Here is a 72,089-nt window from a genome sequence, read left to right as displayed (position 1 = left end):
CTTTTGTACTGTTGTTACTCCTGTCTCATCCACATTCCATATTCGATCAGGAGACAAATCATACTTGGCAAAGATGGCTTCTAAATTTTTGAAAAATGTCGAGACAGCATTTTTGTTGAAGCCCGTCGCCCTTGCGTAGGACGTTGCTTCTGGTTTTCTAAGAGAAATGTTCGAATGACGGGACAGGAAACAATAGAGCCATTTTTTGGAAGCCATTCTTGTCACTTGGTTGAAGTTGTTGGGGATGCCGTTAATTGCAGCGAAATCGAAGGCTAATCGACGAAGTTCTTTATAGGAAACTCCAAAGAATCTTGATTCCATTTCCAAAACGTATGCTATAATTTCCTGTTCTTGCTGTTCATTGAAAACGCTACGAAATCTGCCCAGATGTTTTTCGCTGTTCTGTACCGTTTTATTTTTATTTCCCGTTCTTCTTGCGAGGGTACTTTTTGGCACATTGTAACGTTCTGCCGCGTCTCTGATGGAAAGCTCTCCTTTATGGACCTTGACAATCGCCTGCGACATATCTGTTTGAGACCACTTGCCGCGATTGGTTTTTCTAACATATTTGTATTTTTCTAAGTTGGGCATCTAGAAACAAGAAAAAATGCTGTTTACTATTCACATAGTAACTCTTTAAATAACCCTACTAACCGATAACACTTTATAAAAATATGTTTTATTTTTATTGTAATGCATACCAAATATAAGAGAAGAAAATAGAATAAGTTACCTAAGATGGGACGTCTCGACTTAGGAAACTTCTTTCTGTCCCATCTTAGGAATAATGAATATACAAAAAAATTTCATAACCCTACTTATCAGCAGTCGAAAATAAAATCATGCAACCATAGCAATATGTACAGTATAAAGTACCTAATGTTATGCCAAATAAAGAAATAAAACGCACTTACATTTTCCGAGTAAAAACACGCCTCGAATAAACCAGAATATTTTAACGAATGGCACGATAACAAGCAACGGCTTCTCACAGGACACTGCGAGATCGATGATGGCCGATATTCGTAAAACTTGTTCATACTGAAGGAAGGTTTCCGCACGGGACGGTAGATGTCAGTAGCCTCACAGAATAGACGGGCAAATTACGTGTCTCATCTTAGGTTACCGTCCCGTTTTAGGTTACTCTCCCCTATTCTAATATTAATGACGTATATATCCGGTGTAGCTGCTCTGTGTATATTAAGTCAAAGAGAATTAGGAGAAAAGGTTGTTTGTAGGTAACAGGTGTACCTGCTATAGGTATATTCTACTCTGCAAATACTACTACTGAATAAGAAAACGTGTGATCACTGTACTTATACCACAAAATGACTCAATTCTCATATGAGAACAACACTTCGCCAATCTCTAACAATCCAGCTCGGATATGTTCTATCGTTACTTCATCATGGCAGCATTTAACCTGTTCCGAGCTTTTGCACAGTAGAGTCATGAACAATAACTCATGTGTGGGGTAAATCTTGCAGGAGTTCTTTACTTAATGTTTAATTTACTTTGGCTTATCAAAAAGGTTTATTCTTTGTTATTTTCCCACTCATTATTTCAAATGTCCATTTTCTCTTCACTTAATTTGTCCTAGCTATTTTTAAGTTAAAGTCTTGTTTACAGCTTTTAAATTGAAACTGAACACCTTGTAGTTTAATTTTTAAGTCATTGTCTGTTCACTCAAAATATCTATCTTCGTTGCGTTTTGAAAATAATATTCATCTTCAAAAAAAAGAAACACCTAAATAATAAAAAAAACTTAAATATAACAAGTCTGTAGCCTGGTATCATTATTCACTAATGACAGATGACAGTACTTGACATTACTTTGATATAAACATGTTGCCAACTATTAAAAAATTTAAATTCTGCAAAATATAAATTCCTATAATAGTGTGCCAATAGTTATTTCTGTATCTAATATTATTCTGTAATACTAAAAATCGCTAAATTAAGATGTTTACAACAATATGTGTTAACATGTTCTTTACACATTTAGAACAAATTTTGTTCCTATATTTCATACATATTGTCTCTCCTTATTTTAGTAATAAGTTGCTATTATTTCCATATATTTGCTTCAATTTAATAAAATGCTCTGTGGGTATGTATGCACTTATAATTCCAGTTTAAGTATATTAGTAATAATCAAATTTATGTCAAAAATTGGTTGTATTATATTATGATTAACTACATTAGAAGTTCTGCACCATGCTCCGCAATTATCTTTATATATTTGCAGATGATAATCTAGTGATTAATGATCTTTTAAATCAAATTAAATATTTAACGAAACAATTAACACACAGGTAACATAGATACAAATACAAACACTACAACAGAGAATACCTACAGACTAGAATCCCATTACAACATACTCTAAGCGGCATATAATTCCCCTTCCTTAAACCAACGGATATTGTATGAAGTCAACGTTGCCAACTCCCTTTCGTACATTTCATCTACTCAAATATTGATTTAGGAAGAAGTGAAAATAAAGATTTCTGCCCCAAACATTTAGTTCATATTTTTGTGTGAAATGTGTATTTTCATTAATGTTCTACCATTATTATGGTATTTATTAATAGATACATAGTTTTTTCGTACGTTTTGCAAGAGTATTGTGGAATAGAAATTAAAACAAGTAATTTCTTTTTTAATTCTAGAAAATGCAGTATGTATTTAACCCTTGAAAACAAAATCATTAATAATTTAGAATTTTTTTTTGATTTGCATAAGGTACCTCGACAACTATGGCCACTGGTACAGGAACAATAATATTAAATATATAATAAATAATGGGAACAAATAATAATTATATCACTTTAACTAATATCTATTAGGTTAAATCTTGTGGTAGTGTTTAAGCGGTTTTTAGAAACTGTATAGTTTTCGGAAAACAAATAATAATTAGATCACTTTAACGTAGAGTTGATCGGTTTTTAGAAACTGTATAGTTTTTGGGATCTCTGTAGGGTTGCTGAGCATTTCCTTAAGAGTAGGTTTCAAGTCCAGTGCTTTATACAGGTTGGTGAATTGTTTACAGTCGGTGAGGACGTGTTTTACAGTCAGATAAACATTGCAATGGTGGCAAGTTGGACGAGCTCCAGAAGACATTAATAAACCATGGGTAAGTTTGGTGTGGTTGATTCGGAGTCTTCTAATAGTCGATGCTTCTCTTCTAGTAAGAAAGTCCAGGGAGAGATGGCCAATAACCGTTGGAGCTCATGAAGTGTTGTTTTGCTCTTTTGCCGTAAGTTTTGCCAAGTATCCTCTACTGACTTTTTGAAAACGAGTTTGATATCGTTAGCTAGTTAAATTGGGGTGACATCAGTATTATGGTTGGTAGCTTGTTTGGCAAAATGATCTGCTGTTTCATTACCAGTAATTCCAGTATGAGAAGGCAGCCGTATGATAGAAACTGTTACATCGTAAGCAGAGAGATTTTGGTATATGTCATGAATGGTTTAAACTAATGGGTGGTCAGTAAACATTGTATTGACTGAGTGGATAGATGAAAGGGAATCTAAACAAATGGCAATATGTCTGTTTTGATAGAAGATGCATTTAAAAGCCAACAGAATACTATATAGTTTACCTGAGTAAACGCTGCAAATAAGAATTAAATTAGAATAAAACAGAGATATTATTCTTCTACTGTACTATATCGCTATACCTACTATGCTAGTATATTGGTATAGAGGACATATTACAGATTTTCATCTAAGGATCTTTCCCAATGTGTTTATATTTATTAAAGTATTATTTGACTACCTGACTTGCTCATTTGGTGAAAAGAACTACCTTGTTGTATCTATATATTCTATAACGATAATTGCAACATCCACTATTACTCCTCTTCACTGTAGTCGACCTCAAAGCGAACGAAGACTGCGTTTTGGGTTATTCGTGTGTTTAGTAGTTGTATTGCGAGTGAAATGGCAGAGAACATTCGCATTAAGTTTACGTTATATCAACTTTTTTTATTAAAACCGTTTTACTGTCAAGATTGCGATTATGAAGCTACATTATGCTATACCAGCATTTTCAGGAATGGATTGGTAGACGTGGAAATGAACCATGGCCTTCAACATGCCTAGACATTACTCCTATGGATATCTCAATATGGGACATGCTTAAGAACAGAGTTTTTGCAAGAAGATCGAAAACGTCGAAGATCTCAAACATTGGATAACAATCGAGTTGAATATTAATTCAATCGAAAAACGTTATTTGAAGTATATACACCATAAAGTAGGACCGGAACACCTAGCAGCGAAGTGGGCAGATCTGCAATGACAATTTAGGTCCCGGCCATATAATACCTTGAACATCTTTCTGCAAGCTGCTCTAATCTACTCAACTCTGCATCTAATTTTAACGTGACTCTTGCCTCTACCGGTCTTGCTCAAATTTTTTGCTATTTACATATACAGTCGGTTTTATATTCAGTTGTTTATTTATTAAGACTATTTTGGTTTTCTGTATGTTCCGATATAAACATGCTTTTTTACAGCTCTCAACGACACTGTCAAGAAGAGTTTGTAGATCTTCTTGATTAGAAGCTAGGAGTACTGTGTCATCCTTATATTGCAAATTATTGTTGACTGCTCCGTCCACAATTATTCCTTCTTGTTTTTCGAAAAGTGTGTTTCCGACAATTTTATCAGAGTAAAAAAAGAGGTGACAAGATGCAGCCCTGCCTTACTTCTCTTTTAATATTAAAAGCCTGTCATTTCATATCGTTTACTGACACTGATCCTCTTTGATTCCAATACACATTTGCAATTATGAGAAAGTTTCTGCCATCCAAATAAATGTCTCTAAGAGCTTTCATCAATATAGAATATTTTCGATCAAATGCTTTTTGGAAGCAAACAATGCATCTCCTGTTCCAAACCTGTTAAGAAAACCAAACTTTGTGTCACTTAGGCATTGGATACGGCCATGTTTTACCTTGAGAAATATTTTCAATAAATTGCTCAATAAACTGATAGTTCTAAAATCAGCATAGGTTTTTGTTGTTGTCTTTTTAGGTGGAGCTATAAGCAGTGAATTGGACCAACTATTAGATAGGTATCAACTGGTATAAAAGAATTGAAAAATGAAGTTATAGCCTTTAAAACATTGCTATCATTTATATATTATAAGCTTGTATATTTCACTTGTAATTTCAGCAAGACCTGTCGTTTTGCCTTTATTGATGAATTTATGGATTGTACTACATCAGAGCGTGTTATTAGAGGTCCGTCGCACTTAATAATATCCGGTAGTGAACTAATATCGTAGTCAAATGGGTTCGTAATGTAATTTTCCTATTCTTTCAGTTTGTATTCTACTTTAAATAATACTTTACCATGTTCATCCTGTAGCAGTGCAGTTTGTCACTTAGTGAAGATACCAGTAGCTTCATTTACTTTTTTAATATATGTTAAACTTGTGGTACCTTTTCCCAGTTCTTCAATTTCATAACATTGTTTTGCTAGATTTTTACTCGTTGCTTCTTGTATTTTACATCGAGTTTGTTTTTATATACTTTTATAAAGTTTTCCATTGTTTTTTGCTAGTTGTCGTTGTTCTATCAAATCCAATACGTGTTCTGTCATCAGGCCTTCTTTTTTACCTTTGAACTGCTTTTTAAATTCCTTTTACAGATATTTTACTATTGTTATATTCTCATTTAAGCCTCCATTGACATGCTCATTGATATTTTGCCAAATTAAGTTTTCTTTCACCTGTCTTTAAACTGTTTCCTTAACTTTCTCGTCTTATAGTTGGACTATATCAATATTTTTGCGAGACTTCTTTTTGATCACATTTATAATTTATTTGTGTTATAGCTACTATGGGATTGTAATTAGACACAATGATAAGTTTTGACCGATTTGATGCAGTTTCTAAATCGATTTTTTATTGGAATGAAGTCCTAATTGGTTCTAACTGGTTCCTAATAGTCAGCCGGATAAAATAATAAACTAAAAAAAAGGACTGAAGTAAACGACCGGGATTTTGCACTCATTCAGATATAATAAGAAATTTTTTGTAAATAAATAAAGTGAACTTTATTTAGTAACATGCCTTTACTCAATACACATTGATATTTATTTAGATATTTTTAGATATTTATTTATTCCAATTAAGTCATAGTAGAAACCCTGTACACAAAATATTTTTGCACTTGTTTTATCTGATGTTGCATGCAATTTTCTTTTTCTACTATGGGTCTGTCGTCAGTTGGTGCGTAGAATCGATAATTCATGTTACCGTATATATATATATATATATATATATATATATATATATATATATATATATATATATATATATATTTATATACATATATATATTTATCTGAATTTTAATTCTGGAAGCTCACTCCTGGGTGTGAGATACCCATCCAGGATACCCAACCACATGCTTAATGAAACATGAGCAGCAGCCATTCAATGTTAATGTTGCTTCGTGTAAATTCAGTCTGTAGTCTGCCAAGGACGAGTGTGTCACTGTGAGGTTTTTTCACATCAGTTTTATTTAGGTGAAACATCAATGCCATTAAATGTTAGAATAACTAAACATTAATCTTATAATAAAAATAAAGAATTTGATAGATCTCAAATATGTAAACACGCATGGAAAAATAAACATAGGATTCAGTGGGACGATTCAAGTATAGTCCTAAAAGAAACAGATGCTAAAAATAGAAAAATCAAAGAAGCGGTTCTAATTATGCTCAATGAGACCAATAGTGTCGCAAATTCCTCGGCAGAATGCAGTATAATCTGGTTACCCATATTAAAAGAGGAAGTAATTAAAAGGAAAATACCACTATTAGTAAGTCAGTAACATAATATCGAGAATACATCATTTATGTTTTTAAATAACATATAAAATCAGAATTTGGTGTTTATTGAGAGTAAACTAAATTTAAGACCAAATATTGACCATATCGGGATAGTATTGTGAGATTTTTTTAATGTTTTTTTTTCCTCATGATTTACTATGGAATCACTAACAGAAGAATTTTTCTGTCATTGCATGTGGTTGTCATTTTAAAGACAAATCACATGCTATGTATGATGTTTCTGACGGATATTTTTAATTTAAAGTTGATTTCATGCAATCGAATGAACTATCCTATTATAGTTGTCCCAGGAACGCAACTCAGAAATATTAGCATTATCATTTTAAAGCATTATTAGAAGAATTTTTCAGCACGTAACAAAAAACAAAATTTGTTTAATTTATTAATGTTTATATTTTGAGAACGATTTCCGAAGTAAAAATTAAAACGTCAATAAACTTATTTTAAATATTAATTGTGGCTTATTCCCATTAAAATAGTAATTAAAATATATATTTCTTGCAATAGAAGAAGGCCCCTAACAAAATTTCATGAAAAGACGATAATGGGTAGAGTTTAACTGGAGTTATTTAATTATAAGATCAAGGTCAAGTAACTGAAAGATTTATCATTTTGTTGTTGATATAATAATAAAATCTGTACCGTAAATGTACCAAGAATATAAGCTTTTGCAACTATCACGGGTGACGATAATTATGATGGATGTATATTATATCATCACTGATTTATTATATGGATTATTCCTCTTCTTAATATACGATACCCAATTTTGAGTGTAGCAAGCTCTGCTGTATATAATATATATATATATATATATATATATATATATATATATATATATATATATATATATATATATATATATATATATACATATATATGAAAATTACTAAGTTCTCGGGAAGAACCGCGTTGAGAATTTAATAATCTCTTATATCCAGAAAAAATCATCCCGAATTCCAAAGATATACGGCCTTAGAAAAATCCATAATCCCAATCCCAATCCCCTAAGAACCATCGTCAGTGTATACAACTGCTCCACTGAGAAATTGCTCTCTTTATCCTTACAACCATTAACCGAAAACGCCTCGTCCTTTGTCAAGAACTTTTTTCATTTCATTGATCTTCTGAAAATCATTTCTATTTCACCCTCAAATGTACTAGTTAGTTTTGATATTGTTCTTTATTCGCCAACATTGCTATCGATAAAACCATTTCCATCTTCGACTTTAAACATCAAATCCCCCAAAACACATTATCTCTTATAAAACACTGCATGTCAAATACATACTTTTCATTCCAAAATCATTTCTACCGTCAAGTCAAAGGTGTCCCAATGGGATCTCCCCTCTCTCTCGTAGTAACTGATATTTACATGGAACATTACGAAACAATAGCCTTGTCCTCATCAAATATCAAACCCACCTGCTGGTTACGGTACGTTGCTGACACCTTTGTCATTTGGCCTCATGGTAAAGACGCATTAGATCTCTTGCTCTCCCACCTGAATGGAATACATCCCAGTATTTAATTAACGATCAATGGAAGTTGAGTCTGAAGCGTCTTTGCCATTCCTTGATGTTGTTATTTAGAAAAACCCACCTGACAGTTTTTCCTATGCCGTGTACCAGAAACCCACTCATACAAACCGTTCTCAATACCCAGTCACATCATCACCCCGCCCAACTCAATTTAGTTATAAATACTCTTGTTTTCCGTTCCATAAGACTTAGCGACAACAATCACAGATCATTCGAAATTAATTCAATAAGGCAAACACTCTTACAAGACGGCTACCACAAAACCCAAATCAATAGGAGCAATTCAAAAACAACTAAACCCCATTCCATTCAAAAAAGAAACCTTGCCGCCTGATCAACCCAAAATCTTTCTACCTTTTATTAAAGGTGTCACTGATAAGATCAGTAGAACTCTTAACCCCTAAACATCAAAATGATATGATCTTAACTACTCACTCCAAGTTATCTAATTTAGTCAGATCATTCGTGAAGTCATCGAAATTGAAAAGCGACCTAACAGCTTAAACACGCGCGATGACACTAAACGACTGCCGGCAACATGGCGACCACTGCTTCAGCAACCCCTCGCCCCAACCCATCCCGCTCAGACCGTTTCCGCGCATAACCAGAGTATAAAAGCAGCTATACTAGGTAAGACCAGTCGTCACTCGACACTGAGGAGTAGGCAGATTGAGACTTCAGTGACGTTTGACGGTTCTTGTATTTGTGAGTGTGTGTTGTGTATCATTAAGTCTCCAGAGATATGTGGAATCTACAGGTTAACGTGGAAACTCAAAGACTTAGTATTGAGAAATTGTATTAGAAAGACAGAGAAGTCTTAGGTGATGCGGACCAGATCGATATTATCCCACATCATCACTCAGTCAAAATCATCATCAAAACTTTCCGTTCCTTAGAAGTATCTGCTTTAAACTTTGGTTTTAAAATTAACCATTTAAGGAAACGACATAAATACAGGCTCCATTATATGGCACAGAAAGGTTTTACAATATTGAAATATCTGGGATCACTAATGATTAAAGACGTTAAACTAATTGAAGAAATCGTAAATGAATACCGAAGACTAGTATTAACCAGGAAATGTTAACATAATTTTAGAGAAAAAATGACTTCAAAGTTGCTTAGAAATATAAAACTGATCACCAGGAAGATACTGATAAGACCAGTGTTGACATACGAACACTTTCACAAAACAACAAAAAGCATTAGGTACTATTAGAGTTTTCAGGCATAGAGCTGCAGTGGCAGTGATGGCAGCTCCAACGGCAGTGATAATGATGATTCTTATGTGTTAATATTCGATCATTTTCTCTAGTGTTAAATTCATTGGGTTTTTCTATTTGTGACAAATTATTCTCCTCACAGTACTCATAAATCTCATCAAAGTTTCTTATGTTGGACCTATTTATATATATCATTTGAAAATATCTTCTAAAAGAAGTATAATAGAGTAAGTATAGGGAATATAGCCTAAGGCAATGTATCCCATATATCTACTATAACCAGGGCTTAAAAGTCGAGCTGAAAGTAAACTAGAATCATCTTTAACAGATCCCTATTGAATAACTAGGTCCTCAAGTTTTTTTCTTTTTTTTTTTTCGGGACCATTTGGTGTTATAACCAGTCATACTTCAGCCAATTGGCTTCTTGTACATGTTCCATTCGTAAATGTAAATTCAATTTACAATTGTATAATAATATGGACACTTCAAAAGTAAACACATACTTTTGTAAATTGTGTCAAGAGGACCTAGTATTGAATAGAATACCTTTACAAAATTAAAACAAGGCATTTAATTTCTATAAATCTAAATGAATTACATTTGATAAAAGCAAATCTACTAATTTTGTGATCAACAAATTTTTGACGCTTTTAAAGTACTTATCGGTAAGCACACTTTTTTGTATTGGACAGAACTTCTTATTTTTATACACTAAGTGTCAATTTGAATATCTTTTAAAACTTCTAAAAATTGAATTATATTGGGTTTCGGATTGTAAAATAACGAATTAAATCTATAATATTAACTTTCACAGACATTGGTTGTACACTCAAGTGATGAATTGTGTTCCGCCCACATCTAGGAGGGAAGTCTGCCTCTTCAGAAATCTAGTTGTCCAGCAAATAGCCAACAAATTTTTGTACGGCTTGGTGTTGTGCTGGTAATATCTCACAAAAGTCTAAAGCAGAACACTCATCTACTTCTAATGGATCTAGGAAAGGTAGACCAAACATATATCTAAGGTATTGACGTACAGACGTCATTGTCCTTTGAATAAGCAGTAGCCATTCCAACTTTTTTAATTTCTCTCCACCATGATTGTCCAAGATGAAATCTACATCCTTTTATTTTGGCAGATGGAAGCACTTACAGCTCCATACATAATATTGGGACTAAAATTCAGATTCAATTTTTGAAACTCCGTCTTTAAACAGTTTAAGGCAGTTACATATGAATTTGCTAACTTATTTCAGAGCAAAAAGAATGCCAACGGCACATAGTGCCCGTTTGAAAGCCCGTGAATTCTAAACAAAAAATTTTGTGTAGTATTTAAAAATTTCATGAACATAAATTTCTTCTAATTCACTTAAAAATTTGGATACACAAGAAAAAGTCACATATATATACCGAATTTTTTCTTTAAAACAAATTGTTGCCTCCTCTTAATACCATTAATGAATTTTTGCCGGTTTAACAATGTTTTTGATAAACTTTCATGGTTGTGGTTATCACTACATTCAACTACACTGTTACAAATATTTAGAGTTTTAACAAATGCTTTGCAACTTCTTTCTACAAACTGCCAACATTTGATATTATTAGCAAGCATTTTATGGAAGTTATACCTACTTGTAATTGTCAATAACTAGCATAGACTCACCCTTTTCGCTTAACATTTAACTCATTTCAAATTTATCCATGATGGACTAAGGAGATTCAAACCGTAACTAAAGCACCCAATAATATTGCGATACGCACCACTTCTTTATTATCATCAAATTTCTGGTAGAATACTTACTTACTTTTACTTTCTGTGTCCGGAACACCAACAGCTTTAAATTTTATATTTCCAATGGTTGGCCACATAGATGACATTGTCATTCGCTAAGAATAGTTCTTCTTCCGTGCAAGTCTCTCTCATCTCTGTGCATGATGGTAGATGGTGACTATTCTGAACCGGGCCACAGCCGCGGGTATCGCCCTCCTGGTATCCCCATTTCTTCAGGTTACTAGCACAACGTGAAACGCCAGTTCTTAGCCAGTTCCATGTGGGATACGGCAAATTGTGTCCAGAATAGAATACTGATTACCAATCTTTTCTAAGAAATATAGGTATTACTTAAAATTTCTGAAACAGAAAAACCAAATCAAATATTAAACAAGGGAATATGAGCTCTAAAATCATAATACTTTAGTGATAATATAGTTATAAAATTTTAAGTAAGAAATAGTTTTGTATTTAGGTAACTACAAAGTTTGAGAAATATTTATTAAAAATTTTATTAATAAAATGTATCAAAGTACCCGCTTTTTGAAGACAACATTCTCTATTTACGCAGGCCCTGGCTATTCATTATTATTCATTGTGTACCTTCTAAGGGCATTTTTAAACTATCTTTGCTAAGAAATATATGACGGAGTGGATTTACCTCTGACCCTTTTCTGTAGGGTATTAAATGACCCCCGGAGCGATGAGTATTTTTGGGAAACATGTATTAACTCTAAAAATAACCAAGCATTCGATGTTACTATTAATTTAATATTTATCAATTTCTTTTTGAATAATTAAATTACATACTATTTTTTCTATAATCTAACTTTTTGTAAAAAATAATAGAACTAGGACGTATTTGAAGGTTTGGCAACAGCGCGCATATATTTTGTGACCCCTGAAGAGGACTGGGGTTTGCCGATGGCCCTCCCTCTTGTGTAAACAACCAATCAGAGAGTGGCCTGATAAAATCATGGGACCATAAAGCTATGCATGTTCATGCGTGTTTGCTTAGTCCATACTGGTCTGCAGATTAGGTCGATTATGTACGAGGTGGCTCAAAAAGTAAAATTCGATTATTTTAAATTGTTGAATCATACTTGCTGTTGAAAGTTTTCAAACAATGCGGGATTGTGTTGACTTAATTGTCAACTTTCGGCTAATTATTAATTATACGCTACAAATTTTAATTATTGACAGCATCGCTGTTACAAACATACCTCTTTTGATTAATACATTCTATTGATGGAATTTCTGATTAAAGTTTTTCAGTAAACTGTTAAATGAGAATTATATTGTATTTTACTACACTCAGGTGAATAAAAAACGGTGGCTTTAAAAAACAAAATTTAATCCTAAATATCTTTTTCATTTATGGTCGAATTTTAATTATTTTTAGACAAGCATAGAGAAATTCCAGTTTAATTAGCGTAATTAGGAATTTCGAAATAAGGCTTGATTTTATATACATTAAACGAAAAAAAACGAACTGGTGTTTTATTGATTATACGCAATTTTTTAATCGTATAGATTTTTGTAAGCTTCTGCTATTGTTAATTTTGCTTTGTTTGGGCGATTACTTTTAAAGAATTATTGTTAGTTTATTATCACTCTTTTTTCAGTTTTCTCTTCTGTTTATTTATGTTGAACTTTTTGATCCCCAGCTCTAAATATTCTCAAACTCTTCTCTCTTAATATTTTTCCAAGTATTTCAATTGCATTAGGTATCTGTAATAATCAAATCAAATTGATTACATTCTTGTCAGTAAAAAGTTTAGAAATGGGATAAAATCAGTAAAGACTTGCCCAGGTGGCGATGTTGCATCCTACATGAATATCATCATCATGCAACCTCTTCTGTCCACTGCTGAACATAGGTCCCTCCAATTTTTCGCCACTCTTCACGGTTCTATGCGTCTTGTTGCCATTTCTTGGATATTGGTTTAATGTCCATCCAGCGTGTTGGTGGTCATCCTCTGCTGCATTTGTCTTCTCTTGAACGCCAGTTAATTAGTTTTCTGGTCCATCTGTTCCTTATTTTGTCTTTTTTGTCAAGCCGAGAAACGATCTTTCCATGCACCTTTGTGCCACTCGCATTTTAGTGCTGTTGTTATTGTGAGAGTGAGAGTTTCTGCTCCGTATGTCATAATAGGAAGAACGCATTGGTTAAATGTCTTTCGTTTCATAGCTATCGGGATGTTGCTCTTAAATATGTCTCTTAGTGAACCATACGCCGCCCAAGCAAGTGTTTTTCGTTGTTGAAATTCACAGGTCTGATTAGCCTTGCTTATTCTGATTTTATGACCGAGATATATGTACTTTTTTGTCGATTCTACCACTTGATTTTGGATGGTTAGGTGTTCGCTGGGAGCGAAATTTGTCATAAATTTGGTCTTCCTGATGTTGATTTTTAGACCTATTGTTGAAGATACGTTTTCTAATTCTTGTAGCATTTGTTGTGCTTCACGCAGATCTTCGGTAATAAGTACTATATCGTCGGCAAAACGCAGATGATTGAGCATTTCTTCGTCTATTTTTATTCCTCTATTTTCCCACTTTAGCATTTTAAAGGCGTATTCGAGGACTGTTATAAATAATTTAGATGAGAGAGTGTCGCCCTGTCTCACACCTCGCTTTATATGAATTTCTCTGGTGGTATCATTGGTAGTTTTACATGCATTGTGGCGTTTTGTTACAACGTTTGTACTGTCTATTCTACTATTGTTCAGAGCAGTTATAATGCTATCTAATTCCACGGTATAGAAGGCTTTGTGAAAATCACTGGTCACTAATATCTAGTACTTATCTAGGAAGATAAGTACCAGTGATCTGTTATATTCTATCGATTTTTCTATTAAGGTTTTTACTATTTGTAGGTGATCGTTTGTTCAGAATTTTTAGCGGAAGCTAGCTTGTTCTCGAAACTGGTAGAAATCCAATTTTTTTCTAGTCTTGTCGTAATTATTCGGGTAAACATTTTATAGATGCGGTTCAATAAGCTAATTGGTCTATAGTTTTCTAGGTATTGAGGTATATAAGTTTCCGGTATGTATCAATCTGTTAAACAAAGGTTCTCTAAAGGACATCTGAAGAAATGGAAATAAAGAGAGGAGTCAGGCAAGGCTGCATACTATCACCTCTATTATTTAACGCTTATTCTGAAGAGGTAATTCGAGAAACTCTGGAAGATGAAACAGTCGGCATAAGAGTAAATGGAGTCTTAGTTAACAACATCAGATATGCAGATGATACAGTAATAATAGCCGATAATTTACAAGACCTGGAAAGACTCATAAGTAAAATAGTAATGTGTAGTAGGGAGTACTGACTCTCGCTCAATATCAAAAAGATGAAGTTTATGAAAATTTGTAAAAACAACCATAATACTAACGAAATCTGGACAGTAGAAGGCCAGCAGATCGAAAGAGTAAAAAAGTACACTTACCTAGGAACACTTATAACAGAAAATAATGACTACACTGCAGAAATCAAAGTCAGAATCGAAAAAGCACGTTCTAATTTTATGAAAATGAAAAAGGTCCTATGTGGCAAAGATTTAACATTAGCTCTTAAAGTACGCCTAACAAAATGTTACGTATACAGTGTACTATACTATGGAGTGGAATCATGGACGTTAAATCTAGACACAATGAGACGACTTAACGCCTTTGAAATGTGGACCTATAAAAGAATTATGAGGGTTTCCTGGGTAGATAGAGCTACGAACAATGAAGTACTGAGAAGAATAGGTAAAGAGAAGGAAGTTGAACTTACAATTAAAGAAAGAAAGCTACAGTATCTCGGACATGTGATGCGGGGCGAGAAGTATGGCATCCTGCGACTCATAATGCAAGGAAAGATAGATGGCAGAAGAAGCATCGGAAGAAGACGAATTTCATGGCTCAAAAACCTGAGAGAATGGTTTGGATGCAGCTCAAAACAGCTTTTTAGAGCTACTGCCTCAAAAATTAAAATAGCTATGATGATTGCCAACCTCCGTAGCGGAGATGGCACCTGAAGAAGAAGAAGAAATATTCGTACGTACCAGACACACTTCAGCCTTTGATAAGATATAGATCCATTCAATACCGTCCAAAATTAACACAAACAATGTTTTGGAGTTAGAAGTTAGATGTAAATTATATTATGTCTCATGAATGTGTTGCTTGTGTGAGTCCATTTCAAAAGGTAAAAGAAATAATAAGTTAGACTTACTCACAATCAATTTAATTTAACTAATCGGACGACCGGTTTCGCTTTCTATAATATGCAAAGCATCTTCAGGTCACGATACAAAGTTAAAATGCTGAAAATAATAATCCCATATTAGGGTGTTGTCTAATAAAGATAAAACATAGGTAGATGATATAAATTATATAAATTACAGTAATTATGCCAATATTACATATCTGTGGTTTTATAAATGAATAAAATGTTTAAGCAGACAAGGTAAGACCCACAAATTGGTAACATAGTCTATTAAACTGTAATGAATTAATAAATAAACAAATAAATAAACATTACTTACATGCCGGTACTCTATTAATTGGTGGTTGAAAGAACATGGTTCAAACTATCTTGGATTGTTGATTGGAGAACTCAGGTCAACTATTGTAATTGTTTAACAGTAAACGGGGAAGTTCTTGAGGAGACAGATTTTATCCAATGAAGTAGAGATAGGTGAAATGTATTGTTTGTTTGATGAAAGTAATGTTCTATACCATTAAGTTCTTTAAAGTTATTTATATTTATTCTGGAGATATATTTATGAAATATGTGTTATTTATTGAGATTTTATGTTTTGTTTTGGAAGGTGACAGTTGTAAGACAATGAATAAGAATGGATGTACGGATTGTGTGGGTGTGCAATTAAATAAGCTTGTAGTTATCAAATTTCTTTGATAAAGTTGTTGCAATATCTGGCAAATTTTTTGTAAAGTCCACAAAATTTTATGTTAAAATTAAATTAAAACACTTTTACACACACAGAAACACACAGAAAACACTTAAAAAACGGGGGACGAAACAGACATTTAATTTAAAAGGAGAGGATTCTTTAAAAGAACTACATTTCTTACTAGGAGACAATGATTTTTTTTATGTGCTGTATATCAGATTTTAGAGGTAAACTTGACAAATGCAGGTTAAAGTGTGACAGTTCTTCTTCTATTTTAAATGCTGTAAGTTAAGTTATCTAGTTTATGAAATAAGATGATATTAATAAAATCTAAAATTTTTTTAATTTTAGATATCAAAGTTATTTGATGTGTTAATATTGGCATACTTTAACAAACTTTAAATAATTGATTTCAATGTAACCATATAAATAATTGTACTACTTATTCTATGATAACTAACTCAGCTTAGTCAAAGTTACAGAACAAACTTAAGTGATTATTTGTTAATTAAATTAAATATGTACATTTGTAATCAAAATGTATAACGTATAACAAAATTACAAACTTTCTTTGAAATAATTGTTGGTGTGAGTTATCTGTCATGGTGTGTATAAGTATTTTCAAATGTTTATTCCAGTTCTAATATGTTAATATGGAACTTAAATAATAAGCAAATAAACCATTGTTGATAAAATTATTGATAGATTAAAGAAATTGACTGAATAATTAAGTATTCAATAGTTAGTTGGTAATTTTAATATCTGACAGTTGGGACCGGAAATTGGTTATACCAACAGGTAAAAGGTTCTCTATTTACGACAAAAAAAACACAGCTTTGATCCACAAACAGATTTCACAATCCTCCATACTTGTAATAAAGGCTCATTACTAAATAACCTGGAACATTTAGAAATATTAAAATCCCTAAAAAATCACACATCTGATACTTTAAATGCACAGTTAGAACTAGAGTACACACCAGTATACTCAGTATTGATATAAAATTTAATATAAATAATTTTACCTGATCTCACTCCATTTCTGTTCTCCACACCAAAATCCATATACTTATTAATTGATTACCCAAAATCAACTTTTATAGGAGGTTTTCCATACAGTATCCATTATCTTCATGCACATTTTTGGAATTAACTTCAACATCATGGTCAAACTTTTTTTATTCCAGTATCCCATATACATTCAAATACATTTGATATACTCCTTAGATTATTTGAATTTCTACATAAAGTTTAAAATATGGTCCCCCATGGATCTAAGTTTTTTGTTCACAGAATTCATCAACATGTTACTATAAACTACATTTTCCTAAAACTATATTAAACATCAGTATTGAACTGGTATGGTACCTCAACTTATTTAACCCAATATTATTATTACACCCCATCCGGTTGCGACATACACTCACTTTACAAAATATTTAATTTCAAATTTAACACGTGGTTTGATTGTTCCCAACACAACATGGTAAAGTCGTTCAGACTGGCAGTATTAATTAAATAGAATTTGTTATTCCTAATAATTTGCAAATCTACATTTTCAAATAGAAATATTATATTTTAACTATAAACTGTTTTAAAGTTGAAATTGTTAAAGTGTCACAGAAATTATTGTACAAACTCACCATTGTTCATGTCGGTGTGATGATACTTCTGCTCATGGTATAGAAAAATTGAAATAAGAATAATTTTACTTTACACCGGTTTAAATAGAGAACCTTTTACCTGTTGGTATAACCAATTTCCGGTCCCAACTGTCAGATATTAAAATTACCAACTAACTATTGAATACTTAATTATTCAGTCAATTTCTTTAATCTATCAATAATTTTATCAACAATGGTTTATTTGCTTATTATTTAAGTTCCATATTAACATATTAGAACTGGAATAAACATTTGAAAATACTTATACACACCATGACAGATAACTCACACCAACAATTATTTCAAAGAAAGTTTGTAATTTTGTTATACGTTATACATTTTGATTACAAATGTACATATTTAATTTAATTAACAAATAATCACTTAAGTTTGTTCTGTAACTTTGACTAAGCTGAGTTAGTTATCATAGAATAAGTAGTACAATTATTTATATGGTTACATTGAAATCAATTATTTAAAGTTTGTTAAAGTATGCCAATATTAACACATCAAATAACTTTGATATCTAAAATTAAAAAAATTTTAGATTTTATTAATATCATCTTATTTCATAAACTAGATAACTTAACTTACAGCATTTAAAATAGAAGAAGAACTGTCACACTTTAACCTACATTTGTCAAGTTTACCTCTAAAATCTGATATACAGCACATAAAAAAAATCATTGTCTCCTAGTAAGAAATGTAGTTCTTTTAAAGAATCCTCTCCTTTTAAATTAAATGTCTGTTTCGTCCCCCGTTTTTTAAGTGTTTTCTGTGTGTTTCTGTGTGTGTAAAAGTGTCTTAATTTAATTTTAACATAAAATTTTGTGGACTTTACAAAAAATTTGCCAGATATTGCAACAACTTTATCAAAGAAATTTGATAACTACATGCTTATTTAATTGCACACCCACACAATCCGTACATCCATTCTTATTCATTGTCTTACAACTGTCACCTTCCAAAACAAAACATAAAATCTCAATAAATAACACATATTTCATAAATATATCTCCAGAATAAATATAAATAACTTTAAAGAACTTAATGGTATAGAACATTACTTTCATCAAACAAACAATACATTTCACCTATCTCTACTTCATTGGATAAAATCTGTCTCCTCAAGAACTTCCCCGTTTACTGTTAAACAATTACAATAGTTGACCTGAGTTCTCCAATCAACAATCCAAGATAGTTTGAACCATGTTCTTTCAACCACCAATTAATAGAGTACCGGCATGTAAGTAATGTTTATTTATTTGTTTATTTATTAATTCATTACAGTTTAATAGACTATGTTACCAATTTGTGGGTCTTACCTTGTCTGCTTAAACATTTTATTCATTTATAAAACCACAGACATGTAATATTGGCATAATTACTGTAATTTATATAATTTATATCATCTACCTATGTTTTATCTTTATTAGACAACACCCTAATATGGGATTATTATTTTCAGCATTTTAACTTTGTATCGTGACCTGAAGATGCTTTGCATATTATAGAAAGCGAAACCGGTCGTCCGATTAGTTAAATTAAATTGATTGTGAGTAAGTCTAACTTAATATTTCTTTTACCTTTTATATTATGTCTATATCTAATTTTACATATCTATGTATATATGTTATATCTAATTTTACAGCTAGACATCAAAGCAAAAGTGGGGGAAACTAGCAACAAATAGTACAAAACAGAGAAGAGTAGAGAACTCACGGGTAGGCTTTTGTCCAGGAGTGAATGCAAACAGGCTGAAGAAAAAGATTTTTAAAGATATCTTCTAGTTCTTAACGTACTTACTATATTTTGGAACTTGTGTTCCAATATGTTGAGTTTACTTTTATGGTATTTTGAACTTCATCCCCAATTATCTTTTCATTATCATTCCTGCTACCTACTATTTTCTCATTATTGATTCGTTAAGTCATTCGATAATATTCTTGATGCCAATTATAATCATATCTCCAACGTTGTCAAACTTTTTATACGCAAAATATAAAAAATAATGAAAAACTTTTGAGTAGATTAATTCCTGTAATAAATTCTCCATCCTGTATAAATTTCCTGTCCAACTATCTCGTTATCTCTGTAGCCACTGCTCCCCATAGTCAGTCGGCGTCATCAATCGATCACTGCTGTCTAATTTCAAATGTGTAAAGTGGTCGATGATAAATGATGGTCGAACTCCAATAGACAAGAAGATAATCCATGTCCATTATATATATGGTGTTTAGTAGTATAGCCACAACGAAAACAAATTAATAGATATCATAGTATATTATCTATGTTTTTTAAACTATTTGAAACAACGTTTGTAAGCAAATGACCTTCCTGAATAAAAATTAAAGTATTCCCTTTTAAATAATTTATAATATGTATTAATATTAATAATGTATATTAATAATTGATGATTCGGATGTAGAAGAACTCTTTCGAGTAGGGCCTTATGTTCCCTATAGGCAATCCAAGTCCATCGGCGTATAGCCAGATAATAATTTAACAGTTTTAAGTATGGTTTAATCCAATGAAACCCAACCACTGAAGATGGACTGATTAGTCCGAAAACGTTCTGAACTTGATCAGAAGTGTTTTGCTTCTATGTTCGAGTTTTTCAACTGTATGGTCTACAGCCAACTCATGCGGATTATCCCTTTTTAATAATTAATAATAATAATATATAAGCACCTCGAGTTAAGCAGACAAATAGCTTGGTTTATAATCTTCCCCAATTTCTGTTTGTTATTCGCTTTTTCTTTCCAATTACTTACATTGAAGTACCTCAGGTCGTCATTAACTTCATGACTCCATCTGATCCTAGACCTTCCTTTTCTCTTTTTACCACCTATTATTTGCTTAACAAGATTTTTAGCAATCTAACTTTTGTCATTCTTTGGACATGTCCTAACCATCAAAGCATATGTGAATTTACTACTGAAATTATATTTGGCTCCTTATATAATTCTTATGACTCTTTATTTGTTCTTCGTGTTCACTGAATGTTTATCATTTTTTTGCAAAATATCCTTAGAAGTATTTTTCTTTCCCATACTTTTAGCATTAATAGCTCAGTCTTTTTGTCATAGTCCAGGTTTCTGAGGCATACGTAAGTATTGGTTTTATTAATTTAAATAATTATATTAATTAAATAATTCTGCTTTTATTATTTGAAAAAAAAAAATAAGACGAATCGCAAACTTAGATTAGATAATTAATTTTTTTAATAACCAATAACGTATAAAAATATCAATTCAAATTAAAAATTTGCAAGAATGGCAACTGCGCACAGACGATCGAATGACGAGACGAGCGAGAAGAAAGGCTAATTCAATTCTGCCAAGAGACGGATATGATGTGACGGGTAGATCTATTAGACACCAGACTCAGTAAAACACAAGTTTAATCTAAATAAAATAATATTCAAATAAACAACAAAATAAAATCAACTTCTATATCATTATGTACAATAAAATAAAAAACGAATCCTAGCAAATAAAATCGACGGTGCTGCAGTCCGCTGTTGATACCTGCAAAAAATAAATATCGACAATACTAGCATGGATAAGGTAAAGAACGATATTTTGGTTAATATCCAAAAAAGAGTAATCAATAGTTAGTCTAGGTTATAGATGGCCGATCGATCAATATTCGAGCGCCGAGGAAGGGTCTCATATATACACCACACAACTAACATTTTAAACAACGATTCCCCAGAGCTCCAACTGAACAAAACCATAAGAAAACAGATAAAGGAAGATTTAAAGAAATACCAAGAAGATCGCATTAAGAAAATCATAGAGAAGAACAAAAGTTTAAAAACAATGAAGACAAATATAGGAAAAAGAAAACTAATCATGCTTAAAGCTGAAAACAATGAAGAAAGAGATCTAGGAGAACTAGTAAAAATCATAGAAAGATATTACACAGACCTATACAGTTCTAAAAATGACCCACCACTATCATCTAAACAGAATCTCTCGAGGAAAATACAAAATGTTCAGAGATATTACCAGAAATAACTGAAGATGAAATCGAAAAATCCATAAACGACATGAAAAGAAATAAAGCGGCCGGTGAGGACAAAATACTGGCGGAACTGCTAAAAGAAGGAGGAGACACGATAAAAAAAATGCTAAAAATACTGTTCAACAAATGTCTGTTCGAAGGTAAAATACCTAAACAATGGAGAAATGCCAACACAATCTTAATACATAAGAAAGGAGACCGAACAGACCTAAACAACTACCGTCCTATTTCCCTTATGTCACAACTATATAAAACCTTCACAATAATAATAAACAACCGACTAACCTATAAACTTGATAACTACCAACCAGTGGAACAGGCCGGATTCAGGAAAGGATACTGCACAATCGACCATCTACATGCGCTTAAAATCTTAATTGAGAAAACCAATGAATACAACCTTCCGCTGTACTTAGCATTCGTAGACTATGAAAATGCTTTCGACAGCATTGAACACTGGGCGGTGGAAGAAGCTCTGGTCAATAGTAGCATAGATTCAAGATACCGACAATTGATACATGATATTTACCAAAACTCAACCATGACCGTAATTCTGGACGACAAATTAATAACGGATAATATAAAAGTTAAACGAGGAGTCCGACAAGGCGATATAATTTCACCTAAACTGTTTACCTTGACCCTCGAAGATATAATAAAATCAACAGATTGGGAAAACAGAGGAATATGTATTAACGGAAAGTACCTAAATCAACTTAGATATGCGGATGATATACTTATGATCTCCTCGGAACGACAAGAACTAGAATTAATGCTGAATGAACTTCATGAAAAATCACTGCAAAAAGGCCTAAAAATTAACTTCAACAAAACAAAAGTAATGACAAACACGGAAGACCAAAAGGCAATAAAAATACAAACAGAAAAAATAGAACAGGTAAATGAATATATCTATCTAGGACAAGCAATCAGAGCTAACAGAGAAAATCAAACAACCGAAATATCGAGACGAGTAAGAATGGGATGGGCAGCGTTCGGCAAACTTTCTTAAGTTCTAAAAAATCAAACAATCCCTCTATACTTACGAAGCAAGGTATATAACTCCTGTATAATACCGGTGCTCACCTACGGAGCACAGACATGGACATTTACACAGGCCAATTTGGATAGGATAAGGAAGGCCCAAAGAGCGATGGAGAGACAAATGTTGGGAATATCACTTAAAGATAGAAAACGTAACCAGTGGATCAGAACCAGAACAAAGACAATAGAACAAGCAGTAAAACTGAAACGGAAATGGGCTGGACACAATGAACGTCTCAATCGGAGTAATATCAATAGTATGCAGATAGACAATAACCTGGTTAACTATGTAAGGCCACATAGTTAAAGAAGAAAATGAACGTGTTGAAGTATTTTTCTGGTAATACTCCGCATTACTCCTTGGGAAAACACAAGAATAAAAACAAGAAATGTAAGATCAGAAGACATTCCAGAAATTGCCATATAGCTAAAATAATAGGGAAAATGCCATAAAGGTCTTGTTTATCTAGTTAGGAGAGAAAAATTAGTAGAAGTGACTCTCTCCTAATATGGATTTTTATGAATCGGTTTAATAAACTAGATTCAGAAAACTCTTTATCAACTTTTGATCATTTACATATTATGATGCCAATTTTAGCAGAAAACTGCACTGCATATAATGAACCTCTTCACTTTAACATTTGTGTACTAGAAGGCTTTAGATACGATGTACCTGGACATAACATAACGTTTTGTGAGACTACTCACAAAATCTATTAGACGTTGCACAGAAAAATTTGTGATCTGTTTAGGTTTGAAAAACCTATTCCAGGGATTTATGGCATTAGCAAAAAATTGCTCTACAGTTGCAGACACTATGCATATACGTTTCCTCCATGTTTTTGCACAATCTGCATGTTGCTCTACCCACTTTGCCTTTCTGAAGGTCCAAAAGAATTAAAATTTTTGCTTGCTTTTGGTCTGTAACATTTTCCCAGTAGATCACAAGTTCTTTCTTAGCAAGATCCTTATCAACAACCTCATTACTGACAATTCCTTTAAGCCTTAGTACCCCTAACAGAGTTAATGTGTTCTGCTTTTCCAGTTGCTTAAGCAAGTTATTGCAGTTCATATTGCAAAGTCTTCAGTGCAGCTTGCCTGCCAAATCATTTTTTTAGCCTTAATAAAGGGAATTTCATTAGTTTTGAAATACACACTCTTAGTGTGTGGTGTGCATTTGTAAACAGATCAACTTTTATTGGATTGTTTGATAGTTTTAAACAAGTTTTGGTAAACTTATGAATTAGTCTAATCTCTCTTTTTTTGGTTTTTGTTTAAGTTCATTGTCTAACACTTTGTTTCTTTATTAGTTTATGTAACATCAAATAAAGATGATTTTTATACAATTTGTGTCAATTATGTTTAAAAAGATATTTAATAAATTGCTGAGATTTACTTTTTGACACCTTTATAGGTATTGGTTACAATTAGTTTTAAAATATTTTTGCAACGTTCTAGCGATTTTCATAACTTACTTGCTTTGAGTATATTTGATAATTTATAAACTGTCACAGCCTTGTTAAAATAGAATATACTACCGTATAAAGTAAGCGTATGACCTGGGACTGCGAGATCTGATTTATTAATGATGTAAACATTAATCAAACATTCTCCAAGGTTTTTACACCATAATACCATAAATTACAGGTCCTATTTTCTGAATGTATATTAATTTGAAGCGATTTAATTATCAGATAATATCTGGAGTTTATAAAGTAACTTTGTTCAAAATTTGGACAAACAGAGCAAATAAAAAAAACGCATATTAGATTATTCGAACATCTATTATTTTTACATTCTGTAAAACAAGATTCGATTCTACGATAGCTTTAAAATGTTATACCTGTCAAGTGCCTTAATATCCACGGAAATTGTAAAAATTAAAACTTAAACTATTTTAAATATGTTACACCACCTTTTTCCTATAAATAATCTTTTTTTTATATAACATTTTCAAATATTTCACTTAAAAAGATGATAACTTGTCCTGTCGTTAAACATTTGACCCCTAAAAATCATACGAACAAGCTGAATTTTACCGAGAATATCAATTTTGGGACCCAAAAAAAAAAGGAAAAAAGTTTACCACTTTAACCTCCGAGCTTCCCCCTAAAAGCCTCCTTGTAGGGGGGTAAAAACGAAAAAAAATCGATTTACCTCGAACCTGTACGCCGTAGAAAAAAATGTTTCAAATAAAAAAAATATTTATAAGCACCTTTTACGTAGAATGAACCGTTCTCTCAGAAACAACGCTTGAAGCGACCGGCGATTTTGAATGGCAGTTCCGCGCGCGAAATCAATGTTAAGTTTGTATCAATAAATTTGTATTAACTCTACAGTAAAAAATCGATATCTTTTGATCAGAGTGCCCTATCGACAAAATACAGCTTTTATGTGCAATTTTTGTATTATGGCGCAAATAAAGACCGTTTCTGTAAATCTGTTCAATAATTAAACTTTGCGCAATTTTTACCATTTTTTACGAATCTCGTGAGATCAACTAAATTTATTATTTTCATTTACATTTACTGGTCGTAGTGAAATTTTCATTGTTGGATACCAGTCTTCAAAGCCTACAACATGAAAATTTAATTTAAATTTTTGGCGACAAATATAAGACATTTGAAATACGACTAAAAACCCAAAAATCGCACGTCACGGCAAATGTATTCAAGAAGATGGTTTTGGGTGTAATTTATAGCAAAAGTTAAGTACTCTTGAAAAACATACTAGTGTTATTAAAAAAGAGCAGTTTTAAGTAAGATCGCTTGTAATGTGAAAGTTTAAATTCAGCGTTTTTTAAGCATATTCCAAATGCCTCACATTTGTTGCCAAAACTCAAAACTAAAATTTCTTTAGCTGATAAAGCTGATATAGTATATTAAAATGTTACATTTTTTAGGGCTTAGCGTAGATTTATCTACGTTTGGAAAAAAAGTGCAAAGGGTTTTCGCGCCGTATCTCGTAAACTAGCAACCCTACATAAAATTATATTTAATATTATTTTTAGTAAAGTAAATTGTCTACAACTTTATTTTTATTACTTTTTTTCATAAAATGAAAAATAAAATAAGTGATAAACAAAAATAACTCAAAATTTTGGAAACTATACTTTTTTGGGGCTTTATAACTTTTTTTGTGGTAAATATACAAAAAAAAATACATCAAAGCAATATTATAGAGTTTTTTAAAGAATAATTTTTACTACAAATTTGTTTAATTTCATTAATTTCTCTGGATTTCAAAATGCACCGAAATTGGCCGAGTTCTTCAATACTCTCCATCTTGGAGTAAGGGTTGCAAAGGATTTTCGCATTGCATCTCTAAAACCCTACAGACAATTTTATTTGGCATTATTTGTAGCAAATTAAAGTATCTACAATTTTATTTCTTTTACTTTTTGGTGTAAAATCGAAAATAAAAAAGTTGTTAACAAAAATAAATAAAAATGTTTAAAAATTTTTTTTGTTAGACTTAGTTTTCTATTTTTTTTGTACGGCATTTTGTTTTTATTGATAATTAATATCAATATCAACAAAATATATCAATGCCGTACAGAAAGTTTTAATTTAAATTAATTTTCCTCTCATAAGCATATTTACCGTGAAAAATGTACGACATGCCCAAAAATGTTATTATTTCATGCAATTAAATTTCAATCAGTACATTTTATATAGGTTCAAATGACCTCATTTGTCTACTTAAAAATCAAGGGTTGCTCCCTAGATTCCTCACCCCTGTACCAGCCGATATGTACGGCACTGCAAAAAAAGTAATCTAAATAACGATACGAAACTATGTGTATGAATGCCGTACTGTATCAAATTACCGAAAATGAGGACAAAAATTTTCCGAAAATTATTGATTGTCCCTGCTACTGGTACCAATATTTTTGTACGGCATCATTTTTATATTACCTACATAAGTTATGAATGCCGTAAAAATGTTTGGCCAAAATTACTCTTCCCCCCCCCCCCCCTTAAGTAGTAAGTTTTACCTTACCTGTGTAGCCACCTGTACCGATAAAAATTGACGTCATAGTTTCTAAAGTTGTTATTACATATTGCAGTATTGATTTATATGTGATTCATGCTAAAAACGTCCCATGTGCTTGTAGTCTATTATCTTTTGTAACTGCAGAATTATCTTTATCAACAATTTACTTATCATTGGATTGATAGGGGTAATTAATGTCCGTGGTTTATATGTATCTTTAAATCGATCTCCACTATTTTGTCCAGAATTATCTCTTTTATGGCTATTAAGTGTTACATTGAAACATAAGTCTCTGGGTAATTTTGGCGATGTATTTTTACCTCTTTGGCCCCTTAAAGATGTTTCATGGGCTTGTAGTCTATAATGAACCGTACTGGAAAACCATGTACTTATTGCTTAAATAACTAACGATTCGTTCAGCTTATGTCTAAAAGTTGGGTTCATGTGATGTTTTATGAGAACTGAACAAACTGTTTCCAAAAACATTCATTTTATTAAATTTTTGTTGGAAGTGTAATTTCTCAATGTGAATTCGGAATTCAATATTGCAATTACGGCTTCTCTTCCAATTACAAACTCCTATACATCTGCAACTAATTCGTCGGTAAATCGAAGATTTCTAATAAAATTTCTATTATTTTTTTATTATTTATGATCCAATGAAGAAAATGTTAATCGTGAAAGAAGATCATAGAAAATTTCTATTATTTTTTTATTATTTATGATCCAATGAAGAAAATGTTAATCGTGAAAGAAGATCATTTGGACATAAATTTTAAACAGACATAAATTAGAAAGGATTTATATGTGTTTTTCCAGTACTTGGTAAACAGATTTATTTACAGATATGTGTTAAATTTGTTCCACATCACGTTCAAGCCTAATTTTTCCAGTCTATCCTACTCGAATAAAAGTATTAAGCATTAAAAGTGGGTGATTAGGCTTAAACTCTGTATCAAGACAGGAATGTTTTTCTTAGGCAGAAACGTCTTGTTATTTTCTTATTGGCTTTTGTAGTTTAGTGTATTAAAATCTGCGAATCTAACCTACCTAAGAATTTATAAAGCCAGGGTAAGACCAATAATGACACATGCCTCAGAAACAATACCCGACACAGTCACAACGCAGAGTGTACTGGAAACGACAGAGATGAGAGTACTGAGAAGAATTACAGGAAATACGATGTGAGATCGAAAGAGGAGTGAAGACATTGAAAGAAAATGTAACGTACAGTATATAAATAAATGGACACAAAATAGAACAAAATAAATGGTATAACCACATAAGCAGAATGAAGGAGGCCCGTGTCGTCAAAATAGCAAGAGATAAGTCACCAATCGGCAGAAGAAGTATCGGATGACCGCGCAAAAGATAAAGTGATAACTTTCGATAGAGGTATTAATCCGCCAATGAACAAGCAGAATTGCTAATAAAGAGGAAGAAGAAGAAAAAAATGTTTTCACTTTTACTAATGCTGTTTAAATATAATACAATAATTCATAAAATATTCTGTACTGTTTGTATCCAGTTGTTTTAAAGAGTTCTACAAATTTGTCGTGCTACTCAAAATCGTGATAGTCAAACGAACATTTTAAATAGTATAAAATATTATACTATATAAACTGTTTCTTTGAAAAATAAAATATTTTAATTGGCATCAAACATTAAAAATTTTAAAACAAAATTGTGGAAGCGGCTCTTTGTCGATGTCTTCCGGGAATCGCAGTATGCGTATTTTCTTGGTACGAGCTATAAAATCTAATATAATAATGGACGGCTAGGCTAGGGCAGAGACGAGTAAGCAATAACGAAATAGAAGAGCAAAAGTCGACAGGAAATTACCTTTTCGCCATTCGCAATATGTCAGACAAAACAAACATTGACATGGAGGCATGTAAACAATGTATTCATTATTACAGGTATGTGCTTAGGAATATGGCGAAAGAAAGACACGTGAAGTTTCTATTTTTAAGGAACACACATATTCATATTGTTATTATTAAGTGCAGAACAGTGGCGGAGAGGATAATTTTGCATATTTAGAGTTTTTCCTGCTCAAAAATTGTGTAAAAAATCTATATATACATTTATAGTTTTCTAAAAAAACTTGGAGATCATGATACCATTTTTAACATACCTACCAACTACATAATACCTAATGTTGCTCTGCTATACAATTTGGGACTAAAGGACATTGTCTTGCTTTTACAAAAAATCCTCTGAAGTTATTAACAGGTATACCTTTTTTTTGTTAAAATAATAGTATCTTTAATATTTTTTGTCACAAATACAGGTAACTTAAAGAGCAAAAAAGTTAAATGCAAATTTGTGCCACATATGTGGCGTGGCGTCCTCTATCAGCTATATCAAAGTGTGCATCAAATTAAAATTTCTCATATTTAGACGTATCCAGTTGTAAATTTTTATACATAAATGTGTACAAACATGAAAGTAATAGCAAAAAATAAAATTTTAAATTTGCACTTTAACACCCTGTATCTTTCTTAATATTAGAGGTGGAGGGTCGATCAATTTATTGTAGAATTTGAGAAGGTACTTAGGTACTCTTATTGATCAGACATGTAAGGAAGAAACTTAAATCAACCTGAGACTAGCCAAGAGCAACAGAGGTGCTGACGATATGAACAAAATAATTAAGGCCAAAGATATATGTCGTTTGACAAAAATAAGAGTATACACAACTATAATTAGAACCACAATGCTATACGCTGCCGTTACATGGAATATGAACAAAACCATACAGAACAGATTGGAAGCATGGGAAAGAAAGATACTTTGCAGAATGTTTGGTGGAAAAGTAGTAGAGGGAAAATGGAGAAGACGAACTAATGTAGAAGTGTACCAATTGTATGCTAAGCCTACAATAACAATAGTAGTGAAAAAACGTAAATTAAAATGGCTCGGACATTTAGAAAGAATGCAAGGTAATAGACAAGTCAAGAATATTGGTGGGAGAGTACCTGAGGGGAAAAAAAGAGAGGAAGACCAAGAAAGAAATGGAGAGATGTAGTAATGGAAGATGTCAGAGAAATGGGAAGCTGATGGCTTCCTAAGAACAGTAAACGATAGAAATTATCCATCCAGCAATGGGCCTAAAAGGCCTTTAAACACTTTTCATACAAACAAGAATTTAATACAGTTTATAACGTAATTTGAGTCGTTTATAAATCTCTGGTTAAGACTTATTGGAGCCCATTTAGCTTTGTAGTTTTGGAGCATTCCGTATTCCTTTTGTTTCTGTTGAACTATCATCTATTAATCATATTCATAGACACTTTTGACGCTCCTGATAATAAGAACGAGGCCTTCGTATCGTCTTTGCTTCTATTAAAACCGGTTTACCTACCACCCAAGATCATTGTTTTGTTGTTTGAAGGTTTATGGGAGGGTGCAAACTTAATTATATCCAATCTTAATAATAGGTATGCCCAAGCGCAGCATGGTTCCGCGAAAGAGGCTGATAAAGCAATTATTAGGGCTAGTCTAAGGAAACACAATCAAGATCTTAAGGTATAATTGTAGTTTCTGAATGCATTTTACATACAAATATTCTATATAGCCCACATCTAACTGTTGTGCTGGAATTTTTTGAGCCTGGACATATTGCACAACGTCCACGTTTTCTAGAGCTTTGCACTTCTGTTCTAGTAGGTTCTTCACATGATTTATATTTCATTAGAAAACCTTGAATATCCTGAGGAAGATATCGCATTGTCGCTCTTTCTGAAAGATGTACTTTCATTAAACTCAAGCTTAAATTCTTTAGAAAAATTCGGCGACATATTTTGGGATTTGTTTTATTGGCACAAAACAACACCTGCGCGTTGATACCCGCCATATCCATTAGAGAAAAAAATATAATTAGTGGCCATCTTCTGGTTATTCTTTTTACAGAATATGATGCACATATTTGGTCAATAGTATCCACACCGCCTTTTGTGGCATTATAATCTAGAATAATTTCTGGTTTTTTAGTTTCGACGTCTACGGTGGCAGTGTCATGCATCGTGGATAAAAGTATGACCGACTTACTTTTTTTTGGAACAAATGAAACCAAAGTGACATTTTTCTGGAATCCAAAGAGTGACGTTCCCACTTCTTTTTGTTTTTGGGGTAAAAATTCAATAGGTATTTCCCTTTTGTTTTTTCTGTGTGCCAATTGTAGTTATTTTATTTTCCAAAAGGGGAATAGCTAAAGGATAACTGGTATACCAATTATCGGTTGTCAAATTGCGATTTGAACCTTTTATATAATCAATAAGCCTATCTACAATATCACTGGAAGAGTTTGATACAGCATAAGGCCCCTCAGGTTGCCGTCCACAATAAACCTCTAAATTTCCAACAAAGTAAGTTTGTGCATCGCCCAAAATGAACAGCTTGATACCGTATTTTGCTGGTTTATTTGGTAAATACTGGATGAAACTACAACGTCCTCTGAATCCCTCTAGTTTTTCGTCTATTGTAACAAATTCACCAAGATTATTTTTACAGTTACTAACAAATGCGTCCAATATTTTTCTAATTGGTGCAAGTTTGTCATATATTTTCCGTTCATGTTCATCTGTTCATTGAACAGATTCTTTTTTACTATCAATGTACAAATTAGTAAATTGTACGATGTTCTCTAATATATCAGAATCTATAATTTTTTCAAAAGCTGAAAGTTCTGAAGTCACTTTTGAAGCCACTGCCTTTGGTCCTGGAAGTATTTTGATAATATTTTTCTTTTTAATTTTTGATTGCGACGACGCGGAGACGCCATGCAGTTTTTTTATCTTTATCTTGAAAATATTCGAAAGCAGTCGTACTTACTGCAGTATTATCCTCGAAGTTACTGGCTCTGTCGTGGTCATTCTGTTCTTGTTCAGATTCAGAATTGTGGTCATCATGGTGTATTATTTCTTCATCTGTCTCAGATTCATCGGAATATTCTATTTCACTAGTTTCTGTTTCTGGGTCTTCATTAAGAATTTTATATAACTCAGCCTCAGTTAAAAACTTCTTTCTAGCCCTGCAAAAATAAAAAAAAATAACACACAAATAATGTAACAATGCAACTAAATTCTTACATGATATTCTCTCAGCGTAGCCGTTATATTCCTTCTCAATTATGTTACAATATCCCGTTCAACCTAAAATAAAGTAAAACTAAAGTTAATTTGACTTTAATTTCGAATAACAACTTTTTATAAAGTAAAATAATTAATGGATAAAATACTTACACTAGAAGGCGCGCCGTGTATTATGTACACAAAACCGTCACACTCTCGTGTTTCTAAGAATTCTCACAAAACTCAGCTGCAACAAAAAATATTCCTCAACTATTCGAACGACAGATCTCTACTGGACGAATAGACGCGACGATAGAATCAGATTGACGACACTTCTATTTTTAGACGACTTTTTCTATTGGACGTGTACAAAATACACGGGCGCGCCCGCTCGAGGGTTAAAAGACTAGTAAATAATGTGGCAATTGCATTGAAAATACCTATCTCACAAATATTAAACAGTAATATCATTTACTTGGCAATCAAGATTTAAGTTAAAATATTAGGTTTTATAGCTAAAGTTAATAATCTAATAGTAATTTAAGTTTTAAACCATTTTCAACTTTTTTTTGTGCATATTGTAATAAAAATTGTGCAAAGTTAAAAAAGAGGCAAATAGTACCTATATATATATAGTATTTAGTGTTTAAGAATGTTGATTAAATCCATTTTCTAAATCAGTTATTTTCTGCATACATGGATTGAAAGGTAAATTCCGGACGAAATTCTCGGAGCGATGACAAAACTTTAAGCATTTGTTTGAAGCAGCGATGAAATGTCGAGAGTACAGTGGTAGGCTGAAATTAATTATTTCTTTCATTAGTAGAAGTTTATTAATTAAGGAAGCGCTTTAGATTCGTCTTCTTGTTTATTCAACGTCATCTCAACCCTTTGGCACGGATGAGAGCAACTTTAAAATGGAAACTTATAAGAACGTCTTGTAGCTTGAAACAAAATTAATTATGTATTATGTAAATTTACTGAGGACGTGGAAAAGATACCAAGTGATTAAATTTTTAGGTAAAAATATTTCTCTCCCTTTTCCTTGTTGCAAAGCTAGCGACGTTTGAAAAATAAATGAAAACAAAGGACGTGTAAAATATTAAAAAACTTGCTGCATTAGATCGTAATTAATAAATCGGTACCTCGGAGGTAAAAGACACTATGTCCATTTTCTTACTTTTTGAGGAGAGCAGTTTTAAAATTTTTTAAATTTGTAATCAGTAAATACTCAAATGTTTCTTATATTTAACCAAGATTAATATATTATTATTGTGGTGTGTATAATCATTTTTGATTCCATGAAGTGTTATATACCTGAAGTTTGCCGTTCATTATTTATTTTTTTTTAAAATGTGTAGTTGGACATAGTGTTGTTTACCTCTAACAACTTTTTTAAATAATGTGGCATTGCATGCTAAGGTCTTTACGAAATAAACAATACAAACACATTAAACAGCCTATACTATTATTTTATTAGAGGTAAATATTATAATGTTGTAATAATTAAGTAAAATTATAGACAAGTTTCAAAATTGTTAAAGATGCTCCATATCATCTTCATCTTCTTGTGGGTAATCGTTTGTGGCTACATCGCTATGTGTTAAATTTTGATAACACGCATGACAAACTGACGGAACAAAAGGCAGTAGTGCAATTAATTCATTGTACTTTTGTTTTGTGATTGGTAATGGAATGAGATTACTGAGACTTGATTTAATTGGGCTGGAAACGTTACTTGCTGTCTTCGATACCTTATGAAGTCCACTTCATGCATATTTTGATTATTGAAATCGGTCTTATAAAAGAACTTTCCAATGTGTTCTTGTTGGACTTGTAGGAAAACACATGTTGACAGTAGAACAGGGTCTTTATTAACATTTTTTTGCTACTTACAAAAGGAGGATTAGATGACAATTTCTTATCGAACAAGTTTTTGAAATCTGCAAGTTCCATATTGTGCACTGTGTATTTACCTGATGTTTGCCTAACTAGTTGTTGCCAGTCCCATGGTGTTAAAATGGCAAAATTGGAGAGTTTCTTTCTTTTTCTTTCGATTAAAGCATAAACAGTGTCTGCTTCCATATGTGTGTGCCCTTTCAGTAAAAACTTTTGATTGATCGTCTTTATTTGCAGTATCCAAAAATAGCACATTATAATACTTATATTTTTATTTTGTCCATATCAGTTATCGGTCCAAAGAGTGATGTCCTCTACTTGACTACCTGGAATTGTATTGTCAGCCCATTTCAAAATTGACGAGGCAATTTCATTTGCACCTCGGGCCCCTTTCGATTCGTCCCACATTATACATTGTACAGAAGAATCACTAGCATCGTGTAATGTAAAATTTAATGTCCAAAGCTTCCTTTTGTAGAAACTAATACAATTGTTTGTTAGTGGTGAAGGCAAACATTTTTGCAAATCACCAGATAGTACTTTGTATTTTGGTGACTCTTTAGCTATTATAAAGTCCAATTGTTTTAAGTTATACCGATTTTTAGATTCAATTAGGTGAGCATCATGATCAGCCTGTACACTGGTTAGTTCATCTGCAGAAGATTATTTTTTAATTGAGCGGTGAATGTACTGCATGTATCGCAAATGTCTCTTTCGGGCGGTTTAAACGACAACTTGAAGTCTTTATTAAAAATATCTGCGTACAACCACTTTTTTGCTCTGAGTTTTGGATCTACATGTCTTTCATTGCATTCATCAATGTACAGTTGATACATTATTTCTATTGTAAGTTCTGTGCCCAGATAATCTCTATTACTCCTTTCTCTGGAATAATGACTCTCGTATTTTGGGAATGATTTAATATGTTGATGTATACTATTTATGGTTTCGGTAGGAGTTTTATTGGTTGGCGTGTGTCTACCTCTTTGATCAGCTTTTATTAAACCTCCTGACTCAATTTTTTGGCTGTGGCTCAACATATTTACTGCTACTAAATTAGATATACAAAGTGTGTTTAAAAACATAACCTTGCACACCTTCAATAGCTGATTGTTTACTGTAAAATGGTAGTGTAGTGTATTATTTTTAGATTTGGTAGAATTTAGATCTTTTTTTCTTGATCGAAGAGTAGGTTGGATGTCGATACATGAGAAGATAAATTGGTTTTTAAGATCTGAAACGTTTGTCTCAGTCCAGTATGAGTTGAAAATTTTTTGTCTTTCGTGTTCTGGCAATCTTTCAGAGCATTTCATGCGACACATGCAAGGAGGCTTTAACATTTTTGCAGGCATGTCTTTGCCTATTTTACTGAGATACTCTTTCCCACCAGCTATTTTTTGTTTGCGAACATTACAGGCCCAATTTTGTTCATGTACTACACGTTTTTTACCTTTTTTTGCACTTAGTTATATTTTGTACCTTTCTTTTAACACTTTTTTCTTCTTCTAAAATAACTTCATTATGTTCATTAAAATTGCCTGCATCACTGCTTAGGGATAAATCGTCCTGAAGAAGTTTTTTTTTTTTATTGCCCCACTAATCGTAGGAGTAATAATAGCTTTCTCTTTTACCTTTGTTTTCGCTGGTTTACTTATACGTCTCATATCATTGTCGTCCGATTCTGAGCTTTCACCACTTAGAGGCTCATAGATTTTATCAATATCCGAATTTTCATCTCCAAACAAATTATCATTTTGGTCCACTTCTTTGTTATAACGAATATATTATATCAAACCAGCTAAAAGAAGGACTTGAATCGTGTTTTATTATAATTTATGAAAATATTTTAATTTAAAAATAATGTTAAAAAATAAAAAATTTAGAAATGACTTTAAATTATTATGTTTAATTTCAAATCGAGAGCTGTCATTCGTTTCTCGTAAAGTGTAGCACAAAACTGTATTGAGTTGTGGCATACTAGAATAAATAAAACACATTGAAAAAATTAAAAATTTAATTTGAAATTAATACAAAATGAATAACTTTTACAGTGAACAAGTGTGGCATTTAAATATATGTATTATAATTCGAAACTGCTGAAATAATAGTATTTTGTCATATCTCCATTATTAAAAAATTCTTCAAACATTTTGGACATTAACTCAACCGTCTCTCTGGTTATTAAATTTATTAGATACCGTTTTTTGTTGTTAATAATAAAAATAATATTTATCAAAACACATTTTTGAACGTTTTTTTTTATTTAGATTTAGTGCAATTCCGTTATCTGTAATGGCAACAATGACTTGTTTCACGAACCATTGTCTCCAGTCTGAACCAGAGGCTCTCTTATATATCTCTGGTCTAAACACTGGTTTACATTGGGAAAAAAAAGTGTACCATTTTTATATGACGGGAAGTGTACAAGGGTACATAACACTATGTCCGGATGGTAAATGACGGTGCACACATATAGTAGAGGTAAACAACACCAAGTCCACATGGTGTTGTTTACCTCTGACTGGAAGTGGACTTAGTGTTTATTAAAAAGTCGGTAATTTGCCGTAAAATTGTCTCTGCCTATGTGTAGAGCCAGAAAAGTTATATTCAAAAGTACAATAATCTAAATTTCGATAAAAATGGACATAGTGTCCTTTACCTCCGGGGTACACAAATTGACTCCTAGAAACTCATGAATGTTCTATTTATTGTAAATCAAGATGTCTCAGATAAACGTCTTATGTTTTGAATATATAAAGTATCAAAAACAAATATTAAATAGTGTTATTTCGTTCATCAAACTGAATATACATTATATTCAAACTTACGTGCTAGATAAGGGCAATAATGACTGGGTATTTCTGATGCCAGCTGCCATCCAGACAATCAGGTATTAGGATTTCACCTGTAATTTTAAGGTTATGTCTTGTTGATCATCGGAATTTAATTATAGCAGTGCTCGGTATTTTCAGTGATAAATTGCTATTTTGTATTAGTTAAATTTCAAATTAAGATGGAATTTAATTTAACCTCATTCGAAGAAGCTCCAAGAAGTAGGAAAAAAGTCAGCAGCAGAATTAAACAAAAATAAAGCAGGAGTTGCTAGGTGGGTTCTAATTTATGTTTACCAGGCTATTGTTTTAGTCCAGCTTGCTATTAAGGATATCACTCTTATTTGATCCAAAGACAATCTCTGTTAGGCGAATAACAGTCCTTATAGAATTTGTTTTTATTGAAGGTATTCTGCAGGTCATCATGCAGGGTAGAGTCGATGGCAAAAAGGGAATAGGTAGAAAGAGGAAGTCATGGCTGCGAAATATTCGAGACTGGACAAATATGACTGTAGACGAATTATTCCACGTTGCAAAAGACAGAGAAGCTTTTAAAAATGTGGTCGCCAACCTCCGTTCATGGGGACGGCATAGGAAGAAGAAGAAGGTATTCTGGAAATACTGCACCAGAGTTTCCTACAGACAAATATACAGCAAATTACTACAAATGCAAGTAACTGACTATGCAAGAGGTTATGAATTTCAAGAAGCTGTTCTACAAAAAACCTTAAGGGGACCACCAAACCAATTTTATTTTAAAGCATTTTCAACTTCACAAAGTTGAAAATGCTTTAAAATTTTTACAACATTTTCAACAAAGCTTATTGACAAACTTGAGGATTTATCATCCCTTGAAAATCTCATTGTTGTTGAAGATTTCAATTTTCCAGAGATTAGCTGGCCCATTATTTCCAAAACTGATACTATCAATTCCCAAAATTTGTTTAAAAACTTTATCATAAACTCAAATGTATTACAACTGATAACTGAACCTACAAGGTTTAGAGTCAACAATAATTCTTTAATTTTAGACTTATTTTTCACAAATACGTTTCGTGACGTATACCACTACTGATTTCTTTAATGTAAATTCAGTTTTATCCCAGTTAAACTGGCAATCTATTTTTCTTAGTCACTCTGATCCATCGTCAATGTGGGACTCTTTTCTTCATACTGCTACTACAACAATTTCTGTTCATACAACCGAACGGCAGCTATACAGAAATCGACTAAAACCTTGGATTAACATCTCAGCTACCCATTTAATTCGACATCCTCCTCCTAAGTGCCTTCTCTGTTGAGGTTGGCGATCAACATGGCAAATTTCTCTCTGTTCTGGGCTTGATGAATTAATTCATTTCCTTTTGTGTGGGTCCAATCTCTGATGTTTCGTAGCCAAGATTTTTTCTTTCGTCCTATGCCCCTTTTATCTTTAATCTTGCCTTCTGATATTACCTGAAGCTGCTCAAATTCCCTATGGCGCATTATGTGTCCTAGATATGATGTCTTTCTAATTTTGATAGTATTGACCAGATGAGGGCGTGTGTTCATTGCTTTCAGTACTTCTTCATTCGTAGTTCTGCTGGTCCAGCTTATTCTTAGCATTCGGCGGTACATCGGTTTTAATGTCTAGGTCTCACAGCCTATAGTAATAGAGACCACACATATTCCAATATGTGTGGTCCATAATAGAGACCAATCTTATTGAGACTGATTGCTTGGGGTTACAGAGCATTTTACGCATATTCGCGAAACCAGATCTTGCTATTTCAATGCGTCTTCTAATTTCTTTTGAGTGGTCTAGTTGACTATTTAGTTCTCTGCCCAGGTATATAAAGCTTTGTGAACTCTGAAGGGTGATACCATTTATTTGTATGTTATTTGTAACTTGTTCATGGGGGTTTTTGTGGAATACCAGAATTTTGCTTTTGGAAAAGTTAATGTCCAAGCCCAGTCTGTGACTTTCTTCTGATAATATGTTCATCAATATTTTTAGTTGGTCTTCTGTTTCTGCTAATTCTACGGTGTCATCGGCATATCTTATTTTGTTAATGATGATTCCATTGGCTCTGGCACCTTCAGGGCGATCTTCAAGAGAAGCTCTAATTATATGTTCGGCATATACATTAAATAATAGTGGGGATAAAATGCACCCTTGACGCACTCCTCGTTCTATGTTGATGTACTTGGTGTTTCCGTTCTAATTCGTAATTTGTAATTAAGCGAAAGCTTTGGCGAACATATAAATTGACTGGTTCCCTTGATGATTTTCTTGTCCACCGTAATTTTTCTAACCGAGTCAAAAAATCGTTGCTAAAGTTAAGAACAGAATTTGAAGAATATATCATTGCAAGTGATAATAGTAAAAAAATTTATCGATACATTCGCACATTTTTATCTTCTAAAGTTTTCATACCATTACTTCAAAAAGCTGACGGGTCTTTATGTTCTTCGAATAACGAATCTTTTTAATGTTTATCGTTATTCTTTGCTCAGGTTTTTACAGATGAACCTAACGATACCATTCCTCAAATAATGTGCCCACGTTTGTCTAAAACTCTTGATAATATATCTTTCACACCGGATGGAAATAAGGATCAGTATATGGACCGCTACTTTTTTGTATCTAAACTAGTGTTCTTCCGCTCATTGTGTGCAGTAAGGTGCACTGTAAGTAAAGACGTGGTGACGTTATGGTATTTGACGAATGGTTGCTATCCATTCTTCTCTCTCCTGGGCGCGGTGTGCTGCCTCAGACAGAGAGTAACCGGTAACGCACTTTATTTGGTCTGACCATCGGAGTGGCGATCTTACTCGGGTTCTTTTACTATCTACCTTGCCTTCAACCAGCAACCTCTCCATGCCTTCCTTTCGTCTGGTAATGTGTCCAAAGTAGCTCAATATATTTTGATTGATGATTGTGCTAAGCCTAGTATTGGTCGAGTTGCCTAGTCTATGTGCTCTCTAGGGTATGCGCATCATTTTACGATATACCCACATTTCAAAGGCCATTATATATCGTGAGTCGGACTTTTTAATGGTGCAAGTTTCTAACGCATAGGTAGCGATAGGAAAGATAAGCGTCCGTACTAGGCGCAGTTTCATGTTCCTGGTTATGTCCGTATCTTTCCAGATTTTAGTAAGTTTGACCGTTGCTGATCTGACCATTGTAAGGCAGAACAGAACCTAAGTAATTGAAACGGCTTACCACTTCAAACTCCGCTACGTTTCGTATTTCAGGCTGGTTATTTCTAATTCGATCAATTATCATTACCTTGGTCTTCTGTACATTAATTTTAAGTCCATATTCACTACTAATAGTATCTAGTCTGTTCATGATGTATTCAAGGTCATTTGTTGATGATGCTAATACTAAAGTGTCGTCAGCATAGCGGAGATTGCTGATTTTTCGGCATCCGACTGATATTCCTCCTTGCCATCCGTCGAATACAATGCGCATGATGTGTCCGCTATATATATTGAATAACGTGGGAGAGATAATACATTCTTGAGAGTTGTTTTACATATCGGCAAAAATAACCCATTACTACCGTACTTTATTAACGGACATCCCTTAAACTCAATAACCTACCACAACGATCTTTGAGTGATTATAAATAGTGACTTAAATTGGTCTGATCACATAGTGTCGGTGTGTACACGTGCAAACTCGAGACTGTTTTTGATCCGTAAATGTTTTACACGTATATCTCTTGTTAGTAAACTTTACTCAATATACGTTAGACCTATTCTTGAGTTTGCTGGGCCAGTGCAGAATCCAGATATGAGTCGCGATAAAATCCTACTTGAAAATGTTCAGCGTAAAGATACAATACTGGCATACGATCGTGTGACACCTATTTATGAAGATAGACTATCCATGGCTCATCTCACGACATTAGAGCAGCGACGTCTTCGAGGTGACCTAATTATGTCTTTCTGTATTTTAAAACATAATTTAGGGAACCTAAACACCATATTCACTTTAAAAAATTTATTTAAAATCCTTTATAAAAGGTATATAATTAATTATGTACCTTTTATAAAAGATTTTAAATAAATTTTTTGTGGTACATGGTATACAGCCAGCTACAGAAACTTAGTTTCCTTGTGGATTTTATATTCACTTTAAATCAAGACGAAACATTAAGAGCCCATCGTTACAAATTAAAGAGGGAATAAACTACTGCAAGGTCGAGGGTGAACTTCTTGCCAAATAGAATATTTAATATCTGAAACAATTTGGATCAAGCTTATCAGCAACTAGTGTTAACATCTTTAAAAATAAACTTGATAGCGCTTTATTTTATCTATAGGATTGTGTTATTTTAGGACCTCATTTTTATTTATTGTTTCACAACTTTTGTATGATGTACTTAATTGGTGTTAGTTTTATAAGGATATTTTTCTTTGTTTTTGACCATAATAGGAGCTCGCTTCTCTGTGCTTATTTGTTATATAAGTAATAATATTAATAATAAATTTTCTAAAATAAAATTATTTAAATAAATTATGATCGTTATTGTATGATTTTAAGAAACATTTTTAGAATAATAAATCGTATGACAAGTATCCCATAAGAATGAAAAGTGAATGTTAGCAAATACAGGAAACAAGTCTTTTCACCTTACACAAAAGGTTTGTTGGGCATCGGTGTCAGCTTTTACAAACTTTTTATATTTCCGGTAAATGTGCCGATCCTTTTGAAAATCACCGTAGAAATTCGAAAGTCAACATTAGGATAACATTATAAAGTACAATATAACACCTACACGCTTTTTAACAAAGAACACGCGATGTAAATAGAAGACATTTTAAGAAATATGCGATCGGTCCCTATTGACGAAATAAAAATGTTTCACTTTTGTATAAGTTGTTTATAGTATAAGGAAACGAATCTGTTATCCCAATTGTACATTGAAATCTTTATGGTGGATGTAATTTAGCAATGTTGTAAAATATGAAGAAAACAAATTAAACAGAATAAAATGAAAAAAAAACAGTCAAGATTTGATTTCACGTCCAAAGTGTCTATGTATCTGAAGAAATCCTTAGCGAATTGGTTTCTTGTACTCATACAGAGTAGATCCGAATAAAATGAAAAAAACAGTCAAGATTTGATTTCACGTCCAAAGTGTCTATGTATCTGTTTATACGTATTTCGACCTAATAGGGCTCGTCAGATCAGCTATTCATAGGCTTTCTCAACGTGAAAAATAAATCTTTTCTGTCTTTAAGAAGCAACAATAAAATGGCTTTGATATGGACGCAATAGCGACATCTGATAATAAATCCGTAAAACGTTTCACGTTGAGAAAGCCTATGAATAGCTGTTCTGACGAGCCCTATTAGGGCGAAATACGTATAAACAGATACATAGACACTTTGGACGTGAAATCAAATCTTGACTGTTTTTTTCATTTTATTCGCATCTACTCTGTATGAGTACAAGAAACCAATTCGCTAAGGATTTCTTCTTAGTTGAGGAGACATGTCGTGGAATGCAAATTCTAGATTCCCCATGTCTCTATTAACATCTTTATCAACGTCTGTTTTGCCTTGCAATTTTTAGAAGGCTCAGATTAAAGAGTTTCGAAACTATTTTACGGATTTATTATCAGATGTCGCTATTGCGTCCATATCAAAGCCATTTTATTGTTGCTTCTTAAAGACAGAAAAGATTTATTTTTCACGTTGAGGAAGCCTATGAATAGCTGATCTGACGAGCCCTATTAGGTCGAAATACGTATAAACAGATACATAGACACTTTGGACGTGAAATCAAATCTTGACTGTTTTTTTCATTTTATTCTGATCTACTCTGTGTGAGTACAAGAAACCAATTCGCTAAGGATTTCTTCTTAGTTGAGGAGACATGTCGTGGAATGCAAATTTTAGATTCCCCATGTCTCTATTAACATCTTCATCAACGTCTGTTTTGCCTTGCAATTTTAGAAGGCTCAGATTAAAGAGTTTCGAAACTATTTTACGGATTTATTATCAGATGTCGCTATTGCGTCCATATCGAAGCCATTTTATTGTTGATTCTTAAAGACAGAAAAGATTTATTTTTCACGTTGAGAAAGCCTATGAATAGCTGTTCTGACGAGCCCTATTAGGGCAAAATACGTATAAACAGATACATAAACATTTTGGACGTGAAATCAAATCTTGACTGTTTTTTTCATTTTATTCTGATCTACTCTGTGTGAGTACAAGAAACCAATTCGCTAAGGATTTCTTCTTAGTTGAGGAGACATGTCGTGGAATGCAAATTTTAGATTCCCCATGTCTCTATTAACATCTTCATCAACGTCTGTTTTGCCTTGCAATTTTAGAAGGCTCAGATTAAAGAGTTTCGAAACTATTTTACGGATTTATTATCAGATGTCGCTATTGCGTCCATATCGAAGCCATTTTATTGTTGCTTCATAAAGACAGAAAGCTTAGTTTTAAAAAAAGTTAGACTTAGTTTATTCAGTTAGTGAGGAATACGGCCTGAGCCTCAACTTCAAGAAGACAAAGTGGATGCTGATAAGCAGGAAGCAACAGCCTGCTCGACAGTTACATATAAGTAACATACTAATTGACCATGTAGAATCTTATGTGTACCTTGGCACCAACGTAAATGCAAAATGGGAACAGGCCACAGAAATTAAGGCGAGAATAGAACGAGCTAGAGCAGTATTTAGCAATATGAAAAAGCTCCTCATAAGCAGGGATTTGTCTCTTCCCCTAAAACTACTTCTAGTTAAATGCTACATTTTTCCGATCTTACTGTATGGTGTGGAGGCCTGGACGCTGACGGAGACGCTCACGAGAAAACTAGAAGCATTCGAAATGTGCGTGTACCGACGCATTCTTCGTATATCCTGGACCGAACATGTCACCAACATAGAGGTAATCCAAAGAATCGGAAAGGAGAAAGAAATCGTGAATACAATTAAACAAAGAAAGCTTAAATATCTAGGCCACATATTGAGACACGATAAGTACCGTCTACTGCAATTGATTGTCCAGGGAAAAATAGACAGTAAGCGAGGGCCAGGCAGGAGAAGACACTCGTGGCTCCAAAATCTGAGGAAGTGGTTCGGGCTCACATCGGTCGAACTATTCAGAAGCGCCGCAAACAAGATCAGAATCGCCATGTTAATAGTCAACGTTCGCAACGGACAGGGCACTTGAAGAAGAAAAGACAGAAAAGATTTATTTTTCACGTTGAGAAAGCCTATGAAAAGCTGTTCTGACGAGCCCTATTAGGGCGAAATACGTATAAACAGATACATAAACATTTTGGACGTGAAATCAAATCTTGACTGTTTTTTTCATTTTATTCGGATCTACTCTGTATGAGTACAAGAAACCAATTCGCTAAGGATTTCTTCTTAGTTGAGGAGACATGTCGTGGAATGCAAATTTTAGATTCCCCATGTCTCTATTAACATCTTTATCAACGTCTGTTTTGCCTTGCAATTTTTAGAAGGCTCAGCTTAGAGAAGAAATCTGAATTGTGTTTCGAAACTATTTTACGGATTTATTATCAGATGTCGCTATTGCGTCCATATCGAAGTCATTTTATTGTTGATTCTTAAAGACAGAAAAGATTTATTTTTCACGTTGAGAAAGCCTATGAATAGCTGTTCTGACGAGCCCTATTAGGGCGAAATACGTATAAACAGAGACATAGACACTTTGGACGTGAAATCTATAATATATACTACTAGAAATACTAGTTTTATTGAATATATTTACCTTTTTTGTAGATCCAAAAAAACCAATTCGCAACAACAATAAAAGCGCACAACTCTCCCTGTGGTAATCATCAATAAAAAAACTGCATAAACACAGATCAACATCACAGGAAAATACAGCGCGAGAACGGTACGCAATGTTATCGCTTACACAAATTATTCTTTTAAAATTGTTATTAACTTCTTAAAAAGTCGGTTACGATAAAAATAAAACGGTTCAGATTTAGTCCAACAGCCTTGATGATTTTATTACTGGGATACATACGTCCCGTCAGACTCGAAAGGCTTAAATTGTTGTTGCTAATTTTGCAATAATAATTATTATTTTTCAATTTACAATCAATTTTATCTTATAAGAAATTTAATTATAAAACTTTTTTGTCATTACAAATTTTGTCTAAAATGTATAGCTGCCGAGATATAGCAACAAAAAGGAGGAAAACATTGAATTTTCTCATTTTATTCACAAGTTGTTTAATAAAAAATTTAGCCCACCTTTTGAAGTGTACTCATAGTTAAATTATCATTCCTAATTATATTTCAAAGTCATTAAAGCAAAAAAATAGGATTATATACGATTTACCCAACCCAAAACAGCTACCGCCTGGTTTATATACCCATACAACCTAATACTGCATGTATTTGAATATAATTTAGCCAAACTGTTCGTAGTTTGGTAATAATTTGTATTATCATTCACCATTTTAACGTGATTTCTAATGACTGACAGGGTCACAGGTAAAACTAAATCCGTCGATACATCGATACACAAGTAACATACTTTCCGAATCTACTTATTTCACTGTCGCAGATTGATGGGCATGTACGAACGTTACCCATGAATAACCATTGGACTCGGCAATTTGTCACAGATTATTGTCATGTATTGTGCTTTGCCAAACAATGTTCCTGGCCTGTTTATGAGACACACGCAATTTGATGCTAATATATTACATCTCCTTGTACGTGTACACTGAGTGCACAGCCCGAAACAAACATGTCTCTTTGATTTATCTGCCATATTGGATCTAATTAGTATTTACATGTGACTTATTATTTGGCATGTCATATTTGCATGTATTTGCATCGGTATTCGAGTGGAAAAATAAGTAAAAACCGTTTTCAACAAAAAAAAAATCGAAAATTATTGAATATTGTATTCATACAGATGTAAAAGGCAATAGCAAGTTGTAGTATTAATTTACAGAATGTACGGTTTTCCTGAAGGAGAGTGTGAATTAGCTTTTGACTAAATAATGTGTAAATTAAAAACAAATAGACAAATCAGATAAAGTTTTTGAGAGTTACCAGCAAGTTTTTGAATTTTTACAGTTTTTTATAGATAGTTTACACAATTAAAAATGTTTTAAGTGTATGGTTGTCTGTAATGAGAATAATTGTCTGTAATGATAGTTGACGAAATAAAAAAAAGTAGATAACGTTATCCTCATACGAGTCAGCATCACAAAGGACAACATTGATGATGATAGCTTAGTAGAATAATCACCCTAGCGAATATGGCACACTTTGCTATGAACCAGGTATTTAAAACATAAGACGCACATCAAAGGACTAAGATACAAATCTACAAGACCATTATCCGACCGATATTGAGCTATGGATGTGAAACTTTAATCTACTCCTTCTTTGTGTGCCGTGCTTGTTTTTAAGCGTTGGCTATCGCCGTATTAACAAGCTGATGAAATGTTTCTCGGTCGTCAGCTAAATAAAACAATTCCTCGACACTTTGGCTTTCTTTTTTTCATTTGACCCAGGGTTTTTCTTCAACTTTGCCCTGAAAGATTAACAGGAGTAAGCGCTTTTAGGCCCTTTTATTATATGACCGAACTATTGGACATTTCTCATTTTATTTAAAAATTACTTTATAAAACGTAAAATATTAAAAACCCTATTGGGCTACATCACAGAACGTTTTCGGAATTAATATTCCATCATCAGTGCTATCATAAAAATATAACAAAGCGTACCAGACGTAGCACTTCAATACTCTTAGACGTGTGGTCAATGACAGGCTTCTACTCCACAATACAGACCGCTAGTTAATAAAGCTTTTTTGTAAAACTTCTATTGGGGTAGGAATTTCCTTGCCACTTTCAAACCCTGCAGTCAATCCAGCTACCAGATATTAATTTTTGCGACTACCGTCATTTTGTTTTCTTTGCGTTGAGTGTTAAGCCCCTTTCAGTGCATTTGTTGTTTACAGCTTTTAAGAGGGTTTGAAGCTTTTCTAGACTCTCTTGCATTATGTCGGTGTCATTTACGTATCTGACATTTTTACCACCGATTTTAACACCTTCGCGACGATTATTTAACGCTATCTCGAAAACTAGTTCAGTGTAGGCATTAAACAACATAGGAGATATAAGCGGTCTGATTGTAGTAAAGATTTTTCAGCAATCTAATGTCATACGTGTCCAGACCAGACTTAGTTTAAGCATTATAATAGTAATGTATGTGGTACTCTATCAAAGGCTTTTTCGAAATCTATAAAACATACGTAAATATTTTTCCTAAACTCAATGCTCTTTGTCAAAAGTATTCGCGTGCAAAAAAGAGCTTCTCGAGTACCGTTTCGGAAACCAAACTGCCCATTACCAAATATCCTCCCACAAAGCTTCTATATGCGACATTGCAATATTTTCATAAATATTTTGAACGTGTGATTCATTAAACTGATAAGTCGATAGTCTGTCTATGCCACTGTCTGGCATTCCTTTTCTTGGGAATAAATATTGATTATAACCAGTTTTCTGGTAATTTGCCGCTGCTGTTTATCTTGTTAATTAAGGAGGTTATAATCGCAACACTCTCATTACCTAATAATTGCAACAATTCTGATTCTCCAGGTATTTCGTCAGGACCAGAAGCCTTTTCGCTTGGCCGATGGCCTTCTGAACTTCTGAGATTAGAATAGGTAAGCCTGTATCTCGGTTAGATGTTATTTCTTGGTAGATTCTTTGGTCATCTTTAAATAATTATGTTATATAATTTTCTCATTCGGTACGGCGCTCTTTAATATCGCTTAAAATTCTACCACCAGAGTCTTGTACTATATTTTACCTGTAAATTCTGCTTTTGCCTGTTCCTTCATTTAGTTTTTTATGCAAATTGAACCTGTCATGTCGTTGCTCCAATTTCTCTATTTCTAAACAGTCATTTTTAACTGCGTTGGCTTAGAAGATTTTCTCGAGATGACTGATTATTGTCATTTTCATTTGTTCCCAGCAATCATATATATTGTTGATATCTTCTAGTCTAATTTCATAGAACTTATTAATTTCTTGAAAAACCTTATTTAGAGTGCACGAGTCTTGGAGTGCATGTAGTGATATGTGGAGGTTTTCTGATTTTTACAGACTCTCTTTAGCCTAAAACTTGAGTATTGACTCAAAAACCTGTAAACCGCATAGACATCTTTGAAAGACAGGTACTGAGACGAATACTAGGTCTTATAAATGAGAACAGCAGGTGAATTAAATAAAATTGTAAAATATGTAATCTATAAAAAGAACCATCTTTATCCCAGTATATCCGCTTATAGAGCTTCAATGGGCATGGGCAGGTCATGTATTTAGGTGGAAGAAAACAGATTTCCTAAAAAAAGAACTATTGGAAGACCAAAGAAACGATAGGATGATGTGAATGAGAACGCAACAAATCTCCTTCGAGTCGATTGTGAAGGAAAATGGCAACAGACAGTAACAAATGAAGAGGTTTACTGAAGGAGGCCAGGGGTCGAATTGGGCTATAGAGCCATAGACTAAAGGACGGAAAAGTGAAGGATATTGTTTCTTTGGTGATGTGGAAAAATAAAATTAAAAGAATAAACCCCGAGGAGGTACAGGATGCTCAAAACCGTTTATCATTAGATAGATAAATTCTTACAAGATGGATGGACGTGTTAACTTTTACAGCAAAATTTTAGAGACATCTTGAGGAGAAACCAGACACAATGTTATTTGGACAGACTTCTTATAAAAATACTTATATATATATATATATATATATATATATATATATATATATATATATATATATAATGTGTGTGTGTGTGTGTATGTTTGTGTGTGTATAAGATCCTCATCATCATGGTGCTAGAACCTTAAGGCTTTTTCAGTTCGGAGCACCAGTAATTTTTAGCATATTACGTTATTTCGAATATTAACTAAAGTTTTAGTCTGTCCATTTTCGCATTCCCACCAGTTGCGTAGAAGTTGGCAATCAATATGGTCCAGATAACTTTGTTCACTGCTGCTCTGAAAAAATGCACACTGCCAGTATCGCCTACTGTCTAATATTCTTCAACGACGATATTCTTCAATGCCCATTTCTTTAGTCTTCTATCTTTTCTTCCAAAATCAGCTGACTTAGTTAGTACTTTTTATTGCTTTTAAATAGGTAGTTTGTATAATTTCAATATCTAACAATGGATCTGCCATTTCAAAAACATTATAGTACCTCGAACTTCTTGTAGCTATATCTTTTGCTGTTTCTCCACAAGAATTCTTTATTCTAGGATCAATAAAGGGATGCATAAGCAGCATCTGGACTGTATCATACGATGCACCATGTGCAGCCGCTATGTGCGATGGAGTTTGTCCTCCTTCAGACCTGGTATTAATATCTGCTTCATGTTGTATTAAAATCTGAGGATGATCTTTTACAAGCCTGTGAAAATGGGACCTTAAAACTGGTTCAAAGAATTTTAGAAAACCAGCCTAATCTTATACACGCTGTAGATAAAGATAAATATACTGTACTACATAGAGCATGTTATAGTAATCACCTAGAAATTAAATATTTGTTACAAAAGGGAGCTAACATTGCAGCACAGACTGAAATGAAGTAGCAGCCTCTACATTCTTGTTGTCATTGTAACCATAAAGAATGTGCTGCTATTTTAATACAACATGGAGCAGATATTAATGCCAGGTCTGAAGGAGGACAACTGAGGACAACTCCATTGCACATAGGAGCTGCACATGGTGCATCATATGATCAGTCCAGATGCTGCTTATGCACCCCTTTATTGATCCGAGAATAAAGAATTCTAGTGGAGAAATAGGAAAAGATATAGCTACAAGAAGTTCGAGGTAATATCTTCTTCTTAGTCGTTAACCTGATGCAGGTATCGTGATATCATGAAGCTAGCTAAATTTCCCAATGTTCCTTCACGATTTTCTATCTTCTGCCATTCTAGCACATTCTGACAATGGAGCGTCAATGGTAGCAACAATATGGTCCGTGTATCGTGTGGGAGATCTACCTCTATTTCTTTTGCCTTCTACTTTTCCCTGGATGGTAAGTTTTTCAAGACCATTTCTTCGAAGCATATGTCCAAAATAGCTTATTATTTGTTCTGATATTTGTGTTCTTAGTCTTTTCTTTATGTTTAGCTGGTCCAGTATGGATTCATTTGTTCTTCGGGCCACCCATGGTATTCTCAGCATTCGTCTCCAGCCGTACATCTTAAATACATCTATGTTCTTTTTGTCTTTCTCAGTAAGAGTTCAGCATTCCGATGCATAAGTAAAAACTAGAAAAACTGGCTTTTCCTAATTTTTGTTAATTTTGCCATAGCACTTTTTGCGATTGCTGACCGCCGCTTTATTTCTTCAGTACAGCCTCCTTTGTTGGTTATTAATGAGCCCAGATACACAAATTTATCTACAATAGCGATATTGTTTATCATGACCAGATGATTTTGATTGTTGTTAGCTCTGTCAATTATCATGATTCTCGTTTTATCTCTGTTTATTTTAAGGCCCATCGTTAAGCTTACGACTTCTATCCGTTGTAGCAGGTAAATCAATTCAGCTTCAGAACTAGCGAGGATAGTAGTATCATCTGCATATCTCAAGTTGCAAATCTTCTTCCCGCCAATGGTGATGCCACCGTTCCAGTCCTCAGTAGCTTTCCGCATTATCCATTCACCATAGATGTTAAATAGAAATGGGCTTAGTATGCAGCCTTGTCTCACGCCCTTTGTGACCCTGAAACTATCGGTTAGTTCCCCATTTATTCTAACTCTGGCATAATTGTTATTGTACAGGCTTTTAATTAGCAGTATCAGATGACTGGGGACTCCCATTTCAGACAAAACCTGCCACATTTTACTCCAGTTGACCAAATCGAAAGCTTACTATAATCTATGAAGCACAAATATGTTGTGATGTTGAATTCTCTGGATTTTTCTACAATCTGCCGTACGTTTAAAATTTGTTCTCTAGTACCACGTCCGGGGACGAAACCTGCTTGTTCCTCCGCAATGTTAGGTAGTAAAAAGGGCTTTATCCTCTCGAGAATTATGTGTAAGAGTATGCTACTGCAATGCGCAATTAGAGCAATTGTGCGATAGTTGCTACATAAATCTTTCGCTCACTTTTTATGTATGGAAATATATAGTGATTGTGTCCAGTCCTCAGACCATTTACCTGTCTCCCACACTCTTTGACAAATTTAATGTATTATATCCACTCCAACGTCATCTAGGGCCCAAATCATTTCATTAGGTATGTTATCTGGACCGGCAGCTTTCTGACTTTTTTGCCTTATAATTGCTGCTTCAACTTCACTTTTGAGTACGTCAGGTTCCGTCACAAAACTGGCATCTTCGAGGTAATATAATGTTTTTGAAATAGCAGATCCATTATTAGATATTGAAATTATACTTTTTATTGAGTTACATATATCTTAAGTATGATATGCATATCATAGTTGCATATATTTTCACATTATGAGTAACTTCCATATCTTTTTTATGTGTTGGATCACCGTGCTGTTTGTGAAATGCTGGATAAATGAAATTTTGAGGATGCGTTAGTGGCACCCCAATTCGAAAACTTCTAGTCATTTAAATTTTTCTTTGTTAAGGTCCAGGTTTCTACTCTATAGATAAGGATATAAAATTCTTGTATTGTTAAAAAACAATCACAATGGTTACCTAAGACTTTCTGAAATTACAATACTTGGATGAATGAACAAAATATTAGTAATTATCCAAGACTGCTGAGTACATGGCCCTGGAAGAGGTAGGAGAAGAACACCAAAAAAGAACTGAAGACGTATAGACAAGACATGTCTCCGAAAAGAAGTAATGTCAGTGTGACTCAAGATAAAAGGATGATAATCAAAGTCAATTTTTTTACATTAGAACCAATTAATTGGAATTGGAAATGTTGTTTTAATATACCGCTGCTCAGTATAAATTCAAACAAACCAATTAATGTTACATACTGAGGTTCCAATATATTTTTCTTTAACACGTATTAAATAAACTTCAAACATATTCTCTGCATTCTTATATGCTGTCTACAAGTGTTTTTTATTTAATAATATTGAAAACGTCACTAGTTGACGCTTTGACGTCAGTCCATTTTTATTCTTTTCCAGTAATGTTTGACAAATCAACTTCGTACTCACATAATCGTAAAAATGGAACATTTCAGTAACATTTAGTAACTTTCGATCCACGTGAAATGTCTTTATTTACCGTATGAAATAAAGAAATCTCTCCCTACACCCACTTTAACCACATTATATCCCAGTAACCGTGCAAGTTCATTGAAGCATTCGTGCGTTTTATTGAGCGAATAGATGATTACAAAACAAAGTTCTGTATGCCTGTCTGAACTTCAGCTTCTGGTCAAGCCATTCACCCATAATTCCTATTGTTCGGCTTTTTCATTCATTCATAGCAAACGTGGTATTTATTTAAATGGTTTCGGGGTGAATTTGCAGGATTGATAAAAAATGGATTATTTTTATCAGCTGTTCAAATGTAAAAGTATATTTGTGTCACAAAACGGGCAATAGGAAGGGAATACGAATATATATATATATATATATATATATATATATATATATATACTTCATCTAATTTACTTACCGTTGCACGTCATCCGCGTCATAGCCCGTGAGGTCACATGATACCAACACATAATATTTTATTAGGCGGTAGGTGTGTTCTTTTTTAGAATCACTTTGCCGAGTACACTGGCATTACAGCCACTAGACATTTTTTATTATATACGAAATATTATTTAAAGATTTCTATTAATGTTAACTTAAAGAAATACGCAATAATATGTTTCATTTAATTTGTATAAATGCATTATAAAGCGTTTTTATGAAGAGCATTTGTTCGGCACACACTGTAACTGTAATAGAACGAAGATGATATTTTGGCATAAATTGGTATTAACTAATTATATTAATTGATATTATTAAATTGTAACACTTATTTGACAGTTGCGGTGTTGACACTTTTTGTTTTACATTTTACATAAAATAAAATAAATATCTGTGTATTCCATTTCACATCTTTATACGACGCATACAAGCGGCTCAAATTGTTTTGAACAAGATTATTTTTTAACTCTTGTTTTGTTTCTATTTATTTACATTAAATATTAATTTGTTTTGTTGTATAATCCACTTTTGCAATCTTTTTGATTTAAAATGGATTCAGGATTTTTTTATACTTTGACAACTATGTCAAATTCGATCTCTGTCAATGATAATGACGTGCAACGGTAAGTACATTAAATGGACTGTATATTGTTACGATAAATATATACTGGCCTAAATATATGATGACTAATAATATTCTGTTTTGTTGTAGAAATTTGGCGGAGGTTCTAGATTCAAAGTTATGGTGAATTCTCCAACTAGATATTTCTCGATTTTTCGATGCAAGACAAAGCGATCTTTCGATGCTGTTCTAGTATATCAGGATTTCGTATATAAATACAACATTTTTATATGGAGGGGCAGTTAATTCTCAAGACCCGCGCACGCGAATTTGTTACGTACGGATATAATAAATTATTGTAAGATAAGTTAAAATAAATAAAGAAATAAATTAAATCCGTAAGTGTTATAAATATTGAACCTTTTAATAAATTCACAACAAATGGTGTCAGAGTGAGATCGAACATAAATTAGACTTATAATAATAATACAAGTGAATATAAAATAAATTGTGAAAATGGCTACGATTTATGAGCTGACAGTGACTAACTTAAGAAGACATCTTGAAGACAGAGAATTAGCTTCTACCGGAAAAAAGGCTGAGTTAGTCCAACGACTAAAGAACGCTTTGCTAGAAGAAGGACTAGATCCAGAGACTTATATATTTGAAGACAAACATGATGCTGTCCTCTCGTCGATTTCGAAAATTTCTGGTGACATCGCATCATTAGAGAACAAAGTTTCTGACGATATTTCGAAAGTTTCTTCTGATGTAGCCAAAGTTTCTGGTGATGTAGCCAAAGTTTCCGGCGACATCGCTTCATTGGAAGACAAAGTTTCTAACGAGATTTCTTCGCTGGAAAGCAAAGTCTCTGCTAACATCTCTTCGGAAATCTCTAAAGTCACTTCTGAGATGTCTGCCCTGGACGATAGAATATCTTCATTAAAAAACCAAGTTGCTGCCGATATGTTAGCCTTCGAAGAAAAGATATGGAAAGAGATGGAAAAGAAGATGGAGGAAACAGGGACAGCAGAGAGAGGTAACAATCCGATTACAGTGGAGATAAAAGAAGACGAGACGAAATTTAAGTTGGAGACACGGCCGAAATTTGAAGGAAGTGGAGGTTCTATTCATGTTAAAGTCCCAACTTTCGACGGAAAATCATCATGGAACAACTACATGAAACAGTTCGAATCAGCCGCAAGAGCAAATGGATGGTCTGAAAAAGAAAAGGCTGTAAACCTGACTATCGCCCTTCGAGGAGATGCCTTAGATGTGCTTCAGACCATAGCCGTAGAGGAGACCGATGATTTCGAACAACTGAAGAAGAGGTTAAATATGCGATATGGCCACGAACATTTGGAGCATGTATATCAGTCACAGCTTAAAAATCGTAGACAGAAGAAAGATGAGGCTCTTCAAGAATATGAGGTAGATATTGCCAGATTAGTACGATATGCTTATCCAACAGCTCCCGAAGACATGATGGAAAAATTGGCCGTTCAAACGTTTATTGATGGTCTTCGTGATCATGAAATGCAGAGAACACTACGATTAGCTCGTCACAAGACGCTGGTTGATGTCCTATCCGCCGCCCTCGAATACGAGTCAGCTACGCAGGCCTCTGGCGGGTACAGTAAAGTTAGGACTGTAAAAGAGGAAGGAGATGAAGATAAACTTGACCAGCTCTTTAATTTGATGAAAAGCATGACATGCAAGAAAAAGAAGACCATAAAATCAAGAAACTCACCATCAGGAAAACCAGAACGAGTCAACCCTAGGGAGGCAGCTTCGACCCGGAACTCTTCCAAAGACCCTCTTATACTAATAGCTTCTTTGAAATGTCGTGAAGATAGTGTATATGTAGATGGAGACATAAATGGTAAAAAGCATACGTTGTTGGTGGATACCGGAGCGACCAGAACCATTATACGCCCGACAGTTCTAAACAGCCGAAAGAAACTGTTACCAACGAGGTTGCGACTTCGGACCGCTACAGGTGAAAATGCCAACATTCATGGAGAAATCCAGGTACAATTGGGAATTGGAGCAGAAAAGTTCGTCCATACTGTTATAGTTGCTGACATCGAAGAGGATGTTATATTAGGAATGGACGTAATGAATATGCATGGATTCCAATTGGATTTTAAGAATAAGGTAATCAAAGTTGGCAACGAGGAGGTATTTCTCCATCCACATAATGACAACACTGTGCAAGCAGCCATTACAGAAGATACAGTCGTGCCTGCGAGAAGCGAAACGATCATAGTAGCGCGGCTACAGGGACTTGTGGACGAAGGGAGACCTGTTATGATGGAGCCTTGGAACCACGACGATGAGGTTGGCCGTGGAATCATAATTGGAAAGGAATTGGTGACTTCGGCTAAGGAAATTCCTGTGAGACTTATCAATGTCAACGACTACCCAGTGACCATAAAGAAAGAGACAAAAGTAGGAACTTGTGTACCTGTGACATCCATAATCCGTCAGGCGACAACATCTGATAATTCCAACGACAAATTCGACCAAATGGTTGCAGTTGCAGGACAGTCTCTAAATCAGATGGAGAAAAGGAAATTAAGGGAATTTCTGCGGCAGTATCGTGATATTTTCGTACCGAAAGGAGGAAAGACGGGAAGAACTACCGTTGTTAAGCATAAAATTGATACTGGTAATGCTAAGCCAATTCGTCAAACAGCTCGACGATTACCACAGGCGAAAAGAGAGGAAGCTGAAACGATTGTTCAGGAAATGAAGAAAGACGGGGTGATAGAACCTTCTACGAGCCCATGGGTCTCTCCGGTGGTCCTGGTTAAGAAGAAAGACGGAACGACGAGGTTCTGTGTGGATTACCGTTTGCTGAACAACGTTACCAAGAAAGATAGTTATCCTCTGCCTCGGATCGATGACACATTGGACACATTGGCTGGAAGTAAATTGTTTTCCACTTTGGATTTGAAGTCTGGATACTGGCAGGTAGAAATGGACCCAGTAGATAAAGAAAAGACAGCCTTCACCACAGGATCTGGATTGTGGCAATTCAACGTTATGCCATTTGGACTTTGTAATGCTCCTGCGACATTCGAGAGGCTTATGGAAAATGTGTTGAGAGGGTTATCTTGGAAAACATGCCTGGTTTATTTAGATGACATAATCGTCTTGGGGGAGACATTCGAAGATCATTTGAGGAATTTAGAAAACGTTTTTAATCGACTTAAAGCTGCCCAATTGATGCTAAACCCCAAGAAGTGCCAGCTATTTCAAGGTAAAGTCAATTATCTGGGTCATATAGTCAGTAAAGAAGGAGTGGCCGTGGATAAGGGAAAAATCGATTCCATTAAGGAATGGCCAAAACCAACTGACAAACATCAAGTGAGAAGTTTTCTTGGATTATGTACTTACTACCGGAGGTTTATTAAGAAGTTTGCAGATATCGCTAAGCCATTAACGCGACTTACAGAGGAAGCAAGAGAATACCGCTGGGATATAGACTGCCAAAATGCCTTTGAGACCTTGAAAAAGCATTTAATAACAGCACCAATTTTAGGGTATCCACTGCCAGAAGGAGAGTTCATCTTAGATACAGATGCAAGTAATGTGGGAATTGGAGGAGTGCTGTCTCAGATTCAAGGAGGACAGGAACGAGTCCTCGGATATTTTAGTAAAGTTCTTTCAAAACCTGAGCGGAATTATTGCGTCACGAGAAGAGAACTTCTGGCAGTAGTGAAATCAGTAGAGCACTTCTATCAATACCTCTATGGAAGAAAGTTTCTAATCCGAACCGACCATGCCGCCCTTAAGTGGTTGATGCAGTTTAAGAATCCAGAGGGTCAGATAGCCAGGTGGATCGAACGACTCCAAGAATACGATTTTAAGATTGAGCACCGGGCCGGAGTTAGCCACAGAAACGCTGATTCTCTTTCCAGAAGGCCATGCTCAGCAGAGTGTTCCCACTGCAACAAAACGGAATCCAAGGAAGCAGCAGTGCTAAGAACGACGATTGTCAACGACGACTGGACGCCTACTAAGATCAGGGAAGAACAAGAGAGAGATCCAGTTATACAGAAAATCCGAAAATGGAAAGAGGAAAACCGTCGACCACCTTGGCAGGAAATATCAAACCTATGCTCAGTAGTTAAGACGTATTGGGCCCAGTGGGACTCATTTATCATCGAAGATGGCTTGCTTAAACGAGTCCTGGAAAATGATGACGGTTCAGAGAAGAGAAGACAGTTGGTGATCCCAAAGAGCAGAATAGCCGAAGTACTTCGTCAGTTACACGACAGTCCATCGGGAGGGCATTTTGGTGTAAGGAAAACCCTTCAGCGAATTCGGGAACGGTTTTATTGGATGAACAGTTCCGACGACGTAAAAGACTGGTGTAAGAAATGTACTATTTGTGCTACGAGTAACGGGCCTCACCGGAAAAGGAGAGCTCCTATGAGACAATATAATGTTGGAAGCCCGTTTGAAAGAATAGCTTTGGACATTGCAGGGCCATTTCCAGAAAGTGAAAATGGGGGCAAGTACATGTTGGTAGTAATGGATTACTTCACTAAGTGGGTCGAGATTTACGCACTTCCAGACCAGAAGGCCGCCACCGTTGCAGATAAGTTGATCCAAGAATATATCAGCCGATTTGGAGTGCCTTTGGAGATCCATAGTGACCAAGGCAGGAACTTCGAAAGTGATCTATTCCAAGGAATATGTGATAGACTAGGCATGAAGAAAACAAGAACTACCGCGTATCATCCACAATCGGATGGTATGGTAGAACGAATGAATAGGACAGTTGGCAAGTATTTGACAAAGATGGTGTCCGATCATCAGCGAGATTGGGACCAATACCTTCCGTTCTTCACAATGGCCTACAGATCTGCTGTTAACGAATCAACGGGCCAGACACCAGCCAGAGTCCTATTCGGACGCGAAATGCGACTACCTTGTGATCTAGAATTTGGGTGTCGACCTGGAGAAGATGTAGCAGGTGAAGATTATGTGATCGAATTACGAAGAAGAATGGACGATGTACATGAGTTGGTCCGTTCCCACCTTCAGATCGCTAGCGACCGAATGAAGAAACGGTACGATACACAAGCCGAAAAGGGTTGCTTTAAGAAGAACGACAAAGTATGGCTGTATAATCCCAAGAAGCGAAAAGGTTGTTCTCCCAAATTGCAGCAGTTTTGGGAAGGTCCATACCTCATCATGGAGAAGATCAACGATGTCATCTACCGAATAAGCAAGATTCCGAGGGGAAAGCCGATGATAGTACACCATAACCGGTTGGCATCTTTCGAAGGTGACCACGACGTAGATGAAGAAGTGGAAGTAAACCAAGTCCAAGATGTGTTTAACCTCACGTTTGAGGAATTCATGGGTGCCTATGGAGGTACCGGTAAAGCAAGACATGGTGTTACCACTGAAGAAAAGCAAGATCTACTCGCGCTCCCCGATGACTACTCGCTGGCCCTTACCATCCCGGCCAGTATCAAAGACGCACCAGGGTTGGCATCCGTCTTTCGAAGGAAGTTTGGTCGAGTTGCAGAACTGCAATGCCAGGTGCCAGCTCCCGGTAAAACCTTGAAACTCCAAGATGCATCACGTTACCTTTTCTACCTGGTAACAAAAGACACTGCCCGTGACCAACCTACCTACCGAGATGTATGGGAAGCCTTACTTCAATTGAGAGAGCACGTACTAGAGTCCGACGTGCAAAAGTTAGCCATGCCAAAGTTGGAGTGCCGCCAATTAGATTGGAGGGTTATCCGAAATATGGTGGAGGAGATCTTCAAAGACACCGAAGTCCAGGTGTTAGTCTGTTGCAATCCGCTAAGTACCTTGTGCGGAGAGAAAACCGTCCCTTGTCATTTTTATACAACTGGAAGTTGTAAAAGAGGGTCCAGTTGCCGATACCAGCATACAGTTCCGGTTCCAGTCCCGACAAGGTTCCAGGAGGAACCATCTTTTAAGAGGGGGGCAATGTTACGATAAATATATACTGGCCTAAATATATGATGACTAATAATATTCTGTTTTGTTGTAGAAATTTGGCGGAGGTTCTAGATTCAAAGTTATGGTGAATTCTCCAACTAGATATTTCTCGATTTTTCGATGCAAGACAAAGCGATCTTTCGATGCTGTTCTAGTATATCAGGATTTCGTATATAAATACAACATTTTTATATGGAGGGGCAGTTAATTCTCAAGACCCGCGCACGCGAATTTGTTACGTACGGATATAATAAATTATTGTAAGATAAGTTAAAATAAATAAAGAAATAAATTAAATCCGTAAGTGTTATAAATATTGAACCTTTTAATAAATTCACAACAATATATATTTCGAAGAATCTTTTAAAAATTATATGCAGGCATCTGTTTTAGAACTAAGATATAAAGATATTCTTGTACCCCAGTGAAAAGTGCATCATAATATTTTAAAGTGATTTCAAGAACTGTTAATCCTGAATAGATTTGAAAGAACGAATGAAGTTATAAGAGTTTTACGAAACAATAACCATTGAAAATTAAAATCCGGTTTCGGGTTTTTCCTAATATTAAAATTTATTTTTGAGCGATTGTACCTAGAGATAACTAGTATAGATTAGGATTTTAGTCAGAAATATTTGCAGAAATTGATTGTTTACAATAAGAAAGTGTATAAATTCTTTTTCTATGCAGTCAAACACAATAGATTTCGATATTGAATATTCCAATATCAAAATATCAAAGAATAGGAAGGAGAGGCAAGATATGTAGTTTCTTGGAGTGTTGTGATTGGTCAATGAGAAGATTTTGAAGGATGGGTAGGAGAGAAAATCGAGTAGGATTTTTGAAAAAAGAAAAAAAAAGGTTGTTTTGATTGTATTCGTAAAATTATTAAAGAAAAATAAATTTTTGTGTTTTTGCCTAGGATCAGCATTTGACACGATCGGAAGAATTTAATTGCAAGAGAGATATTAAACAAGGCGATAATCTCAGCCATGCTATTTATAATAGTAATGATCGAATTGATAAAAAATAATACAGCAAGAACCAACCACCAACTACAGACAATAATAGGATACCATAGATTACAGTCGGTAACAATAGAGTACTTAATGTATGCAGACGACATAGTAATAATAGCAGATTCCGAGAATAAAAAGAAACTAATTGATGTATCGGTAGAACAAAAGAAGAACTAAAAATGAAAATAAACGAGGAAAAAAGTAAGATCATGATAATCAGCGGCAAAGAAGATAAAATGTAAAAACTCTTATAGTGTATTTTTATGTATGAGAGAGTAATAAAACAATAAATTATGTATGCAAATCCCTAAACTGTTGATACGGGTGACTCAATGAAAAACAGATATTTGTCAACAAGTTTACAGAAGTATATAGGAAAACAATTTTAAATTGAGTATGACCACCAGGTATAAAGGTTGGAGCAGAATAGAATACAATAGTTGTGAGGGTTACTAATCCCTAAATAAGGTTGCCAGTGTCGGAGTGATGGAGGTTAACAGGTACTAATGAATTTGCAAGAAATGTAAGATGTTTATTTTATTGGTTATATATAACCAATAAAAGTTTAATAAGTACCTACCTATTTGCAAAATAAAGTTTAATTCTTTAGATAAAATAAAACGTTTTATTTTGTCTGAAATGAGTGCATTCCATGAAGTAAGGGTTTCAACAATCAAACATTTAATTCTTTAATTCCAGGAATCTACGACAGTAATTGACTAGATAATTACCTTCTAAACTTATTCCACAGAAAATGTGATAGTGGGTTTTTCCATTTTGTAGGAAGGTCCAAGTGGCGTATTCAAAATTCTTAACAATTCAATAAAAGTAGGTACTTCAGTTGCAAGGTGCAGTTTATTGTGTATACTATTTTTATGGAAAATTTGGATGTGCCGTGTAAACGCCGAAAAATTGGTCCTTTAACAGTTAATGAAAAAACATTAATATTTAATTGTTTTAAATCATTTACAGACAAACGTTTATGTGAGATCGTGTGAAAGTGTTGATGAGACCGTTGAGTTAGTTAGCAGTACACTTGGTGTTGGGAAATCTACGATTTACAGAGTTATTAAAGAAGAGAAATGTGGTAGTTTTCAAATGCCACGTAATGCTCCAGGGAAACCAAAATTTCAAATAGAATATCATTTTAAAGAAGGACTTCGACGGAAAGTGCATGAATTCTTCTTTAGACAAGAATTTCCAACATTGGATAAAGTTCTTGTCTCAGTTCGAGATGATAAGGATTACCCAGAAATGAGTCGAAGTACGTTATGGAAACTTTTAAAAGAAATAGGCTTCCGCTGGAAAAAGAATCCCAGAAAGTCTATTTTATTAGAAAGAAGCGATATTGTCATATGGAGAAGACATTTTCTAAGAACCATAAAGGAAATGAGAAACCAAAAAAGAAAAATATTTTATCTTGATGAAACATGGATCAACGAGGGTCATACACCAAATAAATTTTGGCAGGATGAAACTGTTACAAGTCAAAGGCACGCTTTTGTAAATAACTTATCTACTGGTTTAAACCCACCATCAGGAAAGGGACGCAGGCTGATAATAGTACACATTGGCAGTTCAGACGGTTTTGTTGAAGGTGGTTTATTAACTTTTGAATCAACTCGTACCGGTGACTACCATGAAGACATGAACGCTGATGTCTTTCAAGAATGGTTCGAACAAATGATAGATCTTCTTCCTAAGAACTGTGTAATAGTAATGGATAATGCAAGTTATCACTCCAGACTTATAGAAGGACTGCCCACAACCAAGTGGTTAAAAAAAGACTTGCAGAATTGGCTGAGTTCAAAAAATATTACGTACCATCCCGGATCTATAAGAAAGGAACTTTATTCGTTGTGTGCCCTTCATAAAGAAAAATTTAAAAAATACGAAATTGATGAAATTGTCAAAAATCGTGGAATGGCAGTACTTAGATCCCCACCATATCATTGTAAATTAAACCCGATTGAACTGGTATGGGCACAGATAAAGAGTGAAGTTTCAAGAAAAAATACCACTTTTAAAATTCATGATGTTAAACAGTTGTTTTTGGAGGCCGTAAATAATGTAAAACCTGAAAACTGGAAAAGGCAGTAAATCACACTATTAAAGAAGAGGAAAAAATGTGGAAGCTGGACAATATTACTGATAAAATGATCGAGCCAGTTATTATAAATCTTGGTTCTGAAAGTTCATCTTCTGAATCTGATTTGGATTTGTAACAAGTAGCTGTAAGTTTTATATTAATATTTTTATTCATCTATTTAACATACCTTAGACGGTTTTAAAAACTCTTTTTCTCTTTTGTAATTTTTAAAAATTAAAAAAAATGTGAATTTTTTAAAACCCTTTTTAATGTAGGCCAGTCAGTTCTAATATAGTGTGTGATAAAAGAGGTCACTTTTGTTTACATACACATAACACTTTATAACACTGAAATAATTCATTTATTTTTTACAATTATTCAAAGTAATTTTTCAATTAATCTTGAGCACGCCCATGGAGTGGTCGGAGGTACCAGTTAAAATTATGCTAATTACTCTCTCGTTCATAAAAATAAACTATAGAAATGGAAATAGTTACTACTCACGAATACCTGGGAAGTATAATTACTAACGACGAAAAAATAGACTGGGAACTAACAAATGGAGCAAAGAAAAAAAAACAAATTGTACTATGCGTTAGTCCCAATACTGGAAAAAACAGAACTTACACGAGAGACAAAGCTAAAAATATGTAACACAATAGTGATACCGACGTGCCCTATGCAAGTGAAAACTGGACAATTCTGGAAAAACATAAGAGCAGAATAAGTGCAATGGAGATAAGGCACCTAAGAAGGATAGTTGGAAAGACCAAATGGGACAGATTAAGCACTGAGCCTATAAAGAGAATGGCCAACCAAGAACCAATAATAGCAAAGAGACCAATAACCTGGTATGGGTCGAGCTATATATACGAACTATTAGGGGAATGGCCAACCAAGAACCCATAATGAATAAAATAGCAAAGAGACAAATGACCTAGTATGGTCATTTTATAAGGATGCAACCCAATATAATTACAAGAAAAGTCCACGAAGCAATGAAAGTCTTCTTTTTTTGAAATGAAACTTTTTACATCGTAAAAAGAAAAAGAGGCAGACCAAGAAATCGATACAGCAAGTAGTAGAGACCAAAAAAGTTCAACAAAAATCATTTGAGGAATTGAAAATAATGGCAGGATATAGAAAAGAATGGAAAAGATGGGTAAATGGAAATTAAAATAGCTAGCCCAAATCCGACACCCTTATAGGGTAAAAGGAAGGAAGAAAGAAAGAAAGAAAGAACGGAAGATCCTCCGGACGATCTTTGTACCTCGTAAAGACAAAATAACAGGAGAGTGGAGACGAAGACATAACCAGAAACTCCAAGCACTCTATGGAGAAGAAAAATAGTACGATACATCAAGGCAAATCGTATAAGATGGACAGGACCTGTATTAAGAACGAATGATGAAAGACTACTAAATACAACCTTCTGGGAAAGACCCGAAGGTTGCACACGACCGACAAGAGTGGAGAAAAATAGGAAACGCGGTCAAGACTCACTTAGAGTTGTAAAGTCAATAAATAAGAAGAAAAAGAACTGGGAACTGGGGTATAGAGATATTTAACAAAAATAAATTAACATTAACACCTCTATAATTCTCTTCATTAATAATCGGAAAAAGTTTGAAAATGAACACATCTGGGATATTTTGGTTAAGTCGGAGCTGTTAATCTTAGATATTCATCCATCCAATATTAGGCAGGAGGTTAAGTCGAAAAAGACTTCTCTAGGATATTTGACTCCTCAGAGGAACGATCTCTACTAAAATGGTTATAATTGGTTCGCCTTCTTCTTTTTTTTATGTAGACATTGCTCTGTCTGTTTTTCAATGTGCCTCCAGTAAATTGTCGTTGCATCGTTTTCGTATCTTCTTACTGATCTTCTTACTATTGGGGAACCGTCTCTTGCCGTCTTTCCTACTCTATTTGTTGCCATTTGGCTTACATGTTCGTTCCATTCTACTCTTCTATTTCGTACCCAGTGGTTTCGTGTTCTTCACCTTGTATCTCCGTCGTATATCTGTAGTTCTAGTTCTGACCCATAGTATTTTTTTTTGTAGCTGGTGAAGTTTTTTCGACTTAAAGTCGAAAAAACTTCACCAGCTACAGGGGGTCATGTAAGATGCCCCCATCTTCAGTTTTTAATAATCAATAAGTTAAGTCTATTGCATTTACCTTGATAAAACCATGAGGATTATATTTTAATACGGATGTCCTTCGAAAGTTTTTTTTTAAGTGGCCATACAATGTTTTTTAACAACTTTTTATTTAACTGATGATGGAATGATTTAATTCCGAAAAGATCTTCTTAAAATAAAAATTTAAGCTTGTAATAAGCAATTTTTTTATACCTTAATACACACGAACACCACGTGCTTTGAAAAATAGAACAATTTATAATAACAATTTTCAATATAGAATTTGTTCTGAAAATACAGTAAATAAAATAAAAATTTGGAGCCTACTGTTTATTGAACAATAATAGGTATAACTCAACTGAGATTCTAAGATATTGTGTGACGCTTACTTCCTTTCGTTCCTTCTAAATTTCTCATTCTTTAAGGAAATCTTTACAAGATTACATAATCTTTCCTTTAATATAACTTGTGAGCAATTTATCTTCGGTTAGATTATGAGGACAAAATTTATGGGGCGTGGGGTCGATTTCATGGCTTTTGTGTTTTTGACACCTGGCCTACCCTGCCTTTTTAACCGGGGTCTGGTTTTCTATTCACCGGTGTTGACTTTAACATTCTAGCAGCATTTCCGATGCCAATTTATCTGCGATTTTGGATGTTTAGCGTTTGTTATGGCGACGGGGGTCACATTGTTAGCGGTTGCTCCAAACGGCGACGGATCTTTTGTTCGCAGGGATGACTACGACTATCATTCTGATTTACTGCTCGGTGATTGTCGTGTAAACATTTTTCATTCTTGTATTCTTGTAGTTGAAAGGTTTACAAATTGTTGTAGGCAAAGATGTTGGCCTATTATAATACTACTCTCATTTATTTGGTTTAAGGAAACAAATATTTGAGATAAATAAAAATGCAATTATCACTTTTTTGTTAAATAAAAAAGAAAATAGTAAATAAAAAGAATGCGTGGTAAACCTGATACTTACTTATAGTTGGATGATATTATAGTAAAAGTTTAATAAACTAATACTAAAAATATTGAATTGGTTGCACATGTCCATTTCAAAAAGGTTGTAGAAATAAATGTTTAAACTTACTCAATCAATTTTATTTAGCTTAGGACGACCGGTTTCGACCACTATAATTTTCTGGTCTTCAGGTCTAAATTAAAATGCTAAGGCAATAAAGGGTTCGGTGCAAAAACCATTTAAGTCCATTTTTTTATCCAAATTCAGTTTTTATATTCATCGTATAGAACAATGTTTGCACATCTTCTAGTTTAAGAATCAGCCATCTTTAACAAATATTAAGGTAAATGAATGGACTAAAGTAAGGAGTGACTGCATCAATCAACACGAGTATAAGGTGCATTGCAGTAGTGTATCGTAGGTAGAGTAGGTATAAATAAAGTGTAAAAAAGTTCTTTGCATTATGAGTATTAGTTCAAGTAGTGAGTTAAGTGAGTAAGATCCATATGCAAATTATGACTGACTGCGTGTTATTGGATTCCGTGTGTTATCCGATTCCTCTTGTTCGCGAAATAAATTCTCAACACAATATACTTAACCCAACATATTTTATGTTTTGTGTTACGCAAGGTGTCCTATGTTTGACTTTAAATCCCAACACATGAGCATTTTTAAAAAACAAAAGGTTCGTTATAAAATGTCGTACATAAAGGATGGTTTCTTGTCAATCGAATAAAAATGGTACTTAGATAGTAAAATAATATATAAATTACATAAGAATATAAATGGTCCTTCCCTTTGGGAATCCAATCAGTTTAGTGTAAGTTGTGTTTGTAAAATAAAGGTTTTATTGTGAAAAGTTGCCTAAATTATTCTTAGTGTTCTCACCAGCGAAGTTTCTTTATTGTTGTAAAAATCCAACATTAAAAATGGCCCAATCGAGTCGGAAATAAAAAAGCTAGGAATTAATTCCAAAGGTAAGCGAGAAAACCTGAAGAAAAAAGAAATTATCCAATAAAAAGCACACTGAATGACAAATTTATCTCTAGCATCTTGTCATTTATGTGATAGGGACAGAACGGCGGCGGCCATAGAAGCAAATCCAGACAGAAACCGAAGAAATCAAGTCGTTTTTGGTGAAATCTATCAGATGGAGGTGACAGAAAACTGACAGTGGCAAATTTGATTTTGATTGACAATTACAAATTTACTTATTTGTGTTGTAAACAATCTATAGTCCTCATTTTTCTTTAAAGGTTTATATTAATTGTATGCCCTTTAAATTGTTTTAGATAAGTAGTTTTATATAAAGAAATGGCCACTAAAAAAGATATTGACACGGCAAAGGCAATAAAGACCCAGGCCATTGAGTCTATTAAAAGAATTACAAGGTTTGTTTTAGCACATCTCTATGATGAAATTTCAGAATTAAAAAATTAGTCAATTGCAAGCTAGGAAAGGATTCTTCTTCTTTGGGTGCCGTGTCCGTATTCAGACGTTGGCCGTCATCATGTTTACAATTTCCTGAAACCTTTCTCTGTCGACTGCTGCGCGAAATAATTCTTCTACTGTGGAACCACACCATTGTCTAATATTACGCAGCCATGAAAGTTGCTTTCGACCAATCCATCTCTTTCCTTCCACTTTTCCTTATATTATAAGGCGAAGTAGATGGTATTTAGGTCCTCTAATTATATGGCCGAAGTATTCTGTTTTTCTCCTATTTTTTGTGCATTAATGAGCAGACATTCTGAATTGATTATTTGAAGAACATCTTCATTGGAAGTGTGCGAAACCCACGATATCTTTAGGATTCGTCTATAGCACCACAATTCGAATGCTTCTAACTTGTTTAGTATTGTGGTTTTTAACGTCCATGTCTCACAACCATACAATAGGATGGACCACACATAACATTTCAGGACCTTCTTACGAATATTCATCGACAGGTTTCTGTTGCATAAAACTGGTTTCCAGGTCAGGAAAGGAAAGGATTAATAATAGAAAATTTTAATAAAGTTCAAGACCTTCATTGCGATATTGTATTGTTTTGACAAGCAATATGATGATTAACTGGAAGATATTGAGGAAGAGTATTTTAATACATTAACTAAAATTAATAACCAACTTTCAAAAACAAAAATAGTAGTATAGAGCGTAAGTAATCCCCAAAATGTACACAATTCATTTTCAGCTTCAAAAATTTCACCAATTGACATTACTACATTTGATGGCAAGAATTTAACAGGTTATAGACCTTTTATAAATTTATTTCTAGCTGTTTTTGATAAAAATAAGTCAATTCAAAGTGTTGAAAACTTTTTCATTTAAAGAATCATTTGGAAGGGGAGGAAGAAGCATAATTAATGATCAACCTATAACAAATGACTCTTATGATGATGCATTAAAAATTTGAAATAGCCGTTATAACAATAAAAAAATATTAATAAATTCTCACAATTATTCATTACTTGACATTCCCTATATTCAAAAAGGAACTTCCACCGCCTTACGTAAATTCATTAGTAAAGTGAAACAGCAGTTAGGTGCACTAAAAAAAAACAACCTGTAGAAAGTTTGTTATATGATCCTTATATGCATTTTATCCATAAAACTGGATCAATATGCTAACAGATCATTTCAAATTGATAGGGTCAAATCAAAATTGCCAAATTAAATTGATTTCTTATATTACCTTGAAAATGGGGCCATAAATAATAATTATAATATCTTAATAATTTGTGAGAGTATTACTAACGTAAAAAAGACTGTAAATTTCAAAATTGAATCATGTGTGTTTGACTATAGTAGGAATAAGCCACGACTAATGGAAGGGTTCAAACAAATTGATCCTGAAGCAAGAAAAAGAGGTCTCAAAATAAACGAAGCAAAAACGAAGTATATGACAGTCAAAAGAATAACTGACAATGAAAATAATATCACAATAGACAACTATACTATCGAACGAGTGGATGCCTTTACATATCTCAGCACAGAAATCAATCAGAAGAACTCCGTAAGTAGCGAAATTAATGCACGTATTTCCAGCGGGAATCGTACATACTATGCTAATAAATGATTGATGACATCGAAATTATTAGACAAAAGAACCAAAATGACTATCTACAGAACACTGATTAGACCCGTAGTAACCTATGGATGTGAAACTTGGGTAATGACGAAAAAAGATGAAGCCCAACTCAGGACATTCGAGAGAAAAATACTGAGGAAAGTATATGGCCCGGTACAAGAGGAAGATGGCACATGGAGAATCAGGAGAAACGACGAGGTTAATGAGTTAAATGAAGGTTATGACATTGTAAGATTTGTGAAAAGACAAAGACTGTCATGGCTGGGACATGTGCAGAGACAAAACGATGCAAAAACAACAAAGAAAATGTTACAATGGAAGCCCATAGGAATTCGAAAAAAAGGAAGGCCCAGAACGAGATGGTTGGATGACGTGGAAGACGACCTGAAAACAATGAACATAAGACAATGGAGAAGAAGGGCACAAGAGAGATCTGAATTGAAGGACATAGGCAGACAGGCAAAGACCCATCCAGGGTTATGATGCCAAAAGAAGAAGAAGTGTTTGACTATAGCACAAATATAAAACGTTCTGTGGTTGACAAAATTAGCAGTCACACCACAAGCAATTTTCAATGTTTCAAATTTAAATATTCCTAAAGATATTAAATTGTCTGATAATGACTTCAATAGATCTTGCAGGATGGATATATTGTTTGGGTCAAATATTTCCTTTCAGATTTTGCTGTCAGATTAAATACAATAAGTCCAGATTATATTACAAAATACTCTATTTAAATTTGTAGTTATTGGTTCTGCTCCATCACTACAAATTTGTAACTTTTCTGCTTTTCATTTAAGTGTGAAAAATAATTTAGAAAATATTGTTTCTCAATTTTGGGAAACCGAGAAGGTTCCAAAAAATTTTCCAGAGTATTCTACTGAACAGGAAGCTTGTGAGATGAATTTTGAAAATTCTTTGCAAGTAATAAATAATAAATACCAAATTAAATTACCATTATACTAAAATTTACAAGATTTGGATTTAGGAGAATCATTTTCTATAGCGTTAAAACGTCTTAAGAACTTAGAAAAAAGATATAATGCCAATCCTGAACTCTACTGTCAATACAAAAGTTTTATTGATGAATATTTAGCTCTAAATCTGCCAAAATAGTAAGTCTTAGTATGCATAACTTAAATAGTGGTTCTGTATACTTCCTGGCTCACCATCCAGTGATACGTGATGAGAAAAAAACAACAAAATTAAGAGTTGTCTTCGATGGTAGCATGAAATCAAAGAAGAAAAAATGCATAAATCATTATCTCTATAATGGTGCTGTAGTCCAAAAGGAGCTCTTTAATATTCTCGTCCTTTTTAGAAAAAACATTATTATGTCCTTTTAACAGATATTAAACAAATGTAGGGTAAGTGTGCCTATGTTGGACCCCTACCTATGATGGACGCCTTGCTGTAATTTCAAATATGGCGCGGTTATATGCACATCGCCGGTTGCCGCTTGGGCACGAAGTTTGTAGTTTAGTATTTGCAAAGTTTCAGACCCGTGGCGGTTATAACAGTAAATTTGTGAAATAAAATTAAAATTTGGCGTTGCTAATCTAATAAAATTTTTTGGTAAGTAATATTTTACTGGTAACATACGTTAAGCTAAATGTTGCTTTTGTTTTATATAAAATGACTACATTTTCTTTATCAAATACTATACTTTGTTTTAGGTTAGAATGGTCAAAACAAAAGTAAGAGAATTAAATTTACTGTCTTGTCTATTTCCCGATGATGGACAAGATTATAACAAGGATACAACAATTACCGCAGAATCCAATGTAGAAACTAAAACCCGCTTGGAAACTGAAAAGCATCAACACTTACAGAAGGCCGAAATATTTTATACCAAATTACGGGAAAATACAAAAATTCTTGCTCGCGAAGACAAATCAGTTGATGTCTAATGCTTTGATTACCAACAAAACCTGCCACTGCCGCATATTCCTTCAACCGACGTGTTCAATTAAAGGCAGTAATGGCAATTCAACTTTGATGTACATTCTGCCAAGAAAAGAACGGCTACTTTTTATATGTACGATAAGCTCACTGCCAAAAAAGGTTATAACGAAGTGGTCAGTTATTTACATCATTATTTAAAAAATTTGGTCCCCGAAACTGTTACAAACCTTTATTTATTTTCGGACAACTGTTTTGCCCAAAACACAAATCATACCATAGTGTAGTTCTTTCATACATTCATGAATGCTTTTAATAGTAGTATTCAGCAAAGTATACATCAGTTTTCAGAACCCGGTCACAGCTTTATACCGTGCGACCGTTGCTTTGGTCTGATTGAAAAAGAAAAACGAAAAAAAAAATAATATACTTACCTTCTGCTTGGAGAAAATGAGTCAAGGAAACATCACAACAGTTTCGCGTAATAGACGTTACCCAGGATATGATCATTAATTCTTCGAATCTTAAATCTACTTTTAAAAAAGTCATAAGTTACCAACAAAAAAAAAGATTTAACATCTCCAAGTATCGTCTTATCAAATATGAAAGAAAAAACATAATACAGTGTAGTGTTACGGCAGGTCTCATGCTATATTAATCATTTGTCATCAAAAAACCTAACGCATTTTTATTTTGGCCAAGTACTAAACTGTACAACACATTTCCACTTAAAATAAACCCCAAAAAATAACAAATGTGATGTATTGGCAGATAAATACATACCACCAAATACGTACCACCAATATATAACTGGTACTACGAGCAAATACGAGTCACAAATCAATATGAACACCAACAAGAAGAACTGGACAGTGACAGTGACGAAGTTGAAACTGATGATTTTTAGTTTTTTATAAGTATTATGTTGATCAGTTTCCTTGGCTGAAAAGTTGTTTTTTTTTTAATTTTTATCACATTATTTATTGTTTTTTCTGTGGTATATTATTTTTTTATTTTATGATAAATAAATGCAGAACGCAATGTTTTAATTTTTTTTTGTCGAAGTCTCAAAATATTTTGTTATCAGTTTGGTATTAAAAAATTTTCCAATGTCAATACTTAATTGGTATTTTTTTTTTCAACAAAAAATGCCTACAAATAACAATATTGGAAAGTGTTATTGATTTTCCACAAATATTAAAAAATAGTGTTGACTGGTTTTTGCACGAAACTCTTTTAAATTAAAATCGCAACTAAAAGAGTTGATTACTATTTAAATGGGAATAAGCCACAATTAAAGGTTAAAATACGTTTATTGACGTTTCAATTTCCACTTCGGAAATCGTTCTCCTTAGATTATTATTATTATTATTATTATTATTATTATTATTATTATATTATTATTAGATTGTGTAGTAACTGCACTGATTTATGCGTAAAAACGTATAAATCAACACGATTTATATGTAAAAAACATATAAATCGTCTACTCGTACTTTTACTGCAGTGTAGACAGTGAGATCGTGAATTTTGCAAGGAGAACGATTTCCGAAGTGGAAATTGAAACGTCAATAAACGTATTTTAACCTTTAATTGTGGCTTATTCCCATTTAAATAGTAATTAATTTAAAATGCCACAAGAAAATAGCTTCAAAACAATATAAAAGAGTTGGATCAGGTATGTTGCAAAAAGTGCCCCCGAAAATAGTTGGGTGCGGGGTAAGACATACTAGGTAATCCAATTGAAAAGCCAATTTTTTTTTGTTTCATTGTGTTATATGTATTATACCTTTGAGAATTTA

At 33.7% G+C, this 72,089-nt stretch overlaps 1 pseudogene; it reads left to right on the top strand.

Moving 5' to 3' along the window:
* Window positions 1-29,971: 29,971 nt before the first annotated feature.
* On the top strand, window positions 29,972-51,307 carry LOC140436409 (ankyrin repeat domain-containing protein 49-like; annotated as a pseudogene).
* The last annotated feature ends 20,782 nt before the right edge of the window (window positions 51,308-72,089 follow it).

This window comes from Diabrotica undecimpunctata, chromosome 1, assembly GCF_040954645.1.
Source record: "Diabrotica undecimpunctata isolate CICGRU chromosome 1, icDiaUnde3, whole genome shotgun sequence".
In the NCBI taxonomy this organism is placed as follows: Eukaryota; Metazoa; Arthropoda; class Insecta; order Coleoptera; family Chrysomelidae; genus Diabrotica; species Diabrotica undecimpunctata.
The sequence above is the reverse complement of the archived record's forward strand: the minus strand, read 5'-3'. Positions and strand labels throughout refer to the sequence as shown.